The sequence below is a fragment of the Notolepis coatsorum genome (genome assembly GCF_963971535.1).
Source record: "Notolepis coatsorum genome assembly, chromosome: 4".
Classification (NCBI taxonomy): Eukaryota; Metazoa; Chordata; class Actinopteri; order Aulopiformes; family Paralepididae; genus Notolepis; species Notolepis coatsorum.
The window spans coordinates 143,557,173-143,629,261 of record NC_140168.1 but is presented as its reverse complement, the minus strand read 5'-3'; positions in this window follow the sequence as shown (position 1 = coordinate 143,629,261).

The following is a 72,089-nucleotide window of genomic DNA, read 5'->3' as shown; positions in this document are numbered from 1 at the left end:
GGGTTCAACACTTACTATCACCTATTTCCTGGCTTTTGGAAAGATGCCTTACATGCACATAAGGAACTGTTTCACCTGTATGGAAACTGAAATTACATCATGTTTCTCAAAACATGCATGCAGTTTCTTTTCTAACTTTCAAACTATTGGAGGCTGAGATTGGGCTCTTTGGTGTATGAGTCAATGACAGACAGAAACTTTGGGACTTGACCAAGAATCAGCCAAATTGAACATCAACCACGAAGGGACTCGAACCCTCAATCTTCTGATTCGAAGTCAGACGCCTTATCCATTAGGCCACGTGGTCCTGTGAGTAGCAAATGCTGTTTGTTTTTTGCCAGAGTCTATCCTTTTTCAATATTACTGGATTTATATGAATTCAGACCGGTGGGCACATGTTTTGGGGGGGGGGGGGGTTCAACACTTACTATCAACTATTACCCCGGCTTTTGGAAAGATGCCTTTCATGCACATTTCTGTGGAAGAGGAACTGTTGCTCCTGTATGGAAACTGAAATTACATCATGGTTCTCAAAACATGCATGCAGTTTCTTTTCTAACTTTCAAACTATTGGAAGCTGAGATTGGGCTCTTTGGTGTATGAGTCAATGACAGACAGAAACTTTGAGACTTGACCAAGAATGAGCCAAATCGAACATCAACCATGAAGGGACTCGAACCCTCAATCTTCTGATTCAAAGTCAGACGCCTTATCCATTAGGCCACGTGGTCCTGTGAGTAGCAAATGCTGTTTGTTTTTTTGCCAGAGTCTATCCTTTTTCAATATTACCGGATTTATATGAATTCGGACCGATGGGCACATGTTTGGGGGGGGGGGGGGTTCAACACTTACTATCACCTATTTCCTGGCTTTTGGAAAGATGCCTTTCATGCACATAAGGAACTGTTTCACCTGTATGGAAACTGAAATTACATCATGGTTCTCAAAACATGCATGCAGTTTCTTTTCTAACTTTCAAACTAATGGAAGCTGAGATTGGGCTCTTCGGTGTATGAGTCAATGACAGACAGAAACTTTGGGACTTGACCAAAAATCTGCCAAATCAAACATCAACCACAAAGGGACTCAAACCCTCAATCTTCTGATTCGAAGTCAGACGCCTTATCCATTAGGCCACGTGGTCCTGTGAGTAGCAAATCCTGTTTGTTTTTTGCCAGAGTCTATCCTTTTTCAATATTACCGGATTTATATGAATTCGGACCGATGGGCACATGTTTGGGGGGGGGGGGGGTTCAACACTTACTATCACCTATTTCCTGGCTTTTGGAAAGATGCCTTTCATGCACATAAGGAACTGTTTCATCTGTATGGAAACTGAAATTACATCATGGTTCTCAAAACATGCATGCAGTTTCTTTTCTAACTTTCAAACTATTGGAGGCTGAGATTGGGCTCTTTGGTGTATGAGTCAATGACAGACAGAAACTTTGGGACTTGACCAAAAATCTGCAAAATCAAACATCAACCACGAAGGGACTCGAACCCTCAATCTTCTGATTCGAAGTCAGACACCTTATCCATTAGGCCACGTGGTCCTGTGAGTAGCAAATCCTGTTTGTTTTTTGCCAGAGTCTATCCTTTTTCAATATTACCGGATTTATATGAATTCGGACCGATGGGCACATGTTTGGGGGGGGGGGGGGGGTTCAACACTTACTATCACCTATTTCCTGGCTTTTGGAAAGATGCCTTACATGCACATAAGGAACTGTTTCACCTGTATGGAAACTGAAATTACATCATGGTTCTCAAAACATGCATGCAGTTTCTTTTCTAACTTTCAAACTATTGGAGGCTGAGATTGGGCTCTTTGGTGTATGAGTCAATGACAGACAGAAACTTTGGGACTTGACCAAGAATCAGCCAAATTGAACATCAACCACGAAGGGACTCGAACCCTCAATCTTCTGATTCGAAGTCAGACGCCTTATCCATTAGGCCACGTGGTCCTGTGAGTAGCAAATGCTGTTTGTTTTTTGCCAGAGTCTATCCTTTTTCAATATTACTGGATTTATATGAATTCAGACCGGTGGGCACATGTTTTGGGGGGGGGGGGGGGTTCAACACTTACTATCAACTATTACCCCGGCTTTTGGAAAGATGCCTTTCATGCACATTTCTGTGGAAGAGGAACTGTTGCTCCTGTATGGAAACTGAAATTACATCATGGTTCTCAAAACATGCATGCAGTTTCTTTTCTAACTTTCAAACTATTGGAAGCTGAGATTGGGCTCTTTGGTGTATGAGTCAATGACAGACAGAAACTTTGAGACTTGACCAAGAATGAGCCAAATCGAACATCAACCATGAAGGGACTCGAACCCTCAATCTTCTGATTCGAAGTCAGACGCCTTATCCATTAGGCCACGTGTTCCTGTGAGTAGCAAATGCTGTTTGTTTTTTGCCAGAGTCTATCCTTTTTCAATATTACTGGATTTATATGAATTCAGACCGGTGGGCACATGTTTTGGGGGGGGGGGGTTCAACACTTACTATCAACTATTACCCCGGCTTTTGGAAAGATGCCTTTCATGCACATTTCTGTGGAAGAGGAACTGTTGCTCATGTATGGAAACTGAAATTACATCATGGTTCTCAAAACATGCATGCAGTTTCTTTTCTAACTTTCAAACTATTGGAAGCTGAGATTGGGCTCTTTGGTGTATGAGTCAATGACAGACAGAAACTTTGAGACTTGACCAAGAATGAGCCAAATCGAACATCAACCATGAAGGGACTCGAACCCTCAATCTTCTGATTCGAAGTCAGACACCTTATCCATTAGGCCACGTGGTCCTGTGAGTAGCAAATCCTGTTTGTTTTTTGCCAGAGTCTATCCTTTTTCAATATTACCGGATTTATATGAATTCGGACCGATGGGCACATGTTTGGGGGGGGGGGGGGGGTTCAACACTTACTATCACCTATTTCCTGGCTTTTGGAAAGATGCCTTACATGCACATAAGGAACTGTTTCACCTGTATGGAAACTGAAATTACATCATGGTTCTCAAAACATGCATGCAGTTTCTTTTCTAACTTTCAAACTATTGGAGGCTGAGATTGGGCTCTTTGGTGTATGAGTCAATGACAGACAGAAACTTTGGGACTTGACCAAGAATCAGCCAAATTGAACATCAACCACGAAGGGACTCAAACCCTCAATCTTCTGATTCGAAGTCAGACGCCTTATCCATTAGGCCACGTGGTCCTGTGAGTAGCAAATGCTGTTTGTTTTTTGCCAGAGTCTATCCTTTTTCAATATTACTGGATTTATATGAATTCAGACCGGTGGGCACATGTTTTGGGGGGGGGGGGGGGTTCAACACTTACTATCAACTATTACCCCGGCTTTTGGAAAGATGCCTTTCATGCACATTTCTGTGGAAGAGGAACTGTTGCTCCTGTATGGAAACTGAAATTACATCATGGTTCTCAAAACATGCATGCAGTTTCTTTTCTAACTTTCAAACTATTGGAAGCTGAGATTGGGCTCTTTGGTGTATGAGTCAATGACAGACAGAAACTTTGAGACTTGACCAAGAATGAGCCAAATCGAACATCAACCATGAAGGGACTCGAACCCTCAATCTTCTGATTCAAAGTCAGACGCCTTATCCATTAGGCCACGTGGTCCTGTGAGTAGCAAATGCTGTTTGTTTTTTTGCCAGAGTCTATCCTTTTTCAATATTACCGGATTTATATGAATTCGGACCGATGGGCACATGTTTGGGGGGGGGGGGGGTTCAACACTTACTATCACCTATTTCCTGGCTTTTGGAAAGATGCCTTTCATGCACATAAGGAACTGTTTCACCTGTATGGAAACTGAAATTACATCATGGTTCTCAAAACATGCATGCAGTTTCTTTTCTAACTTTCAAACTAATGGAAGCTGAGATTGGGCTCTTCGGTGTATGAGTCAATGACAGACAGAAACTTTGGGACTTGACCAAAAATCTGCCAAATCAAACATCAACCACAAAGGGACTCAAACCCTCAATCTTCTGATTCGAAGTCAGACGCCTTATCCATTAGGCCACGTGGTCCTGTGAGTAGCAAATCCTGTTTGTTTTTTGCCAGAGTCTATCCTTTTTCAATATTACCGGATTTATATGAATTCGGACCGATGGGCACATGTTTGGGGGGGGGGGGGGTTCAACACTTACTATCACCTATTTCCTGGCTTTTGGAAAGATGCCTTTCATGCACATAAGGAACTGTTTCATCTGTATGGAAACTGAAATTACATCATGGTTCTCAAAACATGCATGCAGTTTCTTTTCTAACTTTCAAACTATTGGAGGCTGAGATTGGGCTCTTTGGTGTATGAGTCAATGACAGACAGAAACTTTGGGACTTGACCAAAAATCTGCAAAATCAAACATCAACCACGAAGGGACTCGAACCCTCAATCTTCTGATTCGAAGTCAGACACCTTATCCATTAGGCCACGTGGTCCTGTGAGTAGCAAATCCTGTTTGTTTTTTGCCAGAGTCTATCCTTTTTCAATATTACCGGATTTATATGAATTCGGACCGATGGGCACATGTTTGGGGGGGGGGGGGGGGGTTCAACACTTACTATCACCTATTTCCTGGCTTTTGGAAAGATGCCTTACATGCACATAAGGAACTGTTTCACCTGTATGGAAACTGAAATTACATCATGGTTCTCAAAACATGCATGCAGTTTCTTTTCTAACTTTCAAACTATTGGAGGCTGAGATTGGGCTCTTTGGTGTATGAGTCAATGACAGACAGAAACTTTGGGACTTGACCAAGAATCAGCCAAATTGAACATCAACCACGAAGGGACTCGAACCCTCAATCTTCTGATTCGAAGTCAGACGCCTTATCCATTAGGCCACGTGGTCCTGTGAGTAGCAAATGCTGTTTGTTTTTTGCCAGAGTCTATCCTTTTTCAATATTACTGGATTTATATGAATTCAGACCGGTGGGCACATGTTTTGGGGGGGGGGGGGGGTTCAACACTTACTATCAACTATTACCCCGGCTTTTGGAAAGATGCCTTTCATGCACATTTCTGTGGAAGAGGAACTGTTGCTCCTGTATGGAAACTGAAATTACATCATGGTTCTCAAAACATGCATGCAGTTTCTTTTCTAACTTTCAAACTATTGGAAGCTGAGATTGGGCTCTTTGGTGTATGAGTCAATGACAGACAGAAACTTTGAGACTTGACCAAGAATGAGCCAAATCGAACATCAACCATGAAGGGACTCGAACCCTCAATCTTCTGATTCAAAGTCAGACGCCTTATCCATTAGGCCACGTGTTCCTGTGAGTAGCAAATGCTGTTTGTTTTTTGCCAGAGTCTATCCTTTTTCAATATTACTGGATTTATATGAATTCAGACCGGTGGGCACATGTTTTGGGGGGGGGGGGGGTTCAACACTTACTATCAACTATTACCCCGGCTTTTGGAAAGATGCCTTTCATGCACATTTCTGTGGAAGAGGAACTGTTGCTCATGTATGGAAACTGAAATTACATCATGGTTCTCAAAACATGCATGCAGTTTCTTTTCTAACTTTCAAACTATTGGAAGCTGAGATTGGGCTCTTTGGTGTATGAGTCAATGACAGACAGAAACTTTGAGACTTGACCAAGAATGAGCCAAATCGAACATCAACCATGAAGGGACTCGAACCCTCAATCTTCTGATTCGAAGTCAGACACCTTATCCATTAGGCCACGTGGTCCTGTGAGTAGCAAATCCTGTTTGTTTTTTGCCAGAGTCTATCCTTTTTCAATATTACCGGATTTATATGAATTCGGACCGATGGGCACATGTTTGGGGGGGGGGGGGGGTTCAACACTTACTATCACCTATTTCCTGGCTTTTGGAAAGATGCCTTACATGCACATAAGGAACTGTTTCACCTGTATGGAAACTGAAATTACATCATGGTTCTCAAAACATGCATGCAGTTTCTTTTCTAACTTTCAAACTATTGGAGGCTGAGATTGGGCTCTTTGGTGTATGAGTCAATGACAGACAGAAACTTTGGGACTTGACCAAGAATCAGCCAAATTGAACATCAACCACGAAGGGACTCAAACCCTCAATCTTCTGATTCGAAGTCAGACGCCTTATCCATTAGGCCACGTGGTCCTGTGAGTAGCAAATGCTGTTTGTTTTTTGCCAGAGTCTATCCTTTTTCAATATTACTGGATTTATATGAATTCAGACCGGTGGGCACATGTTTTGGGGGGGGGGGGGGGGTTCAACACTTACTATCAACTATTACCCCGGCTTTTGGAAAGATGCCTTTCATGCACATTTCTGTGGAAGAGGAACTGTTGCTCCTGTATGGAAACTGAAATTACATCATGGTTCTCAAAACATGCATGCAGTTTCTTTTCTAACTTTCAAACTATTGGAAGCTGAGATTGGGCTCTTTGGTGTATGAGTCAATGACAGACAGAAACTTTGAGACTTGACCAAGAATGAGCCAAATCGAACATCAACCATGAAGGGACTCGAACCCTCAATCTTCTGATTCAAAGTCAGACGCCTTATCCATTAGGCCACGTGGTCCTGTGAGTAGCAAATGCTGTTTGTTTTTTTGCCAGAGTCTATCCTTTTTCAATATTACCGGATTTATATGAATTCGGACCGATGGGCACATGTTTGGGGGGGGGGGGGGTTCAACACTTACTATCACCTATTTCCTGGCTTTTGGAAAGATGCCTTTCATGCACATAAGGAACTGTTTCACCTGTATGGAAACTGAAATTACATCATGGTTCTCAAAACATGCATGCAGTTTCTTTTCTAACTTTCAAACTAATGGAAGCTGAGATTGGGCTCTTCGGTGTATGAGTCAATGACAGACAGAAACTTTGGGACTTGACCAAAAATCTGCCAAATCAAACATCAACCACAACCACAAAGGGACTCAAACCCTCAATCTTCTGATTCGAAGTCAGACGCCTTATCCATTAGGCCACGTGGTCCTGTGAGTAGCAAATCCTGTTTGTTTTTTGCCAGAGTCTATCCTTTTTCAATATTACCGGATTTATATGAATTCGGACCGATGGGCACATGTTTGGGGGGGGGGGGGGTTCAACACTTACTATCACCTATTTCCTGGCTTTTGGAAAGATGCCTTTCATGCACATAAGGAACTGTTTCATCTGTATGGAAACTGAAATTACATCATGGTTCTCAAAACATGCATGCAGTTTCTTTTCTAACTTTCAAACTATTGGAGGCTGAGATTGGGCTCTTTGGTGTATGAGTCAATGACAGACAGAAACTTTGGGACTTGACCAAAAATCTGCAAAATCAAACATCAACCACGAAGGGACTCGAACCCTCAATCTTCTGATTCGAAGTCAGACACCTTATCCATTAGGCCACGTGGTCCTGTGAGTAGCAAATCCTGTTTGTTTTTTGCCAGAGTCTATCCTTTTTCAATATTACCGGATTTATATGAATTCGGACCGATGGGCACATGTTTGGGGGGGGGGGGGGGGTTCAACACTTACTATCACCTATTTCCTGGCTTTTGGAAAGATGCCTTACATGCACATAAGGAACTGTTTCACCTGTATGGAAACTGAAATTACATCATGGTTCTCAAAACATGCATGCAGTTTCTTTTCTAACTTTCAAACTATTGGAGGCTGAGATTGGGCTCTTTGGTGTATGAGTCAATGACAGACAGAAACTTTGGGACTTGACCAAGAATCAGCCAAATTGAACATCAACCACGAAGGGACTCGAACCCTCAATCTTCTGATTCGAAGTCAGACGCCTTATCCATTAGGCCACGTGGTCCTGTGAGTAGCAAATGCTGTTTGTTTTTTGCCAGAGTCTATCCTTTTTCAATATTACTGGATTTATATGAATTCAGACCGGTGGGCACATGTTTTGGGGGGGGGGGGGGGGTTCAACACTTACTATCAACTATTACCCCGGCTTTTGGAAAGATGCCTTTCATGCACATTTCTGTGGAAGAGGAACTGTTGCTCCTGTATGGAAACTGAAATTACATCATGGTTCTCAAAACATGCATGCAGTTTCTTTTCTAACTTTCAAACTATTGGAAGCTGAGATTGGGCTCTTTGGTGTATGAGTCAATGACAGACAGAAACTTTGAGACTTGACCAAGAATGAGCCAAATCGAACATCAACCATGAAGGGACTCGAACCCTCAATCTTCTGATTCAAAGTCAGACGCCTTATCCATTAGGCCACGTGGTCCTGTGAGTAGCAAATGCTGTTTGTTTTTTTGCCAGAGTCTATCCTTTTTCAATATTACCGGATTTATATGAATTCGGACCGATGGGCACATGTTTGGGGGGGGGGGGGTTCAACACTTACTATCACCTATTTCCTGGCTTTTGGAAAGATGCCTTTCATGCACATAAGGAACTGTTTCACCTGTATGGAAACTGAAATTACATCATGGTTCTCAAAACATGCATGCAGTTTCTTTTCTAACTTTCAAACTATTGGAAGCTGAGATTGGGCTCTTTGGTGTATGAGTCAATGACAGACAGAAACTTTGGGACTTGACCAAAAATCTGCCAAATCAAACATCAACCACAAAGGGACTCAAACCCTCAATCTTCTGATTCGAAGTCAGACGCCTTATCCATTAGGCCACGTGGTCCTGTGAGTAGCAAATCCTGTTTGTTTTTTGCCAGAGTCTATCCTTTTTCAATATTACCGGATTTATATGAATTCGGACCGATGGGCACATGTTTGGGGGGGGGGGGGGTTCAACACTTACTATCACCTATTTCCTGGCTTTTGGAAAGATGCCTTTCATGCACATAAGGAACTGTTTCATCTGTATGGAAACTGAAATTACATCATGGTTCTCAAAACATGCATGCAGTTTCTTTTCTAACTTTCAAACTATTGGAGGCTGAGATTGGGCTCTTTGGTGTATGAGTCAATGACAGACAGAAACTTTGAGACTTGACCAAGAATGAGCCAAATCGAACATCAACCATGAAGGGACTCGAACCCTCAATCTTCTGATTCAAAGTCAGACGCCTTATCCATTAGGCCACGTGGTCCTGTGAGTAGCAAATGCTGTTTGTTTTTTTGCCAGAGTCTATCCTTTTTCAATATTACCGGATTTATATGAATTCGGACCGATGGGCACATGTTTGGGGGGGGGGGGTTCAACACTTACTATCACCTATTTCCTGGCTTTTGGAAAGATGCCTTTCATGCACATAAGGAACTGTTTCACCTGTATGGAAACTGAAATTACATCATGGTTCTCAAAACATGCATGCAGTTTCTTTTCTAACTTTCAAACTATTGGAAGCTGAGATTGGGCTCTTTGGTGTATGAGTCAATGACAGACAGAAACTTTGGGACTTGACCAAAAATCTGCCAAATCAAACATCAACCACAAAGGGACTCAAACCCTCAATCTTCTGATTCGAAGTCAGACGCCTTATCCATTAGGCCACGTGGTCCTTTGAGTAGCATATCCTGTTTGTTTTTTGCCAGAGTCTATCCTTTTTCAATATTACCGGATTTATATGAATTCGGACCGATGGGCACATGTTTGGGGGGGGGGGGGGGTTCAACACTTACTATCACCTATTTCCTGGCTTTTGGAAAGATGCCTTTCATGCACATAAGGAACTGTTTCATCTGTATGGAAACTGAAATTACATCATGGTTCTCAAAACATGCATGCAGTTTCTTTTCTAACTTTCAAACTATTGGAGGCTGAGATTGGGCTCTTTGGTGTATGAGTCAATGACAGACAGAAACTTTGGGACTTGACCAAAAATCTGCAAAATCAAACATCAACCACAAAGGGACTCGAACCCTCAATCTTCTGATTCGAAGTCAGACACCTTATCCATTAGGCCACGTGGTCCTGTGAGTAGCAAATCCTGTTTGTTTTTTGCCAGAGTCTATCCTTTTTCAATATTACCGGATTTATATGAATTCGGACCGATGGGCACATGTTTGGGGGGGGGGGGGGGGGTTCAACACTTACTATCACCTATTTCCTGGCTTTTGGAAAGATGCCTTACATGCACATAAGGAACTGTTTCACCTGTATGGAAACTGAAATTACATCATGGTTCTCAAAACATGCATGCAGTTTCTTTTCTAACTTTCAAACTATTGGAGGCTGAGATTGGGCTCTTTGGTGTATGAGTCAATGACAGACAGAAACTTTGGGACTTGACCAAGAATCAGCCAAATTGAACATCAACCACGAAGGGACTCGAACCCTCAATCTTCTGATTCAAAGTCAGACGCCTTATCCATTAGGCCACGTGGTCCTGTGAGTAGCAAATGCTGTTTGTTTTTTGCCAGAGTATCCTTTTTCAATATTACTGGATTTATATGAATTCAGACCGGTGGGCACATGTTTTGGGGGGGGGGGGGGGGGTTCAACACTTACTATCAACTATTACCCCGGCTTTTGGAAAGATGCCTTTCATGCACATTTCTGTGGAAGAGGAACTGTTGCTCCTGTATGGAAACTGAAATTACATCATGGTTCTCAAAACATGCATGCAGTTTCTTTTCTAACTTTCAAACTATTGGAAGCTGAGATTGGGCTCTTTGGTGTATGAGTCAATGACAGACAGAAACTTTGAGACTTGACCAAGAATGAGCCAAATCGAACATCAACCATGAAGGGACTCGAACCCTCAATCTTCTGATTCAAAGTCAGACGCCTTATCCATTAGGCCACGTGGTCCTGTGAGTAGCAAATGCTGTTTGTTTTTTTGCCAGAGTCTATCCTTTTTCAATATTACCGGATTTATATGAATTCGGACCGATGGGCACATGTTTGGGGGGGGGGGGGTTCAACACTTACTATCACCTATTTCCTGGCTTTTGGAAAGATGCCTTTCATGCACATAAGGAACTGTTTCACCTGTATGGAAACTGAAATTACATCATGGTTCTCAAAACATGCATGCAGTTTCTTTTCTAACTTTCAAACTATTGGAAGCTGAGATTGGGCTCTTCGGTGTATGAGTCAATGACAGACAGAAACTTTGGGACTTGACCAAAAATCTGCCAAATCAAACATCAACCACAAAGGGACTCAAACCCTCAATCTTCTGATTCGAAGTCAGACGCCTTATCCATTAGGCCACGTGGTCCTGTGAGTAGCAAATGCTGTTTGTTTTTTTGCCAGAGTCTATCCTTTTTCAATATTACCGGATTTATATGAATTCGGACCGATGGGCACATGTTTGGGGGGGGGGGGGGTTCAACACTTACTATCACCTATTTCCTGGCTTTTGGAAAGATGCCTTTCATGCACATAAGGAACTGTTTCACCTGTATGGAAACTGAAATTACATCATGGTTCTCAAAACATGCATGCAGTTTCTTTTCTTACTTTCAAACTATTGGAGCTGAGATTGGGCTCTTCGGTGTATGAGTCAATGACAGACAGAAACTTTGGGACTTGACCAAAAATCTGCCAAATCAAACATCAACCACAAAGGGACTCGAACCCTCAATCTTCTGATTCGAAGTCAGACGCCTTATCCATTAGGCCACGTGGTCCTGTGAGAAGCAAATCCTGTTTGTTTTTTGCCAGAGTCTATCCTTTTTCAATATTACCGGATTTATATGAATTCGGACCGATGGGCACATGTTTGGGGGGGGGGGGTTCAACACTTACTATCAACTATTACCCCGGCTTTTGGAAAGATGCCTTTCATGCACATTTCTGTGGAAGAGGAACTGTTGCTCATGTATGGAAACTGAAATTACATCATGGTTCTCAAAACATGCATGCAGTTTCTTTTCTAACTTTCAAACTATTGGAAGCTGAGATTGGGCTCTTTGGTGTATGAGTCAATGACAGACAGAAACTTTGAGACTTGACCAAGAATGAGCCAAATCGAACATCAACCATGAAGGGACTCGAACCCTCAATCTTCTGATTCAAAGTCAGACGCCTTATCCATTAGGCCACGTGGTCCTGTGAGTAGCAAATGCTGTTTGTTTTTTTGCCAGAGTCTATCCTTTTTCAATATTACCGGATTTATATGAATTCGGACCGATGGGCACATGTTTGGGGGGGGGGGGGTTCAACACTTACTATCACCTATTTCCTGGCTTTTGGAAAGATGCCTTTCATGCACATAAGGAACTGTTTCACCTGTATGGAAACTGAAATTACATCATGGTTCTCAAAACATGCATGCAGTTTCTTTTCTAACTTTCAAACTATTGGAAGCTGAGATTGGGCTCTTCGGTGTATGAGTCAATGACAGACAGAAACTTTGGGACTTGACCAAAAATCTGCCAAATCAAACATCAACCACAAAGGGACTCAAACCCTCAATCTTCTGATTCGAAGTCAGACGCCTTATCCATTAGGCCACGTGGTCCTGTGAGTAGCAAATGCTGTTTGTTTTTTTGCCAGAGTCTATCCTTTTTCAATATTACCGGATTTATATGAATTCGGACCGATGGGCACATGTTTGGGGGGGGGGGGGTTCAACACTTACTATCACCTATTTCCTGGCTTTTGGAAAGATGCCTTTCATGCACATAAGGAACTGTTTCACCTGTATGGAAACTGAAATTACATCATGGTTCTCAAAACATGCATGCAGTTTCTTTTCTTACTTTCAAACTATTGGAGCTGAGATTGGGCTCTTCGGTGTATGAGTCAATGACAGACAGAAACTTTGGGACTTGACCAAAAATCTGCCAAATCAAACATCAACCACAAAGGGACTCGAACCCTCAATCTTCTGATTCGAAGTCAGACGCCTTATCCATTAGGCCACGTGGTCCTGTGAGAAGCAAATCCTGTTTGTTTTTTGCCAGAGTCTATCCTTTTTCAATATTACCGGATTTATATGAATTCGGACCGATGGGCACATGTTTGGGGGGGGGGGGTTCAACACTTACTATCAACTATTACCCCGGCTTTTGGAAAGATGCCTTTCATGCACATTTCTGTGGAAGAGGAACTGTTGCTCATGTATGGAAACTGAAATTACATCATGGTTCTCAAAACATGCATGCAGTTTCTTTTCTAACTTTCAAACTATTGGAAGCTGAGATTGGGCTCTTTGGTGTATGAGTCAATGACAGACAGAAACTTTGAGACTTGACCAAGAATGAGCCAAATCGAACATCAACCATGAAGGGACTCGAACCCTCAATCTTCTGATTCAAAGTCAGACGCCTTATCCATTAGGCCACGTGGTCCTGTGAGTAGCAAATGCTGTTTGTTTTTTTGCCAGAGTCTATCCTTTTTCAATATTACCGGATTTATATGAATTCGGACCGATGGGCACATGTTTGGGGGGGGGGGGGTTCAACACTTACTATCACCTATTTCCTGGCTTTTGGAAAGATGCCTTTCATGCACATAAGGAACTGTTTCACCTGTATGGAAACTGAAATTACATCATGGTTCTCAAAACATGCATGCAGTTTCTTTTCTAACTTTCAAACTATTGGAAGCTGAGATTGGGCTCTTTGGTGTATGAGTCAATGACAGACAGAAACTTTGGGACTTGACCAAAAATCTGCCAAATCAAACATCAACCACAAAGGGACTCAAACCCTCAATCTTCTGATTCGAAGTCAGACGCCTTATCCATTAGGCCACGTGGTCCTGTGAGTAGCAAATCCTGTTTGTTTTTTGCCAGAGTCTATCCTTTTTCAATATTACCGGATTTATATGAATTCGGACCGATGGGCACATGTTTGGGGGGGGGGGGGGTTCAACACTTACTATCACCTATTTCCTGGCTTTTGGAAAGATGCCTTTCATGCACATAAGGAACTGTTTCACCTGTATGGAAACTGAAATTACATCATGGTTCTCAAAACATGCATGCAGTTTCTTTTCTAACTTTCAAACTATTGGAGGCTGAGATTGGGCTCTTTGGTGTATGAGTCAATGACAGACAGAAACTTTGGGACTTGACCAAAAATCTGCAAAATCAAACATCAACCACGAAGGGACTCGAACCCTCAATCTTCTGATTCGAAGTCAGACACCTTAACCATTAGGCCACGTGGTCCTGTGAGTAGCAAATCCTGTTTGTTTTTTGCCAGAGTCTATCCTTTTTCAATATTACCGGATTTATATGAATTCGGACCGATGGGCACATGTTTGGGGGGGGGGGGGTTCAACACTTACTATCACCTATTTCCTGGCTTTTGGAAAGATGCCTTACATGCACATAAGGAACTGTTTCACCTGTATGGAAACTGAAATTACATCATGGTTCTCAAAACATGCATGCAGTTTCTTTTCTAACTTTCAAACTATTGGAGGCTGAGATTGGGCTCTTTGGTGTATGAGTCAATGACAGACAGAAACTTTGGGACTTGACCAAGAATCAGCCAAATTGAACATCAACCACGAAGGGACTCGAACCCTCAATCTTCTGATTCGAAGTCAGACGCCTTATCCATTAGGCCACGTGGTCCTGTGAGTAGCAAATGCTGTTTGTTTTTTGCCAGAGTCTATCCTTTTTCAATATTACTGGATTTATATGAATTCAGACCGGTGGGCACATGTTTTGGGGGGGGGGGGGGGGGGTTCAACACTTACTATCAACTATTACCCCGGCTTTTGGAAAGATGCCTTTCATGCACATTTCTGTGGAAGAGGAACTGTTGCTCCTGTATGGAAACTGAAATTACATCATGGTTCTCAAAACATGCATGCAGTTTCTTTTCTAACTTTCAAACTATTGGAAGCTGAGATTGGGCTCTTTGGTGTATGAGTCAATGACAGACAGAAACTTTGAGACTTGACCAAGAATGAGCCAAATCGAACATCAACCATGAAGGGACTCCAACCCTCAATCTTCTGATTCAAAGTCAGACGCCTTATCCATTAGGCCATGTGGTCCTGTGAGTAGCAAATGCTGTTTGTTTTTTTGCCAGAGTCTATCCTTTTTCAATATTACCGGATTTATATGAATTCGGACCGATGGGCACATGTTTGGGGGGGGGGGGGGTTCAACACTTACTATCACCTATTTCCTGGCTTTTGGAAAGATGCCTTTCATGCACATAAGGAACTGTTTCACCTGTATGGAAACTGAAATTACATCATGGTTCTCAAAACATGCATGCAGTTTATTTTCTAACTTTCAAACTATTGGAAGCTGAGATTGGGCTCTTCGGTGTATGAGTCAATGACAGACAGAAACTTTGGGACTTGACCAAAAATCTGCCAAATCAAACATCAACCACAAAGGGACTCAAACCCTCAATCTTCTGATTCAAAGTCAGACGCCTTATCCATTAGGCCACGTGGTCCTGTGAATAGCAAATCCTGTTTGTTTTTTGCCAGAGTCTATCCTTTTTCAATATTACCGGATTTATATGAATTCGGACCGATGGGCACATGTTTGGGGGGGGGGGGGGGTTCAACACTTACTATCACCTATTTCCTGGCTTTTGGAAAGATGCCTTTCATGCACATAAGGAACTGTTTCACCTGTATGGAAACTGAAATTACATCATGGTTCTCAAAACATGCATGCAGTTTTTTTTCTAACTTTCAAACTATTGGAGGCTGAGATTGGGCTCTTTGGTGTATGAGTCAATGACAGACAGAAACTTTGGGACTTGACCAAGAATCAGCCAAATCGAACATCAACCACGAAGGGACTCGAACCCTCAATCTTCTGATTCGAAGTCAGACGCCTTATCCATTAGGCCACGTGTTCCTGTGAGTAGCAAATGCTGTTTGTTTTTTGCCAGAGTCTATCCTTTTTCAATATTACTGGATTTATATGAATTCAGACCGGTGGGCACATGTTTTGGGGGGGGGGGGGGGTTCAACACTTACTATCAACTATTACCCCGGCTTTTGGAAAGATGCCTTTCATGCACATTTCTGTGGAAGAGGAACTGTTGCTCCTGTATGGAAACTGAAATTACATCATGGTTCTCAAAACATGCATGCAGTTTCTTTTCTAACTTTCAAACTATTGGAAGCTGAGATTGGGCTCTTTGGTGTATGAGTCAATGACAGACAGAAACTTTGAGACTTGACCAAGAATGAGCCAAATCGAACATCAACCATGAAGGGACTCGAACCCTCAATCTTCTGATTCAAAGTCAGACGCCTTATCCATTAGGCCACGTGGTCCTGTGAGTAGCAAATGCTGTTTGTTTTTTTGCCAGAGTCTATCCTTTTTCAATATTACCGGATTTATATGAATTCGGACCGATGGGCACATGTTTGGGGGGGGGGGGTTCAACACTTACTATCACCTATTTCCTGGCTTTTGGAAAGATGCCTTTCATGCACATAAGGAACTGTTTCACCTGTATGGAAACTGAAATTACATCATGGTTCTCAAAACATGCATGCAGTTTCTTTTCTTACTTTCAAACTATTGGAGCTGAGATTGGGCTCTTCGGTGTATGAGTCAATGACAGACAGAAACTTTGGGACTTGACCAAAAATCTGCCAAATCAAACATCAACCACAAAGGGACTCGAACCCTCAATCTTCTGATTCGAAGTCAGACGCCTTATCCATTAGGCCACGTGGTCCTGTGAGAAGCAAATCCTGTTTGTTTTTTGCCAGAGTCTATCCTTTTTCAATATTACCGGATTTATATGAATTCGGACCGATGGGCACATGTTTGGGGGGGGGGTTCAACACTTACTATCAACTATTACCCCGGCTTTTGGAAAGATGCCTTTCATGCACATTTCTGTGGAAGAGGAACTGTTGCTCATGTATGGAAACTGAAATTACATCATGGTTCTCAAAACATGCATGCAGTTTCTTTTCTAACTTTCAAACTATTGGAAGCTGAGATTGGGCTCTTTGGTGTATGAGTCAATGACAGACAGAAACTTTGAGACTTGACCAAGAATGAGCCAAATCAAACATCAACCATGAAGGGACTCAAACCCTCAATCTTCTGATTCAAAGTCAGACGCCTTATCCATTAGGCCACGTGGTCCTGTGAGTAGCAAATGCTGTTTGTTTTTTTGCCAGAGTCTATCCTTTTTCAATATTACCGGATTTATATGAATTCGGACCGATGGGCACATGTTTGGGGGGGGGGGGGTTCAACACTTACTATCACCTATTTCCTGGCTTTTGGAAAGATGCCTTTCATGCACATAAGGAACTGTTTCACCTGTATGGAAACTGAAATTACATCATGGTTCTCAAAACATGCATGCAGTTTCTTTTCTAACTTTCAAACTATTGGAAGCTGAGATTGGGCTCTTTGGTGTATGAGTCAATGACAGACAGAAACTTTGGGACTTGACCAAAAATCTGCCAAATCAAACATCAACCACAAAGGGACTCAAACCCTCAATCTTCTGATTCGAAGTCAGACGCCTTATCCATTAGGCCACGTGGTCCTGTGAGTAGCAAATCCTGTTTGTTTTTTGCCAGAGTCTATCCTTTTTCAATATTACCGGATTTATATGAATTCGGACCGATGGGCACATGTTTGGGGGGGGGGGGGGTTCAACACTTACTATCACCTATTTCCTGGCTTTTGGAAAGATGCCTTTCATGCACATAAGGAACTGTTTCACCTGTATGGAAACTGAAATTACATCATGGTTCTCAAAACATGCATGCAGTTTCTTTTCTAACTTTCAAACTATTGGAGGCTGAGATTTGGCTCTTTGGTGTATGAGTCAATGACAGACAGAAACTTTGGGACTTGACCAAAAATCTGCAAAATCAAACATCAACCACGAAGGGACTCGAACCCTCAATCTTCTGATTCGAAGTCAGACACCTTATCCATTAGGCCACGTGGTCCTGTGAGTAGCAAATCCTGTTTGTTTTTTGCCAGAGTCTATCCTTTTTCAATATTACCGGATTTATATGAATTCGGACCGATGGGCACATGTTTGGGGGGGGGGGGGGTTCAACACTTACTATCACCTATTTCCTGGCTTTTGGAAAGATGCCTTACATGCACATAAGGAACTGTTTCACCTGTATGGAAACTGAAATTACATCATGGTTCTCAAAACATGCATGCAGTTTCTTTTCTAACTTTCAAACTATTGGAGGCTGAGATTGGGCTCTTTGGTGTATGAGTCAATGACAGACAGAAACTTTGGGACTTGACCAAGAATCAGCCAAATTGAACATCAACCACGAAGGGACTCGAACCCTCAATCTTCTGATTCGAAGTCAGACGCCTTATCCATTAGGCCACGTGGTCCTGTGAGTAGCAAATGCTGTTTGTTTTTTGCCAGAGTCTATCCTTTTTCAATATTACTGGATTTATATGAATTCAGACCGGTGGGCACATGTTTTGGGGGGGGGGGGGGGTTCAACACTTACTATCAACTATTACCCCGGCTTTTGGAAAGATGCCTTTCATGCACATTTCTGTGGAAGAGGAACTGTTGCTCCTGTATGGAAACTGAAATTACATCATGGTTCTCAAAACATGCATGCAGTTTCTTTTCTAACTTTCAAACTATTGGAAGCTGAGATTGGGCTCTTTGGTGTATGAGTCAATGACAGACAGAAACTTTGAGACTTGACCAAGAATGAGCCAAATCGAACATCAACCATGAAGGGACTCGAACCCTCAATCTTCTGATTCAAAGTCAGACGCCTTATCCATTAGGCCATGTGGTCCTGTGAGTAGCAAATGCTGTTTGTTTTTTTGCCAGAGTCTATCCTTTTTCAATATTACCGGATTTATATGAATTCGGACCGATGGGCACATGTTTGGGGGGGGGGGGGTTCAACACTTACTATCACCTATTTCCTGGCTTTTGGAAAGATGCCTTTCATGCACATAAGGAACTGTTTCACCTGTATGGAAACTGAAATTACATCATGGTTCTCAAAACATGCATGCAGTTTATTTTCTAACTTTCAAACTATTGGAAGCTGAGATTGGGCTCTTCGGTGTATGAGTCAATGACAGACAGAAACTTTGGGACTTGACCAAAAATCTGCCAAATCAAACATCAACCACAAAGGGACTCAAACCCTCAATCTTCTGATTCGAAGTCAGACGCCTTATCCATTAGGCCACGTGGTCCTGTGAATAGCAAATCCTGTTTGTTTTTTGCCAGAGTCTATCCTTTTTCAATATTACCGGATTTATATGAATTCGGACCGATGGGCACATGTTTGGGGGGGGGGGGGGTTCAACACTTACTATCACCTATTTCCTGGCTTTTGGAAAGATGCCTTTCATGCACATAAGGAACTGTTTCACCTGTATGGAAACTGAAATTACATCATGGTTCTCAATACATGCATGCAGTTTTTTTTCTAACTTTCAAACTATTGGAGGCTGAGATTGGGCTCTTTGGTGTATGAGTCAATGACAGACAGAAACTTTGGGACTTGACCAAGAATCAGCCAAATCGAACATCAACCACAAAGGGACTCGAACCCTCAATCTTCTGATTCGAAGTCAGACGCCTTATCCATTAGGCCACGTGTTCCTGTGAGTAGCAAATGCTGTTTGTTTTTTGCCAGAGTCTATCCTTTTTCAATATTACTGGATTTATATGAATTCAGACCGGTGGGCACATGTTTTGGGGGGGGGGGGGGGGGGTTCAACACTTACTATCAACTATTACCCCGGCTTTTGGAAAGATGCCTTTCATGCACATTTCTGTGGAAGAGGAACTGTTGCTCCTGTATGGAAACTGAAATTACATCATGGTTCTCAAAACATGCATGCAGTTTCTTTTCTAACTTTCAAACTATTGGAAGCTGAGATTGGGCTCTTTGGTGTATGAGTCAATGACAGACAGAAACTTTGAGACTTGACCAAGAATGAGCCAAATCGAACATCAACCATGAAGGGACTCGAACTCTCAATCTTCTGATTCAAAGTCAGACGCCTTATCCATTAGGCCACGTGGTCCTGTGAGTAGCAAATGCTGTTTGTTTTTTTGCCAGAGTCTATCCTTTTTCAATATTACCGGATTTATATGAATTCGGACCGATGGGCACATGTTTGGGGGGGGGGGGTTCAACACTTACTATCACCTATTTCCTGGCTTTTGGAAAGATGCCTTTCATGCACATAAGGAACTGTTTCACCTGTATGGAAACTGAAATTACATCATGGTTCTCAAAACATGCATGCAGTTTCTTTTCTTACTTTCAAACTATTGGAGCTGAGATTGGGCTCTTCGGTGTATGAGTCAATGACAGACAGAAACTTTGGGACTTGACCAAAAATCTGCCAAATGAAACATCAACCACAAAGGGACTCGAACCCTCAATCTTCTGATTCGAAGTCAGACGCCTTATCCATTAGGCCACGTGGTCCTGTGAGAAGCAAATCCTGTTTGTTTTTTGCCAGAGTCTATCCTTTTTCAATATTACCGGATTTATATGAATTCGGACCGATGGGCACATGTTTGGGGGGGGGGGTTCAACACTTACTATCAACTATTACCCCGGCTTTTGGAAAGATGCCTTTCATGCACATTTCTGTGGAAGAGGAACTGTTGCTCATGTATGGAAACTGAAATTACATCATGGTTCTCAAAACATGCATGCAGTTTCTTTTCTAACTTTCAAACTATTGGAAGCTGAGATTGGGCTCTTTGGTGTATGAGTCAATGACAGACAGAAACTTTGAGACTTGACCAAGAATGAGCCAAATCAAACATCAACCATGAAGGGACTCAAACCCTCAATCTTCTGATTCAAAGTCAGACGCCTTATCCATTAGGCCACGTGGTCCTGTGAGTAGCAAATGCTGTTTGTTTTTTTGCCAGAGTCTATCCTTTTTCAATATTACCGGATTTATATGAATTCGGACCGATGGGCACATGTTTGGGGGGGGGGGGGGTTCAACACTTACTATCACCTATTTCCTGGCTTTTGGAAAGATGCCTTTCATGCACATAAGGAACTGTTTCACCTGTATGGAAACTGAAATTACATCATGGTTCTCAAAACATGCATGCAGTTTCTTTTCTAACTTTCAAACTATTGGAAGCTGAGATTGGGCTCTTTGGTGTATGAGTCAATGACAGACAGAAACTTTGGGACTTGACCAAAAATCTGCCAAATCAAACATCAACCACAAAGGGACTCAAACCCTCAATCTTCTGATTCGAAGTCAGACGCCTTATCCATTAGGCCACATGGTCCTGTGAGTAGCAAATCCTGTTTGTTTTTTGCCAGAGTCTATCCTTTTTCAATATTACCGGATTTATATGAATTCGGACCGATGGGCACATGTTTGGGGGGGGGGGGGGTTCAACACTTACTATCACCTATTTCCTGGCTTTTGGAAAGATGCCTTTCATGCACATAAGGAACTGTTTCACCTGTATGGAAACTGAAATTACATCATGGTTCTCAAAACATGCATGCAGTTTATTTTCTAACTTTCAAACTATTGGAAGCTGAGATTGGGCTCTTCGGTGTATGAGTCAATGACAGACAGAAACTTTGGGACTTGACCAAAAATCTGCCAAATCAAACATCAACCACAAAGGGACTCAAACCCTCAATCTTCTGATTCGAAGTCAGACGCCTTATCCATTAGGCCACGTGGTCCTGTGAATAGCAAATCCTGTTTGTTTTTTGCCAGAGTCTATCCTTTTTCAATATTACCGGATTTATATGAATTCGGACCGATGGGCACATGTTTGGGGGGGGGGGGGGTTCAACACTTACTATCACCTATTTCCTGGCTTTTGGAAAGATGCCTTTCATGCACATAAGGAACTGTTTCACCTGTATGGAAACTGAAATTACATCATGGTTCTCAATACATGCATGCAGTTTTTTTTCTAACTTTCAAACTATTGGAGGCTGAGATTGGGCTCTTTGGTGTATGAGTCAATGACAGACAGAAACTTTGGGACTTGACCAAGAATCAGCCAAATCGAACATCAACCACAAAGGGACTCGAACCCTCAATCTTCTGATTCGAAGTCAGACGCCTTATCCATTAGGCCACGTGTTCCTGTGAGTAGCAAATGCTGTTTGTTTTTTGCCAGAGTCTATCCTTTTTCAATATTACTGGATTTATATGAATTCAGACCGGTGGGCACATGTTTTGGGGGGGGGGGGGGGGGGGTTCAACACTTACTATCAACTATTACCCCGGCTTTTGGAAAGATGCCTTTCATGCACATTTCTGTGGAAGAGGAACTGTTGCTCCTGTATGGAAACTGAAATTACATCATGGTTCTCAAAACATGCATGCAGTTTCTTTTCTAACTTTCAAACTATTGGAAGCTGAGATTGGGCTCTTTGGTGTATGAGTCAATGACAGACAGAAACTTTGAGACTTGACCAAGAATGAGCCAAATCGAACATCAACCATGAAGGGACTCGAACCCTCAATCTTCTGATTCAAAGTCAGACGCCTTATCCATTAGGCCACGTGGTCCTGTGAGTAGCAAATGCTGTTTGTTTTTTTGCCAGAGTCTATCCTTTTTCAATATTACCGGATTTATATGAATTCGGACCGATGGGCACATGTTTGGGGGGGGGGGGTTCAACACTTACTATCACCTATTTCCTGGCTTTTGGAAAGATGCCTTTCATGCACATAAGGAACTGTTTCACCTGTATGGAAACTGAAATTACATCATGGTTCTCAAAACATGCATGCAGTTTCTTTTCTTACTTTCAAACTATTGGAGCTGAGATTGGGCTCTTCGGTGTATGAGTCAATGACAGACAGAAACTTTGGGACTTGACCAAAAATCTGCCAAATGAAACATCAACCACAAAGGGACTCGAACCCTCAATCTTCTGATTCGAAGTCAGACGCCTTATCCATTAGGCCACGTGGTCCTGTGAGAAGCAAATCCTGTTTGTTTTTTGCCAGAGTCTATCCTTTTTCAATATTACCGGATTTATATGAATTCGGACCGATGGGCACATGTTTGGGGGGGGGGGTTCAACACTTACTATCAACTATTACCCCGGCTTTTGGAAAGATGCCTTTCATGCACATTTCTGTGGAAGAGGAACTGTTGCTCATGTATGGAAACTGAAATTACATCATGGTTCTCAAAACATGCATGCAGTTTCTTTTCTAACTTTCAAACTATTGGAAGCTGAGATTGGGCTCTTTGGTGTATGAGTCAATGACAGACAGAAACTTTGAGACTTGACCAAGAATGAGCCAAATCAAACATCAACCATGAAGGGACTCAAACCCTCAATCTTCTGATTCAAAGTCAGACGCCTTATCCATTAGGCCACGTGGTCCTGTGAGTAGCAAATGCTGTTTGTTTTTTTGCCAGAGTCTATCCTTTTTCAATATTACCGGATTTATATGAATTCGGACCGATGGGCACATGTTTGGGGGGGGGGGGGGTTCAACACTTACTATCACCTATTTCCTGGCTTTTGGAAAGATGCCTTTCATGCACATAAGGAACTGTTTCACCTGTATGGAAACTGAAATTACATCATGGTTCTCAAAACATGCATGCAGTTTCTTTTCTAACTTTCAAACTATTGGAAGCTGAGATTGGGCTCTTTGGTGTATGAGTCAATGACAGACAGAAACTTTGGGACTTGACCAAAAATCTGCCAAATCAAACATCAACCACAAAGGGACTCAAACCCTCAATCTTCTGATTCGAAGTCAGACGCCTTATCCATTAGGCCACATGGTCCTGTGAGTAGCAAATCCTGTTTGTTTTTTGCCAGAGTCTATCCTTTTTCAATATTACCGGATTTATATGAATTCGGACCGATGGGCACATGTTTGGGGGGGGGGGGGGTTCAACACTTACTATCACCTATTTCCTGGCTTTTGGAAAGATGCCTTTCATGCACATAAGGAACTGTTTCACCTGTATGGAAACTGAAATTACATCATGGTTCTCAAAACATGCATGCAGTTTCTTTTCTAACTTTCAAACTATTGGAGGCTGAGATTGGGCTCTTTGGTGTATGAGTCAATGACAGACAGAAACTTTGGGACTTGACCAAAAATCTGCAAAATCAAACATCAACCACGAAGGGACTCGAACCCTCAATCTTCTGATTCGAAGTCAGACACCTTATCCATTAGGCCACGTGGTCCTGTGAGTAGCAAATCCTGTTTGTTTTTTGCCAGAGTCTATCCTTTTTCAATATTACCGGATTTATATGAATTCGGACCGATGGGCACATGTTTGGGGGGGGGGGGGGTTCAACACTTACTATCACCTATTTCCTGGCTTTTGGAAAGATGCCTTACATGCACATAAGGAACTGTTTCACCTGTATGGAAACTGAAATTACATCATGGTTCTCAAAACATGCATGCAGTTTCTTTTCTAACTTTCAAACTATTGGAGGCTGAGATTGGGCTCTTTGGTGTATGAGTCAATGACAGACAGAAACTTTGGGACTTGACCAAGAATCAGCCAAATTGAACATCAACCACGAAGGGACTCGAACCCTCAATCTTCTGATTCGAAGTCAGACGCCTTATCCATTAGGCCACGTGGTCCTGTGAGTAGCAAATGCTGTTTGTTTTTTGCCAGAGTCTATCCTTTTTCAATATTACTGGATTTATATGAATTCAGACCGGTGGGCACATGTTTTGGGGGGGGGGGGGGGGTTCAACACTTACTATCAACTATTACCCCGGCTTTTGGAAAGATGCCTTTCATGCACATTTCTGTGGAAGAGGAACTGTTGCTCCTGTATGGAAACTGAAATTACATCATGGTTCTCAAAACATGCATGCAGTTTCTTTTCTAACTTTCAAACTATTGGAAGCTGAGATTGGGCTCTTTGGTGTATGAGTCAATGACAGACAGAAACTTTGAGACTTGACCAAGAATGAGCCAAATCGAACATCAACCATGAAGGGACTCGAACCCTCAATCTTCTGATTCAAAGTCAGACGCCTTATCCATTAGGCCACGTGGTCCTGTGAGTAGCAAATGCTGTTTGTTTTTTTGCCAGAGTCTATCCTTTTTCAATATTACCGGATTTATATGAATTCGGACCGATGGGCACATGTTTGAGGGGGGGGGGGTTCAACACTTACTATCACCTATTTCCTGGCTTTTGGAAAGATGCCTTTCATGCACATAAGGAACTGTTTCACCTGTATGGAAACTGAAATTACATCATGGTTCTCAAAACATGCATGCAGTTTCTTTTCTAACTTTCAAACTATTGGAAGCTGAGATTGGGCTCTTCGGTGTATGAGTCAATGACAGACAGAAACTTTGGGACTTGACCAAAAATCTGCCAAATCAAACATCAACCACAAAGGGACTCAAACCCTCAATCTTCTGATTCAAAGTCAGACACCTTATCCATTAGGCCACGTGTTCCTGTGAGTAGCAAATGCTGTTTGTTTTTTGCCAGAGTCTATCCTTTTTCAATATTACTGGATTTATATGAATTCAGACCGGTGGGCACATGTTTTGGGGGGGGGGGGGTTCAACACTTACTATCAACTATTACCCCGGCTTTTGGAAAGATGCCTTTCATGCACATTTCTGTGGAAGAGGAACTGTTGCTCATGTATGGAAACTGAAATTACATCATGGTTCTCAAAACATGCATGCAGTTTCTTTTCTAACTTTCAAACTATTGGAAGCTGAGATTGGGCTCTTTGGTGTATGAGTCAATGACAGACAGAAACTTTGAGACTTGACCAAGAATGAGCCAAATCGAACATCAACCATGAAGGGACTCGAACCCTCAATCTTCTGATTCAAAGTCAGACGCCTTATCCATTAGGCCAGGTGGTCCTGTGAGTAGCAAATGCTGTTTGTTTTTTTGCCAGAGTCTATCCTTTTTCAATATTACCGGATTTATATGAATTCGGACCGATGGGCACATGTTTGGGGGGGGGGGGGGGGGTTCAACACTTACTATCACCTATTTCCTGGCTTTTGGAAAGATGCCTTTCATGCACATAAGGAACTGTTTCACCTGTATGGAAACTGAAATTACATCATGGTTCTCAAAACATGCATGCAGTTTCTTTTCTAACTTTCAAACTATTGGAAGCTGAGATTGGGCTCTTCGGTGTATGAGTCAATGACAGACAGAAACTTTGGGACTTGACCAAAAATCTGCCAAATCAAACATCAACCACAACCACAAAGGGACTCAAACCCTCAATCTTCTGATTCGAAGTCAGACGCCTTATCCATTAGGCCACGTGGTCCTGTGAGTAGCAAATCCTGTTTGTTTTTTGCCAGAGTCTATCCTTTTTCAATATTACCGGATTTATATGAATTCGGACCGATGGGCACATGTTTGGGGGGGGGGGGGGTTCAACACTTACTATCACCTATTTCCTGGCTTTTGGAAAGATGCCTTTCATGCACATAAGGAACTGTTTCACCTGTATGGAAACTGAAATTACATCATGGTTCTCAAAACATGCATGCAGTTTCTTTTCTAACTTTCAAACTATTGGAGGCTGAGATTGGGCTCTTTGGTGTATGAGTCAATGACAGACAGAAACTTTGGGACTTGACCAAGAATCAGCCAAATTGAACATCAACCACGAAGGGACTCGAACCCTCAATCTTCTGATTCGAAGTCAGACGCCTTATCCATTAGGCCACGTGGTCCTGTGAGTAGCAAATGCTGTTTGTTTTTTGCCAGAGTCTATCCTTTTTCAATATTACTGGATTTATATGAATTCAGACCGGTGGGCACATGTTTTTGGGGGGGGGGGGTTCAACACTTACTATCAACTATTACCCCGGCTTTTGGAAAGATGCCTTTCATGCACATTTCTGTGGAAGAGGAACTGTTGCTCCTGTATGGAAACTGAAATTACATCATGGTTCTCAAAACATGCATGCAGTTTCTTTTCTAACTTTCAAACTATTGGAAGCTGAGATTGGGCTCTTTGGTGTATGAGTCAATGACAGACAGAAACTTTGAGACTTGACCAAGAATGAGCCAAATCGAACATCAACCATGAAGGGACTCGAACCCTCAATCTTCTGATTCAAAGTCAGACGCCTTATCCATTAGGCCATGTGGTCCTGTGAGTAGCAAATGCTGTTTGTTTTTTTGCCAGAGTCTATCCTTTTTCAATATTACCGGATTTATATGAATTCGGACCGATGGGCACATGTTTGGGGGGGGGGGGGGTTCAACACTTACTATCACCTATTTCCTGGCTTTTGGAAAGATGCCTTTCATGCACATAAGGAACTGTTTCACCTGTATGGAAACTGAAATTACATCATGGTTCTCAAAACATGCATGCAGTTTATTTTCTAACTTTCAAACTATTGGAAGCTGAGATTGGGCTCTTCGGTGTATGAGTCAATGACAGACAGAAACTTTGGGACTTGACCAAAAATCTGCCAAATCAAACATCAACCACAAAGGGACTCAAACCCTCAATCTTCTGATTCGAAGTCAGACGCCTTATCCATTAGGCCACGTGGTCCTGTGAATAGCAAATCCTGTTTGTTTTTTGCCAGAGTCTATCCTTTTTCAATATTACCGGATTTATATGAATTCGGACCGATGGGCACATGTTTGGGGGGGGGGGGGGGGTTCAACACTTACTATCACCTATTTCCTGGCTTTTGGAAAGATGCCTTTCATGCACATAAGGAACTGTTTCACCTGTATGGAAACTGAAATTACATCATGGTTCTCAAAACATGCATGCAGTTTTTTTTCTAACTTTCAAACTATTGGAGGCTGAGATTGGGCTCTTTGGTGTATGAGTCAATGACAGACAGAAACTTTGGGACTTGACCAAGAATCAGCCAAATCGAACATCAACCACGAAGGGACTCGAACCCTCAATCTTCTGATTCGAAGTCAGACGCCTTATCCATTAGGCCACGTGTTCCTGTGAGTAGCAAATGCTGTTTGTTTTTTGCCAGAGTCTATCCTTTTTCAATATTACTGGATTTATATGAATTCAGACCGGTGGGCACATGTTTTGGGGGGGGGGGGGGTTCAACACTTACTATCAACTATTACCCCGGCTTTTGGAAAGATGCCTTTCATGCACATTTCTGTGGAAGAGGAACTGTTGCTCATGTATGGAAACTGAAATTACATCATGGTTCTCAAAACATGCATGCAGTTTCTTTTCTAACTTTCAAACTATTGGAAGCTGAGATTGGGCTCTTTGGTGTATGAGTCAATGACAGACAGAAACTTTGAGACTTGACCAAGAATGAGCCAAATCGAACATCAACCATGAAGGGACTCGAACCCTCAATCTTCTGATTCAAAGTCAGACGCCTTATCCATTAGGCCACGTGGTCCTGTGAGTAGCAAATGCTGTTTGTTTTTTTGCCAGAGTCTATCCTTTTTCAATATTACCGGATTTATATGAATTCGGACCGATGGGCACATGTTTGGGGGGGGGGGGGGGTTCAACACTTACTATCACCTATTTCCTGGCTTTTGGAAAGATGCCTTTCATGCACATAAGGAACTGTTTCACCTGTATGGAAACTGAAATTACATCATGGTTCTCAAAACATGCATGCAGTTTCTTTTCTAACTTTCAAACTATTGGAAGCTGAGATTGGGCTCTTCGGTGTATGAGTCAATGACAGACAGAAACTTTGGGACTTGACCAAAAATCTGCCAAATCAAACATCAACCACAAAGGGACTCAAACCCTCAATCTTCTGATTCGAAGTCAGACGCCTTATCCATTAGGCCACGTGGTCCTGTGAGTAGCAAATGCTGTTTGTTTTTTGCCAGAGTCTATCCTTTTTCAATATTACTGGATTTATATGAATTCAGACCGGTGGGCACATGTTTTGGGGGGGGGGGGGGGGTTCAACACTTACTATCAACTATTACCCCGGCTTTTGGAAAGATGCCTTTCATGCACATTTCTGTGGAAGAGGAACTGTTGCTCCTGTATGGAAACTGAAATTACATCATGGTTCTCAAAACATGCATGCAGTTTCTTTTCTAACTTTCAAACTATTGGAAGCTGAGATTGGGCTCTTTGGTGTATGAGTCAATGACAGACAGAAACTTTGAGACTTGACCAAGAATGAGCCAAATCGAACATCAACCATGAAGGGACTCGAACCCTCAATCTTCTGATTCAAAGTCAGACGCCTTATCCATTAGGCCACGTGGTCCTGTGAGTAGCAAATGCTGTTTGTTTTTTTGCCAGAGTCTATCCTTTTTCAATATTACCGGATTTATATGAATTCGGACCGATGGGCACATGTTTGGGGGGGGGGGGGTTCAACACTTACTATCACCTATTTCCTGGCTTTTGGAAAGATGCCTTTCATGCACATAAGGAACTGTTTCACCTGTATGGAAACTGAAATTACATCATGGTTCTCAAAACATGCATGCAGTTTCTTTTCTAACTTTCAAACTATTGGAAGCTGAGATTGGGCTCTTCGGTGTATGAGTCAATGACAGACAGAAACTTTGGGACTTGACCAAAAATCTGCCAAATCAAACATCAACCACAAAGGGACTCAAACCCTCAATCTTCTGATTCGAAGTCAGACGCCTTATCCATTAGGCCACGTGGTCCTGTGAATAGCAAATCCTGTTTGTTTTTTGCCAGAGTCTATCCTTTTTCAATATTACCGGATTTATATGAATTCGGACCGATGGGCACATGTTTGGGGGGGGGGGGGTTCAACACTTACTATCACCTATTTCCTGGCTTTTGGAAAGATGCCTTTCATGCACATTTCTGTGGAAGAGGAACGATAGGTTATGTAGATAACCTAGTTATATTAGTATTGGCTGAGCTCCCGCTCTGAGCCTTACGAGATACTCTATATCGCCTGTGATACCTAATGTATCTCCCACGAACAAAAACACATGCACCCCACCTGTATGGGGCCCCGCCCCTTATGGTGGCACCACCCATATAATCATGACTCTGGTCATGACACACCCTTCCTCGCCAAAAACCCGTCCCAGGAAAAGATCCCTCAAGAGGGAACTCAGGGCGCGCAGAGCGGGAGCTCAGCCAATACTAATATAACTAGGTTATCTACATAACCTATCGTTATATTTCGTATGGCATCGCTCCCGCTCTGAGCCTTACGAGATAATGGGGAAGAGCGGGTGCGAGACCCGACAGATGTACCCCCTGAGGACCCGTAAGCCCACATCAAGGGGTGCGGGGAGCCCTGTCACCCCATCCTTCCTAACGAAGGGGGGGCGCAGTCAACTCCACCTGAATGCGAACAAGAGGGAGCCAGAACCCCTTGAACACACCGTACAGGCGGAACCACGTGTGACTCAACACACTGCGGCCCATACCCATACACTCCTGCTACCCGACCAAAGGACGGGAAGCAGGAAAGGCCACAGACCCCAGAACCGCCTGGGAGACAGAACCCCCGGTCATGTCCATGAGGAAAAACCTTACAAAGGAGCCCGGGGAGGACCATGAAGCTGCAGCACAGATGGCCTCCACCGAGGCCCCACCCAGGAGAGCGGCAGAGGCAGCCACCCCACGAGTGGAGTGCGCCCTGACGCCCCCAGGGGGATCCTGCCCAGCCAGCGTGTAGCAGAGGGTAACACCCTCGCACAACCAATGGGACAGGCGCTGCTCCGACAGTGCCTTACCAGCACGAGCCCCACCGTAACAGACAAAAAGCTGGTCGGTAACCCTGAAATCCTGAGTCCGGCTGAGGTAAATCCCCAAGCACGGACTGGACATGACAGGTGAAGGCCCGCATCTAACTCACCAGTGTGAGGAGGAGGACGAAACGCCTGAACCACAATATCCCGGGAGCGGAAGGAACTCCGGATATTCTCAGGCACGAAAGCAGGATTAGGTCGCAGAGTGACATCGCAATCGGTCCGAAAAGACAGGCACTCTGGATGTACCGAGAGAGCACAGAGCTCACCTACGCGTTTAGCGGAAGTGACAGCCAGAAGGAACGCGGTCCTGAAGGACAGCTGTCCCAACGGCGCCCGCTCGAGCGGCTCAAACGGGGCCAAGGACAACCGACCGAGGACCAATTGAAGATCCCAAGTCGGAGCCAAGGAGCGTTGCACCGGCTTAACGCGTCGAGCGCCAAGCAGGAAACGCTTCACAAGAGGGTGGCTGAACAAGACATCCCCTCAAACCCCTCATGATAGGAGGATATAGCTGCTGCATATACCCTCACCGTCGAAGCCGACAGTCTATCAAGGAGAGACTGGAGGTAACTAAGGACAGCAACCAGGGGGCAGGAGACTGAGTCCAGGCCCCCCGCCTTACACCACACTTGAAACATACGTCATCTGCCCGCGTAAGCGCGACAGTGGAGGGAGCATGTGCAGTCCAGATGGTAACACCATCAGGATCAAGAACCTGCGCCCCTCAACGTACCCGTCCCAACAACTGACCTAACAGATGTATGGGGAAGAATCCCTGGCGGCACGGCATCGGTCCCAGACCTGCCTGGCCATGTCCAGACGCAATCCTCACCCGTCAGGATGAGGGCCGCCCCGCGACAGTACACCTGCACCCACATTCTCCCTGCCGGGGATGTGGGGAGCCCTTAGGCCGCGCAGATGGAGGACGCCCATAGCCAGCCGCCCGCCGCCTGGTGCAGACAGGGGGAGCGTACTCCTCCCTGTCTGTCGATACACGACACTGACGTCGTATCGTCCGTCCTGATCAACACCATTTGTGGACCAGAAGGACCGCTTTCAACACCAACACATTGAACGTAGCGCAGACCGGGCAGCATGGTTTGCCAGCTGCCCCCTACTGCGTTGGCCCGACGCATCACCAGCGAGGGAGGCGTCGGTGAAAACGCGACGTGAGACAGCGCCGTAACCGTCCTAGGACGGAACCTCCCGAGCGTGTTGACAACACGCTCCGAGATGGATGCCCATAGCCCTCCAACCGTTGACTGGGAAGAGGAATACTCTACATCCAGTGTACAGCAACCCCAGGCTGGTAGAGACCTGCCTGGTACGAGACCTGACGATCCACCTTGACCGCGAAGGACCAGAACGTCATCAGGGCAGAACACTCCGTAACCCCGGATGACGCAGAGGCCCCAGTGCGGCCTCCACGCACTTGGTGAAGATGCGGGGAGCCAGAGAAAACCGAACGGCAGCCTCTGGTACTCATACGCTAACCCTGCAAAGGAAGCGTAGGTAAGCCCTAGGATGGAAGATCGGGGATGCGCATACGCATCCTACAGGTCTATGGAGGAGAACCAGACCCCCACCTGACAGTGTTCAACAGGTAGGAGACGATCCAAAAAATGCTGAACCTTCCCATGGGACAGGTCCAGCCTGGGTCTTACACCCCTCCCTCCCGACTTCTCGGGCAGAGAACACCGGGAGGAGAACGCCACGACGATGGCTTGCTTCGTCCACAGAGATTGGATCTCGTCGACCAGAGCTGTCCCTGCTGGAGACCCCGACAACAGGGTCTGTACCAAACCTGAAAACGGGTGGGGTTGTGTAAACACAAGTCCCCGCCTCACCATTCTCTCCATCTACCTCGACATATGGTACTGCCGTAGTCATATGTGACGACACTCCCAACGCACCCGCCGTCACGTGGCGCAGGTCCGCCAGGAACTGTAGATAGTTGGCCCGGTCCCCCCCGCTGTGCGAAGACAACCCTGGAATCGTGCGAGGAGCGCGTTCCGTGTCGGAACACCTGACCCTGACACCACCCACGAGGCAATCGCACCCAAGGGGGAACCCCGACAGAAAAAGGGCCTGTCTGATACGGGGGGCTTCCGATCAAAAAAGCCCCCCCACTGAACACCCCTCCAGAACATGCTGAAGGAGTCGTTCTGCAGCCGGACATGCAAGGTGTAAGGCCCCCATGGGTTCCTACACACCGTAGCCCTGCAGTGATATCACTACCACCCCAAACCATGTGAGCTGCGACCACTTGCCAATATTCCAGGAGTGGGAGCACCAACATGATACCTGGCCTGGCGAAGGCGAGGCCGGGGAAGCCCGCACTGTGTGCCTCAAAAGGTTTCGAGCCCCCCTGCTGACAACACTTAAGTTGACAGACGTAACACCAGGCTCAACCAACACAGTTCAAGGTGTGGGAGCCGCTTGACAGCACAACATTCTCACGGACAGACCCAGGCTCAGCCATCAACTGGGTGTCAGCCCCTGTCTCCATGAGAAGCGAAGAATGGGGCCGCATACGCTTCAATGAAGGTTCGCGGCCCGCAGCCAAAAAAGAACGCTCAGAGCCCCGCTTCTGGGGATACCAGAGAGAGGATTGAACGGGGAGCGGGCTGCTCGCGGCAAAATGACGACGGAGTGGTTTACCAACACCGAAATCACCCAAAATGGCCGATCCCTCGGCCGCCAAGACTGTCGGCCTCGCGATACCCTGTCGATTCTCCAACCAGGGCACCACTGGCGGGGGAAACATGGCCGCCTGTCGAGGGCCCCGTCATCGCCGCTGACGAGGCCGTGCTCTCTCTTCTTCTGGCTGCGCGGTGTGAGGCGGTGTAGGGCCTAGGACAATACCGCCCGCGCTCCAGCAGAAGACCAAAATCCCCTGCGGAGAGGGGAACCCTGAGCGGTTATAGCTTGCGGCTGGGTCAAAGCTAATAACGTCAACATCCTCGACGGAGTGGTTTACCAACACCGTGCGCGATGTGTCGACGTCGGCCGGCCCTCAAGGCCCCTCCACCAGACACCATTTCTGTAATAGAAAAAACACCAATTCGAACACAGTTCTAATCGTTGCCAATTCCATACCGTGGCGGTACAAGCCTTAACAGCCCACCAGCCACTCGCCAGGCCGACCCATGGTGTCGGCCGGGCGGGGCATTGTTTCAATATATCAAAAACAAAGGACTGACGTTAACATGGAGCACCAGTGGTGATTGCAAACAGCACCCTCCACTGTGGTGTGGACCATGAAAAGGTTAAATGAATAAAAGAGCTAAACCACAAAAACTGTAGAATGAGCAAACCCATACACACAAAGTTTAAGGGGAGACGGACCAGACCCGTCTTCATTCAAAATATTCACAACAGAACACCAGCCCTAGTTTAGCCCATTTACCAAAAAAGGTAAACAAAGCCCCCCCCCCGCACTACTCCCCCAGTATACCGATTGACCGTCAGTATGAATGGTTTGAGAGGAGAGAAAGCTGTAGCAAGACAGACCTTCTCATAGCAGAGTGACAAAATGAAACAATAGCCCCCTACACAGGGCCGCCCCAGGAGATGGGGGGCCTCGCGTCTAAAAACGCACAGGGCCTCACATTTCTCCCAAGCGGCCCTGCCCTTATACTACTGCAGCCTAACGCCAGGCAATGTGGAACCCAAGACAACAATTGCCTGTGCACAGACACGCAACATGTTTACCATGTCGGCTGGACCCATAGCCCCACTACCCGACGCCAACCCAGATGGGAACACCGTTCAACAAACCCCGCCGGAACACAAGGTAATACCTGGCTAGAACCTAGCCACGACCTACCCCGTTGTCAACCCATTTACCCGAAAAAGGTAAATAGAACTCAAAACCCCACAACAGCTACCGACTGACCTTCATTGATGAACCGGGCAAGAGGCGGGAGAGTGACAACATCTCACGGCGGAGACATTAAAACAGCATAGCAATTAGCAGTAGTGATAGCATGCGGCAGTAGCGATAGCATGTTAGCATAGCTTTAGATGTTTTAGCAGCACGCCCAAGACAGCTTGGAAACCGTTCCCTGCAGAGAACGTTCACCAAACCATCTTGCCCCTGGCGCCAACACACAACAAGGTTGTGTTAACAACACAAACCAGCATTACTAACACTAATACCCATGCCTGAAGACACAGGGCCTACCTGAGTACAAGCTGGCCCGACAGCCAGCCTTGTACAGCTGAACCTCGATGTGCAGTCATCAAACGAGGAACATCACAGGCCCGTCGTGTCGCCGAAAACATGCGTCGAAGATGCCAGGGGCCAGCAACCTTCGGTAAGCTTCCAACATTATTAATCTTCCTTAATCTTTTCATTCCGCTAGCTCGCATGGTGCATAGCATCCAGTACGCTGGGACGAAAATAGAGGAAGGGTGTGTCATGACCAGAGTCATGATTATATGGGTGGTGCCACCATAAGGGGCGGGGCCCCATACAGGTGGGGTGCATGTGTTTTTGTTCGTGGGAGATACATTAGGTATCACAGGCGATATAGAGTATCTCGTAAGGCTCAGAGCGGGAGCGATGCCATACGAAATATAACTGTTGCCCCTATATGGAAACTGAAATTACATCATGGTTCTCAAAACATGCATGCAGTTTCTTTTCTAACTTTCAAACTATTGGAGGCTGAGATTGGGCTCTTTGGTGTATGAGTCAATGACAGACAGAAACTTTGGGACTTGACGAAGAATCAGCCAAATCAAACATCAACCACGAAGGGACTCGAACCCTCAATCTTCTGATTCGAAGTCAGACGCCTTATCCATTAGGCCACATGGTCCTGTGAGTAGCAAATGCTGTTTGTTTTTTTGCCAGAGTCTATCCTTTTTCAATATTACCGGATTTATATGAATTCGGACCGATGGGCACATGTTTGGGGGGGGGGGGGTTCAACACTTACTATCACCTATTTCCTGGCTTTTGGAAAGATGCCTTTCATGCACATTTCTGTGGAAGAGGAACTGTTGCTCCTGTATGGAAACTGAAATTACATCATGGTTCTCAAAACATGCATGCAGTTTCTTTTCTAACTTTCAAACTATTGGAAGCTGAGATTGGGCTCTTTGGTGTATGAGTCAATGACAGACAGAAACTTTGAGACTTGACCAAGAATGAGCCAAATCGAACATCAACCATGAAGGGACTCGAACCCTCAATCTTCTGATTCAAAGTCAGACGCCTTATCCATTAGGCCACGTGGTCCTGTGAGTAGCAAATGCTGTTTGTTTTTTTGCCAGAGTCTATCCTTTTTCAATATTACCGGATTTATATGAATTCGGACCGATGGGCACATGTTTGGGGGGGGGGGGGGGTTCAACACTTACTATCACCTATTTCCTAGCTTTTGGAAAGATGCCTTTCATGCACATAAGGAACTGTTTCACCTGTATGGAAACTGAAATTACATCATGGTTCTCAAAACATGCATGCAGTTTCTTTTCTAACTTTCAAACTATTGGAAGCTGAGATTGGGCTCTTCGGTGTATGAGTCAATGACAGACAGAAACTTTGGGACTTGACCAAAAATCTGCCAAATCAAACATCAACCACAAAGGGACTCGAACCCTCAATCTTCTGATTCAAAGTCAGACGCCTTATCCATTAGGCCACTTGGTCCTGTGAGTAGCAAATCCTGTTTGTTTTTTGCCAGAGTCTATCCTTTTTCAATATTACCGGATTTATATGAATTCGGACCGATGGGCACATGTTTGGGGGTGGGGGGTTCAACACTTACTATCACCTATTTCCTGGCTTTTGGAAAGATGCCTTTCATGCACATAAGGAACTGTTTCACCTGTATGGAAACTGAAATTACATCATGGTTCTCAAAACATGGATGCAGTTTCTTTTCTAACTTTCAAACTATTGGAGGCTGAGATTGGGCTCTTTGGTGTATGAGTCAATGACAGACAGAAACTTTGGGACTTGACCAAGAATCAGCCAAATCAAACATCAACCACGAAGGGACTCGAACCCTCAATCTTCTGATTCGAAGTCAGACGCCTTATCCATTAGGCCATGTGGTCCTGTGACTAGAAAATGCTGTTTGTTTTTTTGCCAGAGTCTATCCTTTTTCAATATTACCGGATTTATATGAATTCAGACCGGTGGGCACATGTTTTGGGGGGGGGGGGGGGGGTTCAACACTTACTATCAACTATTACCCCGGCTTTTGGAAAGATGCCTTTCATGCACATTTCTGTGGAAGAGGAACTGTTGCTCCTGTATGGAAACTGAAATTACATCATGGTTCTCAAAACATGCATGCAGTTTCTTTTCTAACTTTCAAACTATTGGAAGCTGAGATTGGGCTCTTTGGTGTATGAGTCAATGACAGACAGAAACTTTGAGACTTGACCAAGAATGAGCCAAATCGAACATCAACCATGAAGGGACTTGAACCCTCAATCTTCTGATTCAAAGTCAGACGCCTTATCCATTAGGCCACGTGGTCCTGTGAGTAGCAAATGCTGTTTGTTTTTTTGCCAGAGTCTATCCTTTTTCAATATTACCGGATTTATATGAATTCGGACCGATGGGCACATGTTTGGGGGGGGGGGGGGTTCAACACTTACTATCACCTATTTCCTGGCTTTTGGAAAGATGCCTTTCATGCACATAAGGAACTGTTTCACCTGTATGGAAACTAAAATTACATCATGGTTCTCAAAACATGCATGCAGTTTCTTTTCTAACTTTCAAACTATTGGAAGCTGAGATTGGGCTCTTTGGTGTATGAGTCAATGACAGACAGAAACTTTGGGACTTGACCAAGAATCAGCCAAATCGAACATCAACCACGAAGGGACTCGAACCCTCAATCTTCTGATTCGAAGTCAGACGCCTTATCCATTAGGCCACGTGGTCCTGTGAGTAGCAAATCCTGTTTGTTTTTTGCCAGAGTCTATCCTTTTTCAATATTACCGGATTTATATGAATTCGGACCGATGGGCACATGTTTGGGGGGGGGGGGGGTTCAACACTTACTATCACCTATTTCCTGGCTTTTGGAAAGATGCCTTTCATGCACATTTCTGTGGAAGAGGAACTGTTGCTCCTGTATGGAAACTGAAATTACATCATGGTTCTCAAAACATGCATGCAGTTTCTTTTCTAACTTTCAAACTATTGGAAGCTGAGATTGGGCTCTTTGGTGTATGAGTCAATGACAGACAGAAACTTTGAGACTTGACCAAGAATGAGCCAAATCGAACATCAACCATGAAGGGACTCGAACCCTCAATCTTCTGATTCAAAGTCAGACGCCTTATCCATTAGGCCACGTGGTCCTGTGAGTAGCAAATGCTGTTTGTTTTTTTGCCAGAGTCTATCCTTTTTCAATATTACCGGATTTATATGAATTCGGACCGATGGGCACATGTTTGGGGGGGGGGGGGGGGTTCAACACTTACTATCACCTATTTCCTAGCTTTTGGAAAGATGCCTTTCATGCACATAAGGAACTGTTTCACCTGTATGGAAACTGAAATTACATCATGGTTCTCAAAACATGCATGCAGTTTCTTTTCTAACTTTCAAACTATTGGAAGCTGAGATTGGGCTCTTCGGTGTATGAGTCAATGACAGACAGAAACTTTGGGACTTGACCAAAAATCTGCCAAATCAAACATCAACCACAAAGGGACTCGAACCCTCAATCTTCTGATTCAAAGTCAGACGCCTTATCCATTAGGCCACTTGGTCCTGTGAGTAGCAAATCCTGTTTGTTTTTTGCCAGAGTCTATCCTTTTTCAATATTACCGGATTTATATGAATTCGGACCGATGGGCACATGTTTGGGGGTGGGGGGTTCAACACTTACTATCACCTATTTCCTGGCTTTTGGAAAGATGCCTTTCATGCACATAAGGAACTGTTTCACCTGTATGGAAACTGAAATTACATCATGGTTCTCAAAACATGGATGCAGTTTCTTTTCTAACTTTCAAACTATTGGAGGCTGAGATTGGGCTCTTTGGTGTATGAGTCAATGACAGACAGAAACTTTGGGACTTGACCAAGAATCAGCCAAATCAAACATCAACCACGAAGGGACTCGAACCCTCAATCTTCTGATTCGAAGTCAGACGCCTTATCCATTAGGCCATGTGGTCCTGTGACTAGAAAATGCTGTTTGTTTTTTTGCCAGAGTCTATCCTTTTTCAATATTACCGGATTTATATGAATTCAGACCGGTGGGCACATGTTTTGGGGGGGGGGGGGGGGGGGGTTCAACACTTACTATCAACTATTACCCCGGCTTTTGGAAAGATGACTTTCATGCACATTTCTGTGGAAGAGGAACTGTTGCTCCTGTATGGAAACTGAAATTACATCATGGTTCTCAAAACATGCATGCAGTTTCTTATCTAACTTTCAAACTATTGGAAGCTGAGATTGGGCTCTTTGGTGTATGAGTCAATGACAGACAGAAACTTTGAGACTTGACCAAGAATGAGCCAAATCGAACATCAACCATGAAGGGACTTGAACCCTCAATCTTCTGATTCAAAGTCAGACGCCTTATCCATTAGGCCACGTGGTCCTGTGAGTAGCAAATGCTGTTTGTTTTTTTGCCAGAGTCTATCCTTTTTCAATATTACCGGATTTATATGAATTCGGACCGATGGGCACATGTTTGGGGGGGGGGGGGGTTCAACACTTACTATCACCTATTTCCTGGCTTTTGGAAAGATGCCTTTCATGCACATAAGGAACTGTTTCACCTGTATGGAAACTAAAATTACATCATGGTTCTCAAAACATGCATGCAGTTTCTTTTCTAACTTTCAAACTATTGGAAGCTGAGATTGGGCTCTTTGGTGTATGAGTCAATGACAGACAGAAACTTTGGGACTTGACCAAGAATCAGCCAAATCGAACATCAACCACGAAGGGACTCGAACCCTCAATCTTCTGATTCGAAGTCAGACGCCTTATCCATTAGGCCACGTGGTCCTGTGAGTAGCAAATCCTGTTTGTTTTTTGCCAGAGTCTATCCTTTTTCAATATTACCGGATTTATATGAATTCGGACCGATGGGCACATGTTTGGGGGGGGGGGGTTCAACACTTACTATCACCTATTTCCTGGCTTTTGGATAGATGCCTTTCATGCACATTTCTGTGGAAGAGGAACTGTTGCTCCTGTATGGAAACTGAAATTACATCATGGTTCTCAAAACATGCATGCAGTTTCTTTTCTAACTTTCAAACTATTGGAGGCTGAGATTGGGCTCTTTGGTGTATGAGTCAATCACAGACGGAAACTTTGGGACTTGACGAAGAATCAGCCAAATCAAACATCATCCACGAAGGGACTCAAACCCTCAATCTTCTGATTCGAAGTCAGACGCCTTATCCATTAGGCCACGTGGTCCTGAGAGTAGCAAATGCTGTTTGTTTTTTTGCCAGAGTCTATCCTTTTTCAATATTACCGGATTTATATGAATTCGGACCGATGGGCACATGTTTGGGGGGGGGGGTTCAACACTTACTATCACCTATTTCCTGGCTTTTGGAAAGATGCCTTTCATGCACATTTCTGTGGAAGAGGAACTGTTGCTCCTGTATGGAAACTGAAATTACATCATGGTTCTCAAAACATGCATGCAGTTTCTTTTCTAACTTTCAAACTATTGGAAGCTGAGATTGGGCTCTTTGGTGTATGAGTCAATGACAGACAGAAACTTTGAGACTTGACCAAGAATGAGCCAAATCGAACATCAACCATGAAGGGACTCGAACCCTCAATCTTCTGATTCAAAGTCAGACGCCTTATCCATTAGGCCACGTGATCCTGTGAGTAGCAAATGCTGTTTGTTTTTTTGCCAGAGTCTATCCTTTTTCAATATTACCGGATTTATATGAATTCGGACCGATGGGCACATGTTTGGGGGGGGGGGGGGGGTTCAACACTTACTATCACCTATTTCCTGGCTTTTGGAAAGATGCCTTTCATGCACATAAGGAACTGTTTCACCTGTATGGAAACTGAAATTACATCATGGTTCTCAAAACATGCATGCAGTTTCTTTTCTAACTTTCAAACTATTGGAAGCTGAGATTGGGCTCTTCGGTGTATGAGTCAATGACAGACAGAAACTTTGGGACTTGACCAAAAATCTGCCAAATCAAACATCAACCACGAAGGGACTCGAACCCTCAATCTTCTGATTCGAAGTCAGACGCCTTATCCATTAGGCCACGTGGTCCTGTGAGTAGCAAATCCTGTTTGTTTTTTGCCAGAGTCTATCCTTTTTCAATATTACCGGATTTATATGAATTCGGACCGATGGGCACATGTTTGGGGGGGGGGGTTCAACACTTACTATCACCTATTTCCTGGCTTTTGGAAAGATGCCTTTCATGCACATAAGGAACTGTTTCACCTGTATGGAAACTGAAATTACATCATGGTTCTCAAAACATGCATGCAGTTTCTTTTCTAACTTTCAAACTATTGGAGGCTGAGATTGGGCTCTTTGGTGTATGAGTCAATGACAGACAGAAACTTTGGGACTTGACCAAGAATCAGCCAAATCGAACATCAACCACGAAGGGACTCGAACCCTCAATCTTCTGATTCAAAGTCAGACGCCTTATCCATTAGGCCACGTGGTCCTGTGAGTAGCAAATGCTGTTTGTTTTTTGCCAGAGTCTATCCTTTTTCAATATTACTGGATTTATATGAATTCAGACCGGTGAGCACATGTTTTGGGGGGGGGGGGGGTTCAACACTTACTATCAACTATTACCCCGGCTTTTGGAAAGATGCCTTTCATGCACATTTCTGTGGAAGAGGAACTGTTGCTCCTGTATGGAAACTGAAATTACATCATGGTTCTCAAAACATGCATGCAGTTTCTTTTCTAACTTTCAAACTATTGGAAGCTGAGATTGGGCTCTTTGGTGTATGAGTCAATGACAGACAGAAACTTTGAGACTTGACCAAGAATGAGCCAAATTGAACATCAACCATGAAGGGACTCGAACCCTCAATCTTCTGATTCAAAGTCAGACGCCTTATCCATTAGGCCACGTGGTCCTGTGAGTAGCAAATGCTGTTTGTTTTTTTGCCAGAGTCTATCCTTTTTCAATATTACCGGATTTATATGAATTCGGACCGATGGGCACATGTTTGGGGGGGGGGGGGGGTTCAACACTTACTATCACCTATTTCCTGGCTTTTGGAAAGATGCCTTTCATGCACATAAGGAACTGTTTCACCTGTATGGAAACTGAAATTACATCATGGTTCTCAAAACATGCATGCAGTTTCTTTTCTAACTTTCAAACTGTTGGAAGCTGAGATTGGGCTCTTCGGTGTATGAGTCAATGACAGACAGAAACTTTGGGGCTTGACCAAGAATCAGCCAAATCGAACATCAACCACGAAGGGACTCAAACCCTCAATCTTCTGATTCGAAGTCAGACGCCTTATCCATTAGGCCACTTGGTCCTGTGAGTAGCAAATGCTGTTTGTTTTTTTGCCAGAGTCTATCCTTTTTCAATATTACCGGATTTATATGAATTCGGACCGATGGGCACATGTTTGGGGGGGGGGGGTTCAACACTTACTATCACCTATTTCCTGGCTTTTGGAAAGATGCCTTTCATGCACATAAGGAACTGTTTCACCTGTATGGAAACTGAAATTACATCATGGTTCTCAAAACATGCATGCAGTTTCTTTTCTAACTTTCAAACTATTGGAAGCTGAGATTGGGCTCTTCGGTGTATGAGTCAATGACAGACAGAAACTTTGGGACTTGACCAAAAATCTGCCAAATCAAACATCAACCACAAAGTGACTCAAACCCTCAATCTTCTGATTCGAAGTCAGACGCCTTATCCATTAGGCCACGTGGTCCTGTGAGTAGTAAATCCTGTTTGTTTTTTGCCAGAGTCTATCCTTTTTCAATATTACCGGATTTATATGAATTCGGACCGATGGGCACATGTTTGGGGGGGGGGGGTTCAACACTTACTATCACCTATTTCCTGGCTTTTGGAAAGATGCCTTTCATGCACATAAGGAACTGTTTCACCTGTATGGAAACTGAAATTACATCATGGTTCTCAAAACATGCATGCAGTTTCTTTTCTAACTTTCAAACTATTGGAGGCTGAGATTGGGCTCTTTGGTGTATGAGTCAATGACAGACAGAAACTTTGGGACTTGACCAAAAATCTGCCAAATCAAACATCAACCACGAAGGGACTCGAACCCTCAATCTTCTGATTCGAAGTCAGACGCCTTATCCATTAGGCCACGTGGTCCTGTGAGTAGCAAATCCTGTTTGTTTTTTGCCAGAGTCTATCCTTTTTCAATATTACCGGATTTATATGAATTCGGACCGATGGGCACATGTTTGGGGGGGGGGGGGGGTTCAACACTTACTATCACCTATTTCCTGGCTTTTGGAAAGATGCCTTTCATGCACATAAGGAACTGTTTCACCTGTATGGAAACTGAAATTACATCATGGTTCTCAAAACATGCATGCAGTTTCTTTTCTAACTTTCAAACTATTGGAGGCTGAGATTGGGCTCTTTGGTGTATGAGTCAATGACAGACAGAAACTTTGGGACTTGACCAAGAATCAGCCAAATCAAACATCAACCACAAAGGGACTCAAACCCTCAATCTTCTGATTCGAAGTCAGACGCCTCATCCATTAGGCCACGTGGTCCTGTGAGTAGCAAATGCTGTTTGTTTTTTTGCCAGAGTCTATCCTTTTTCAATATTACCGGATTTATATGAATTCGGACCGATGGGCACATGTTTGGGGGGGGGGGGGGTTCAACACTTACTATCACCTATTTCCTGGCTTTTGGAAAGATGCCTTTCATGCACATTTCTGTGGAAGAGGAACTGTTGCTCCTGTATGGAAACTGAAATTACATCATGGTTCTCAAAACATGCATGCAGTTTCTTTTCTAACTTTCAAACTATTGGAAGCTGAGATTGGGCTCTTTGGTGTATGAGTCAATGACAGACAGAAACTTTGAGACTTGACCAAGAATGAGCCAAATCGAACATCAACCATGAAGGGACTCGAACCCTCAATCTTCTGATTCAAAGTCAGACACCTTATCCATTAGGCCACGTGATCCTGTGAGTAGCAAATGCTGTTTGTTTTTTTGCCAGAGTCTATCCTTTTTCAATATTACCGGATTTATATGAATTCGGACCGATGGGCACATGTTTGGGGGGGGGGGGGGTTCAACACTTACTATCACCTATTTCCTGGCTTTTGGAAAGATGCCTTTCATGCACATAAGGAACTGTTTCACCTGTATGGAAACTGAAATTACATCATGGTTCTCAAAACATGCATGCAGTTTCTTTTCTAACTTTCAAACTATTGGAAGCTGAGATTGGGCTCTTCGGTGTATGAGTCAATGACAGACAGAAACTTTGGGACTTGACCAAAAATCTGCCAAATCAAACATCAACCACGAAGGGACTCGAACCCTCAATCTTCTGATTCAAAGTCAGACGCCTTATCCATTAGGCCACGTGGTCCTGTGAGTAGCAAATCGTGTTTGTTTTTTGCCAGAGTCTATCCTTTTTCAATATTACCGGATTTATATGAATTCGGACCGATGGGCACATGTTTGGGGGGGGGGGGGGTTCAACACTTACTATCACCTATTTCCTGGCTTTTGGAAAGATGCCTTTCATGCACATAAGGAACTGTTTCACCTGTATGGAAACTGAAATTACATCATGGTTCTCAAAACATGCATGCAGTTTCTTTTCTAACTTTCAAACTGTTGGAAGCTGAGATTGGGCTCTTCGGTGTATGAGTCAATGACAGACAGAAACTTTGGGGCTTGACCAAGAATCAGCCAAATCGAACATCAACCACGAAGGGACTCAAACCCTCAATCTTCTGATTCAAAGTCAGACGCCTTATCCATTAGGCCACATGGTCCTGTGACTAGAAAATGCTGTTTGTTTTTTTGCCAGAGTATCCTTTTTCAATATTACCGGATTTATATGAATTCAGACCGGTGGGCACATGTTTTGGGGGGGGGTTCAACACTTACTATCAACTATTACCCCGGCTTTTGGAAAGATGCCTTTCATGCACATTTCTGTGGAAGAGGAACTGTTGCCCCTATATGGAAACTGAAATTACATCATGGTTCTCAAAACATGCATGCAGTTTCTTTTCTAACTTTCAAACTATTGGAGGCTGAGATTGGGCTCTTTGGTGTATGAGTCAATGACAGACAGAAACTTTGGGACTTGACGAAGAATCAGCCAAATCAAACATCAACCACAAAGGGACTCGAACCCTCAATCTTCTGATTCGAAGTCAGACGCCTTATCCATTAGGCCACGTGGTCCTGTGAGTAGCAAATGCTGTTTGTTTTTTTGCCAGAGTCTATCCTTTTTCAATATTACCGGATTTATATGAATTCGGACCGATGGGCACATGTTTGGGGGGGGGGGGGTTCAACACTTACTATCACCTATTTCCTGGCTTTTGGAAAGATGCCTTTCATGCACATTTCTGTGGAAGAGGAACTGTTGCTCCTGTATGGAAACTGAAATTACATCATGGTTCTCAAAACATGCATGCAGTTTCTTTTCTAACTTTCAAACTATTGGAAGCTGAGATTGGGCTCTTTGGTGTATGAGTCAATGACAGACAGAAACTTTGAGACTTGACCAAGAATGAGCCAAATCAAACATCAACCATGAAGGGACTCGAACCCTCAATCTTCTGATTCAAAGTCAGACGCCTTATCCATTAGGCCACGTGATCCTGTGAGTAGCAAATGCTGTTTGTTTTTTTGCCAGAGTCTATCCTTTTTCAATATTACCGGATTTATATGAATTCGGACCGATGGGCACATGTTTGGGGGGGGGGGGGGGGGGGGGGTTCAACACTTACTATCACCTATTTCCTGGCTTTTGGAAAGATGCCTTTCATGCACATAAGGAACTGTTTCACCTGTATGGAAACTGAAATTACATCATGGTTCTCAAAACATGCATGCAGTTTCTTTTCTAACTTTCAAACTATTGGAAGCTGAGATTGGGCTCTTCTGTGTATGAGTCAATGACAGACAGAAACTTTGGGACTTGACCAAAAATCTGCCAAATCAAACATCAACCACGAAGGGACTCGAACCCTCAATCTTCTGATTCAAAGTCAGACGCCTTATCCATTAGGCCACGTGGTCCTGTGAGTAGCAAATCCTGTTTGTTTTTTGCCAGAGTCTATCCTTTTTCAATATTACCGGATTTATATGAATTCGGACCGATGGGCACATGTTTGGGGGGGGGGGGGGGTTCAACACTTACTATCACCTATTTCCTGGCTTTTGGAAAGATGCCTTTCATGCACATAAGGAACTGTTTCACCTGTATGGAAACTGAAATTACATCATGGTTCTCAAAACATGCATGCAGTTTCTTTTCTAACTTTCAAACTATTGGAGGCTGAGATTGGGCTCTTTGGTGTATGAGTCAATGACAGACAGAAACTTTGGGACCTGACCAAGAATCAGCCAAATCGAACATCAACCACGAAGGGACTCGAACCCTCAATCTTCTGATTCAAAGTCAGACGCCTTATCCATTAGGCCACGTGGTCCTGTGACTAGAAAATGCTGTTTGTTTTTTTGCCAGAGTATCCTTTTTCAATATTACCGGATTTATATGAATTCAGACCGGTGGGCACATGTTTTGGGGGGGGGTTCAACACTTACTATCAACTATTACCCCGGCTTTTGGAAAGATGCCTTTCATGCACATTTCTGTGGAAGAGGAACTGTTGCCCCTATATGGAAACTGAAATTACATCATGGTTCTCAAAACATGCATGCAGTTTCTTTTCTAACTTTCAAACTATTGGAGGCTGAGATTGGGCTCTTTGGTGTATGAGTCAATGACAGACAGAAACTTTGGGACTTGACGAAGAATCAGCCAAATCAAACATCATCCACGAAGGGACTCGAACCCTCAATCTTCTGATTCGAAGTCAGACGCCTTATCCATTAGGCCACATGGTCCTGTGAGTAGCAAATGCTGTTTGTTATTTTGCCAGAGTCTATCCTTTTTCAATATTACCGGATTTATATGAATTCGGACCGATGGGCACATGTTTGGGGGGGGGGGGGTTCAACACTTACTATCACCTATTTCCTGGCTTTTGGAAAGATGCCTTTCATGCACATTTCTGTGGAAGAGGAACTGTTGCTCCTGTATGGAAACTGAAATTACATCATGGTTCTCAAAACATGCATGCAGTTTCTTTTCTAACTTTCAAACTATTGGAAGCTGAGATTGGGCTCTTTGGTGTATGAGTCAATGACAGACAGAAACTTTGAGACTTGACCAAGAATGAGCCAAATCGAACATCAACCATGAAGGGACTCGAACCCTCAATCTTCTGATTCAAAGTCAGACGCCTTATCCATTAGGCCACGTGATCCTGTGAGTAGCAAATGCTGTTTGTTTTTTTGCCAGAGTCTATCCTTTTTCAATATTACCGGATTTATATGAATTCGGACCGATGGGCACATGTTTGGGGGGGGGGGGGGGTTCAACACTTACTATCACCTATTTCCTGGCTTTTGGAAAGATGCCTTTCATGCACATAAGGAACTGTTTCACCTGTATGGAAACTGAAATTACATCATGGTTCTCAAAACATGCATGCAGTTTCTTTTCTAACTTTCAAACTATTGGAAGCTGAGATTGGGCTCTTCTGTGTATGAGTCAATGACAGACAGAAACTTTGGGACTTGACCAAAAATCTGCCAAATCAAACATCAACCACGAAGGGACTCGAACCCTCAATCTTCTGATTCAAAGTCAGACGCCTTATCCATTAGGCCACGTGGTCCTGTGAGTAGCAAATCCTGTTTGTTTTTTGCCAGAGTCTATCCTTTTTCAATATTACCGGATTTATATGAATTCGGACCGATGGGCACATGTTTGGGGGGGGGGGGGGGGTTCAACACTTACTATCACCTATTTCCTGGCTTTTGGAAAGATGCCTTTCATGCACATAAGGAACTGTTTCACCTGTATGGAAACTGAAATTACATCATGGTTCTCAAAACATGCATGCAGTTTCTTTTCTAACTTTCAAACTATTGGAGGCTGAGATTGGGCTCTTTGGTGTATGAGTCAATGACAGACAGAAACTTTGGGACCTGACCAAGAATCAGCCAAATCGAACATCAACCACGAAGGGACTCGAACCCTCAATCTTCTGATTCAAAGTCAGACGCCTTATCCATTAGGCCACGTGGTCCTGTGACTAGAAAATGCTGTTTGTTTTTTTGCCAGAGTATCCTTTTTCAATATTACCGGATTTATATGAATTCAGACCGGTGGGCACATGTTTTGGGGGGGGGTTCAACACTTACTATCAACTATTACCCCGGCTTTTGGAAAGATGCCTTTCATGCACATTTCTGTGGAAGAGGAACTGTTGCCCCTATATGGAAACTGAAATTACATCATGGTTCTCAAAACATGCATGCAGTTTCTTTTCTAACTTTCAAACTATTGGAGGCTGAGATTGGGCTCTTTGGTGTATGAGTCAATGACAGACAGAAACTTTGGGACTTGACGAAGAATCAGCCAAATCAAACATCATCCACGAAGGGACTCGAACCCTCAATCTTCTGATTCGAAGTCAGACGCCTTATCCATTAGGCCACATGGTCCTGTGAGTAGCAAATGCTGTTTGTTATTTTGCCAGAGTCTATCCTTTTTCAATATTACCGGATTTATATGAATTCGGACCGATGGGCACATGTTTGGGGGGGGGGGGTTCAACACTTACTATCACCTATTTCCTGGCTTTTGGAAAGATGCCTTTCATGCACATTTCTGTGGAAGAGGAACTGTTGCTCCTGTATGGAAACTGAAATTACATCATGGTTCTCAAAACATGCATGCAGTTTCTTTTCTAACTTTCAAACTATTGGAAGCTGAGATTGGGCTCTTTGGTGTATGAGTCAATGACAGACAGAAACTTTGAGACTTGACCAAGAATGAGCCAAATCGAACATCAACCATGAAGGGACTCGAACCCTCAATCTTCTGATTCAAAGTCAGACGCCTTATCCATTAGGCCACGTGATCCTGTGAGTAGCAAATGCTGTTTGTTTTTTTGCCAGAGTCTATCCTTTTTCAATATTACCGGATTTATATGAATTCGGACCGATGGGCACATGTTTGGGGGGGGGGGGGGGGGTTCAACACTTACTATCACCTATTTCCTGGCTTTTGGAAAGATGCCTTTCATGCACATAAGGAACTGTTTCACCTGTATGGAAACTGAAATTACATCATGGTTCTCAAAACATGCATGCAGTTTCTTTTCTAACTTTCAAACTATTGGAAGCTGAGATTGGGCTCTTCGGTGTATGAGTCAATGACAGACAGAAACTTTGGGACTTGACCAAAAATATGCCAAATCAAACATCAACCACGAAGGGACTCGAACCCTCAATCTTCTGATTCGAAGTCAGACGCCTTATCCATTAGGCCACGTGGTCCTGTGAGTAGCAAATCCTGTTTGTTTTTTGCCAGAGTCTATCCTTTTTCAATATTACCAGATTTATATGAATTCGGACCGATGGGCACATGTTTGGGGGGGGGGGGGTTCAACACTTACTATCACCTATTTCCTGGCTTTTGGAAAGATGCCTTTCATGCACATAAGGAACTGTTTCACCTGTATGGAAACTGAAATTACATCATGGTTCTCAAAACATGCATGCAGTTTCTTTTCTAACTTTCAAACTATTGGAGGCTGAGATTGGGCTCTTTGGTGTATGAGTCAATGACAGACAGAAACTTTGGGACTTGACCAAGAATCAGCCAAATCGAACATCAACCACGAAGGGACTCGAACCCTCAATCTTCTGATTCGAAGTCAGACGCCTTATCCATTAGGCCACGTGGTCCTGTGAGTAGCAAATGCTGTTTGTTTTTTGCCAGAGTCTATCCTTTTTCAATATTACTGGATTTATATGAATTCAGACCGGTGGGCACATGTTTTTGGGGGGGGGGGGGGTTCAACACTTACTATCAACTATTACCTCGGCTTTTGGAAAGATGCCTTTCATGCACATTTCTGTGGAAGAGGAACTGTTGTTCCTGTATGGAAACTGAAATTACATCATGGTTCTCAAAACATGCATGCAGTTTCTTTTCTAACTTTCAAACTATTGGAAGCTGAGATTGGGCTCTTTGGTGTATGAGTCAATGACAGACAGAAACTTTGAGACTTGACCAAGAATGAGCCAAATCGAACATCAACCATGAAGGGACTCGAACCCTCAATCTTCTGATTCAAAGTCAGACGCCTTATCCATTAGGCCACGTGGTCCTGTGAGTAGCAAATGCTGTTTGTTTTTTGCCAGAGTCTATCCTTTTTCAATATTACCGGATTTATATGAATTCGGACCGATGGGCACATGTTTGGGGGGGGGGGGGGTTCAACACTTACTATCACTTATTTCCTGGCTTTTGGAAAGATGCCTTTCATGCACATAAGGAACTGTTTCACCTGTATGGAAACTGAAATTACATCATGGTTCTCAAAACATGCATGCAGTTTCTTTTCTAACTTTCAAACTATTGGAAGCTGAGATTGGGCTCTTTGGTGTATGAGTCAATGACAGACAGAAACTTTGAGACTTGACCAAGAATGAGCCAAATCAAACATCAACCATGAAGGGACTCGAACCCTCAATCTTCTGATTCAAAGTCAGACGCCTTATCATTTAGGCCAGGTGGTCCTGTGAGTAGCAAATGCTGTTAGTTTTTTTGCCAGAGTCTATCCTTTTTCAATATTACCGGATTTATATGAATTCGGACCGATGGGCACATGTTTGGGGGGGGGGGGGGTTCAACACTTACTATCACCTATTTCCTGGCTTTTGGAAAGATGCCTTTCATGCACATAAGGAACTGTTTCACCTGTATGGAAACTGAAATTACATCATGGTTCTCAAAACATGCATGCAGTTTCTTTTCTAACTTTCAAACTATTGGAAGCTGAGATTGGGCTCTTCGGTGTATGAGTCAATGACAGACAGAAACTTTGGGACTTGACCAAAAATCTGCCAAATCGAACATCAACCACAAAGGGACTCAAACCCTCAATCTTCTGATTCGAAGTCAGACGCCTTATCCATTAGGCGACGTGGTCCTGTGAGTAGCAAATCCTGTTTGTTTTTTGCCAGAGTCTATCCTTTTTCAATATTACCGGATTTATATGAATTCGGACCGATGGGCACATGTTTGGGGGGGGGGGGGGGGGTTCAACACTTACTATCACCTATTTCCTGGCTTTTGGAAAGATGCCTTTCATGCACATAAGGAACTGTTTCACCTGTATGGAAACTGAAATTACATCATGGTTCTCAAAACATGCATGCAGTTTCTTTTCTAACTTTCAAACTATTGGAGGCTGAGATTGGGCTCTTTGGTGTATGAGTCAATGACAGACAGAAACTTTGGGACTTGACCAAGAATCAGCCAAATCGAACATCAACCACGAAGGGACTCGAACCCTCAATCTTCTGATTCAAAGTCAGACGCCTTATCCATTAGGCCACGTGGTCCTGTGACTAGAAAATGCTGTTTGTTTTTTTGCCAGAGTCTATCCTTTTTCAATATTATCGGATTTATATGAATTCAGACCGGTGGGCACATGTTTTGGGGGGGGGTTCAACACTTACTATCAACTATTACCCCAGCTTTTGGAAAGATGCCTTTCATGCACATTTCTGTGGAAGAGGAACTGTTGCCCCTATATGGAAACTGAAATTACATCATGGTTCTCAAAACATGCATGCAGTTTCTTTTCTAACTTTCAAACTATTGGAGGCTGAGATTGGGCTCTTTGGTGTATGAGTCAATGACAGACAGAAACTTTGGGACTTGACGAAGAATCAGCCAAATCAAACATCAACCACGAAGGGACTCGAACCCTCAATCTTCTGATTCGAAGTCAGACGCCTTATACATTAGGCCACGTGGTCCTGTGAGTAGCAAATGCTGTTTGTTTTTTTGCCAGAGTCTATCCTTTTTCAATATTACCGGATTTATATGAATTCGGACCGATGGGCACATGTTTGGGGGGGGGGGGGGGGTTCAACACTTACTATCACCTATTTCCTGGCTTTTGGAAAGATGCCTTTCATGCACATTTCTGTGGAAGAGGAACTGTTGCTCCTGTATGGAAACTGAAATTACATCATGGTTCTCAAAACATGCATGCAGTTTCTTTTCTAACTTTCAAACTATTGGAAGCTGAGATTGGGCTCTTTGGTGTATGAGTCAATGACAGACAGAAACTTTGAGACTTGACCAAGAATGAGCCAAATCGAACATCAACCATGAAGGGACTCGAACCCTCAATCTTCTGATTCAAAGTCAGACGCCTTATCCATTAGGCCACGTGATCCTGTGAGTAGCAAATGCTGTTTGTTTTTTTGCCAGAGTCTATCCTTTTTCAATATTACCGGATTTATATGAATTCGGACCGATGGGCACATGTTTGGGGGGGGGGGGGGGTTCAACACTTACTATCACCTATTTCCTGGCTTTTGGAAAGATGCCTTTCATGCACATAAGGAACTGTTTCACCTGTATGGAAACTGAAATTACATCATGGTTCTCAAAACATGCATGCAGTTTCTTTTCTAACTTTCAAACTATTGGAAGCTGAGATTGGGCTCTTCGGTGTATGAGTCAATGACAGACAGAAACTTTGGGACTTGACCAAAAATCTGCCAAATCAAACATCAACCACAAAGGGACTCAAACCCTCAATCTTCTGATTCGAAGTCAGACGCCTTATCCATTAGGCCACGTGGTCCTGTGAGTAGCAAATCCTGTTTGTTTTTTGCCAGAGTCTATCCTTTTTCAATATTACCGGATTTATATGAATTCGGACCGATGGGCACATGTTTGGGGGGGGGGGGGGGGTTCAACACTTACTATCACCTATTTCCTGGCTTTTGGAAAGATGCCTTTCATGCACATAAGGAACTGTTTCACCTGTATGGAAACTGAAATTACATCATGGTTCTCAAAACATGCATGCAGTTTCTTTTCTAACTTTCAAACTATTGGAGGCTGAGATTGGGCTCTTTGGTGTATGAGTCAATGACAGACAGAAACTTTGGGACTTGACCAAGAATCAGCCAAATCGAACATCAACCACGAAGGGACTCGAACCCTCAATCTTCTGATTCGAAGTCAGACGCCTTATCCATTAGGCCACGTGGTCCTGTGACTAGAAAATGCTGTTTGTTTTTTTGCCAGAGTCTATCCTTTTTCAATATTACCGGATTTATATGAATTCAGACCGGTGGGCACATGTTTTGGGGGGGGGGTTCAACACTTACTATCAACTATTACCCCGGCTTTTGGAAAGATGCCTTTCATGCACATTTCTGTGGAAGAGGAACTGTTGCCCCTATATGGAAACTGAAATTACATCATGGTTCTCAAAACATGCATGCAGTTTCTTTTCTAACTTTCAAACTATTGGAGGCTGAGATTGGGCTCTTTGGTGTATGAGTCAATGACAGACAGAAACTTTGGGACTTGACGAAGAATCAGCCAAATCAAACATCAACCACGAAGGGACTCGAACCCTCAATCTTCTGATTCAAAGTCAGACGCCTTATCCATTAGGCCACGTGGTCCTGTGAGTAGCAAATGCTGTTTGTTTTTTTGCCAGAGTCTATCCTTTTTCAATATTACCGGATTTATATGAATTCGGACCGATGGGCACATGTTTGGGGGGGGGGGGGGTTCAACACTTACTATCACCTATTTCCTGGCTTTTGGAAAGATGCCTTTCATGCACATAAGGAACTGTTTCACCTGTATGGAAACTGAAATTACATCATGGTTCTCAAAACATGCATGCAGTTTCTTTTCTAACTTTCAAACTATTGGAAGCTGAGATTGGGCTCTTCGGTGTATGAGTCAATGACAGACAGAAACTTTGGGACTTGACCAAAAATCTGCCAAGTCAAACATCAACCACGAAGGGACTCGAACCCTCAATCTTCTGATTCAAAGTCAGACGCCTTATCCATTAGGCCACGTGGTCCTGTGAGTAGCAAATCCTGTTTGTTTTTTGCCAGAGTCTATCCTTTTTCAATATTACCGGATTTATATGAATTCGGACCGATGGGCACATGTTTGGGGGGGGGGGGGGTTCAACACTTACTATCACCTATTTCCTGGCTTTTGGAAAGATGCCTTTCATGCACATAAGGAACTGTTTCACCTGTATGGAAACTGAAATTACATCATGGTTCTCAAAACATGCATGCAGTTTCTTTTCTAACTTTCAAACTATTGGAGGCTGAGATTGGGCTCTTTGGTGTATGAGTCAATGACAGACAGAAACTTTGGGACTTGACCAAGAATCAGCCAAATCGAACATCAACCACGAAGGGACTCGAACCCTCAATCTTCTGATTCGAAGTCAGACGCCTTATCCATTAGGCCACGTGGTCCTGTGAGTAGCAAATGCTGTTTGTTTTTTGCCAGAGTCTATCCTTTTTCAATATTACTGGATTTATATGAATTCAGACCGGTGGGCACATGTTTTGGGGGGGGGGTTCAACACTTACTATCAACTATTACCCCGGCTTTTGGAAAGATGCCTTTCATGCACATTTCTGTGGAAGAGGAACTGTTGCTCCTGTATGGAAACTGAAATTACATCATGGTTCTCAAAACATGCATGCAGTTTCTTTTCTAACTTTCAAACTATTGGAAGCTGAGATTGGGCTCTTTGGTGTATGAGTCAATGACAGACAGAAACTTTGAGACTTGACCAAGAATGAGCCAAATCGAACATCAACCATGAAGGGACTCGAACCCTCAATCTTCTGATTCAAAGTCAGACGCCTTATCCATTAGGCCACGTGGTCCTGTGAGTAGCAAATGCTGTTTGTTTTTTTGCCAGAGTCTATCCTTTTTCAATATTACCGGATTTATATGAATTCGGACCGATGGGCACATGTTTGGGGGGGGGGGGGGTTCAACACTTACTATCACCTGGCTTTTGGAAAGATGCCTTTCATGCACATAAGGAACTGTTTCACCTGTATGGAAACTGAAATTACATCATGGTTCTCAAAACATGCATGCAGTTTCTTTTCTAACTTTCAAACTATTGGAAGCTGAGATTGGGCTCTTCGGTGTATGAGTCAATGACAGACAGAAACTTTGGGACTTGACCAAAAATCTGCCAAATCAAACATCAACAACAAAGGGACTCAAACCATCAATCTTCTGATTCGAAGTCAGACGCCTTATCCATTAGGCCACATGGTCCTGTGAGTAGCAAATGCTGTTTGTTTTTTGCCAGAGTCTATCCTTTTTCAATATTACTGGATTTATATGAATTCAGACCGGTGGGCACATGTTTTGGGGGGGGGGGGGGGGGTTCAACACTTACTATCAACTATTACCCCGGCTTTTGGAAAGATGCCTTTCATGCACATTTCTGTGAAAGAGGAACTGTTGCTCCTGTATGGAAACTGAAATTACATCATGGTTCTCAAAACATGCATGCAGTTTCTTTTCTAACTTTCAAACTATTGGAAGCTGAGATTGGGCTCTTTGGTGTATGAGTCAATGACAGACAGAAACTTTGAGACTTGACCAAGAATGAGCCAAATCGAACATCAACCATGAAGGGACTCAAACCCTCAATCTTCTGATTCAAAGTCAGACGCCTTATCCATTAGGCCACGTGGTCCTGTGAGTAGCAAATGCTGTTTGTTTTTTTGCCAGAGTCTATCCTTTTTCAATATTACCGGATTTATATGAATTCGGACCGATGGGCACATGTTTGGGGGGGGGGGGGGTTCAACACTTACTATCACCTATTTCCTGGCTTTTGGAAAGATGCCTTTCATGCACATAAGGAACTGTTTCACCTGTATGGAAACTGAAATTACATCATGGTTCTCAAAACATGCATGCAGTTTCTTTTCTAACTTTCAAACTATTGGAGGCTGAGATTGGGCTCTTTGGTGTATGAGTCAATGACAGACAGAAACTTTGGGACTTGACCAAGAATCAGCCAAATCGAACATCAACCACGAAGGGACTCGAACCCTCAATCTTCTGATTCAAAGTCAGACGCCTTATCCATTAGGCCACGTGGTCCTGTGACTAGAAAATGCTGTTTGTTTTTTTGCCAGAGTATCTTTTTTCAATATTACCGGATTTATATGAATTCAGACCGGTGGGCACATGTTTTGGGGGGGGGTTCAACACTTACTATCAACTATTACCCCGGCTTTTGGAAAGATGCCTTTCATGCACATTTCTGTGGAAGAGGAACTGTTGCCCCTATATGGAAACTGAAATTACATCATGGTTCTCAAAACATGCATGCAGTTTCTTTTCTAACTTTCAAACTATTGGAGGCTGAGATTGGGCTCTTTGGTGTATGAGTCAATGACAGACAGAAACTTTGGGACTTGACGAAGAATCAGCCAAATCAAACATCACCCACGAAGGGACTCAAACCCTCAATCTTCTGATTCGAAGTCAGACGCCTTATCCATTAGGCCACGTGGTCCTGTGAGTAGCAAATGCTGTTTGTTATTTTGCCAGAGTCTATCCTTTTTCAATATTACCGGATTTATATGAATTCGGACCGATGGGCACATGTTTGGGGGGGGGGGGGTTCAACACTTACTATCACCTATTTCCTGGCTTTTGGAAAGATGCCTTTCATGCACATTTCTGTGGAAGAGGAACTGTTGCTCCTGTATGGAAACTGAAATTACATCATGGTTCTCAAAACATGCATGCAGTTTCTTTTCTAACTTTCAAACTATTGGAAGCTGAGATTGGGCTCTTTGGTGTATGAGTCAATGACAGACAGAAACTTTGAGACTTGACCAAGAATGAGCCAAATCGAACATCAACCATGAAGGGACTCGAACCCTCAATCTTCTGATTCGAAGTCAGACGCCTTATCCATTAGGCCACGTGGTCCTGTGAGTAGCAAATCCTGTTTGTTTTTTGCCAGAGTCTATCCTTTTTCAATATTACCGGATTTATATGAATTCGGACCGATGGGCACATGTTTGGGGGGGGGGGGTTCAACACTTACTATCACCTATTTCCTGGCTTTTGGAAAGATGCCTTTCATGCACATAAGGAACTGTTTCACCTGTATGGAAACTGAAATTACATCATGGTTCTCAAAACATGCATGCAGTTTCTTTTCTAACTTTCAAACTATTGGAGGCTGAGATTGGGCTCTTTGGTGTATGAGTCAATGACAGACAGAAACTTTGGGACTTGACCAAGAATCAGCCAAATCGAACATCAACCACGAAGGGACTCGAACCCTCAATCTTCTGATTTGAAGTCAGACGCCTTATCCATTAGGCCACGTGGTCCTGTGAGTAGCAAATGCTGTTTGTTTTTTGCCAGAGTCTATCCTTTTTCAATATTACTGGATTTATATGAATTCAGACCGGTGGGCACATGTTTTGGGGGGGGGGGGGGGGTTCAACACTTACTATCAACTATTACCCCGGCTTTTGGAAAGATGCCTTTCATGCACATTTCTGTGGAAGAGGAACTGTTGCTCCTGTATGGAAACTGAAATTACATCATGGTTCTCAAAACATGCATGCAGTTTCTTTTCTAACTTTCAAACTATTGGAAGCTGAGATTGGGCTCTTCGGTGTATGAGTCAATGACAGACAGAAACTTTGGGACTTGACCAAAAATCTGCCAAATCAAACATCAACCACAAAGGGACTCAAACCCTCAATCTTCTGATTCGAAGTCAGACACCTTATCCATTAGGCCACGTGGTCCTGTGAGTAGCAAATCCTGTTTGTTTTTTGCCAGAGTCTATCCTTTTTCAATATTACCGGATTTATATGAATTCGGACCGATGGGCACATGTTTGGGGGGGGGGGGGGGGTTCAACACTTACTATCACCTATTTCCTGGCTTTTGGAAAGATGCCTTTCATGCACATAAGGAACTGTTTCACCTGTATGGAAACTGAAATTACATCATGGTTCTCAAAACATGCATGCAGTTTCTTTTCTAACTTTCAAACTATTGGAAGCTGAGATTGGGCTCTTTGGTGTATGAGTCAATGACAGACAGAAACTTTGAGACTTGACCAAGAATGAGCCAAATCAAACATCAACCACAAAGGGACTCAAACCCTCAATCTTCTGATTCGAAGTCAGACGCCTTATCCATTAGGCGACGTGGTCCTGTGAGTAGCAAATCCTGTTTGTTTTTTGCCAGAGTCTATCCTTTTTCAATATTACCGGATTTATATGAATTCGGACCGATGGGCACATGTTTGGGGGGGGGGGGGGGTTCAACACTTACTATCACCTATTTCCTGGCTTTTGGAAAGATGCCTTTCATGCACATAAGGAACTGTTTCACCTGTATGGAAACTGAAATTACATCATGGTTCTCAAAACATGCATGCAGTTTCTTTTCTAACTTTCAAACTATTGGAGGCTGAGATTGGGCTCTTTGGTGTATGAGTCAATGACAGACAGAAACGTTGGGACTTGACCAAGAATCAGCCAAATCGAACATCAACCACGAAGGGACTCGAACCCTCAATCTTCTGATTCGAAGTCAGACGCCTTATCCATTAGGCCACGTGGTCCTGTGACTAGAAAATGCTGTTTGTTTTTTTGCCAGAGTCTATCCTTTTTCAATATTACCGGATTTATATGAATTCAGACCGGTGGGCACATGTTTTGGGGGGGGGTTCAACACTTACTATCAACTATTACCCCAGCTTTTGGAAAGATGCCTTTCATGCACATTTCTGTGGAAGAGGAACTGTTGCCCCTATATGGAAACTGAAATTACATCATGGTTCTCAAAACATGCATGCAGTTTCTTTTCTAACTTTCAAACTATTGGAGGCTGAGATTGGGCTCTTTGGTGTATGAGTCAATGACAGACAGAAACTTTGGGACTTGACGAAGAATCAGCCAAATCAAACATCAACCACGAAGGGACTCGAACCCTCAATCTTCTGATTCGAAGTCAGACGCCTTATACATTAGGCCACGTGGTCCTGTGAGTAGCAAATGCTGTTTGTTTTTTTGCCAGAGTCTATCCTTTTTCAATATTACCGGATTTATATGAATTCAGACCGGTGGGCACATGTTTTGGGGGGGGGGGGGGGTTCAACACTTACTATCAACTATTACCCCGGCTTTTGGAAAGATGCCTTTCATGCACATTTCTGTGGAAGAGGAACTGTTGCTCCTGTATGGAAACTGAAATTACATCATGGTTCTCAAAACATGCATGCAGTTTCTTTTCTAACTTTCAAACTATTGGAAGCTGAGATTGGGCTCTTCGGTGTATGAGTCAATGACAGACAGAAACTTTGGGACTTGACCAAAAATCTGCCAAATCAAACATCAACCACAAAGGGACTCAAACCCTCAATCTTCTGATTCGAAGTCAGACACCTTATCCATTAGGCCACGTGGTCCTGTGAGTAGCAAATCCTGTTTGTTTTTTGCCAGAGTCTATCCTTTTTCAATATTACCGGATTTATATGAATTCGGACCGATGGGCACATGTTTGGGGGGGGGGGGGGGTTCAACACTTACTATCACCTATTTCCTGGCTTTTGGAAAGATGCCTTTCATGCACATAAGGAACTGTTTCACCTGTATGGAAACTGAAATTACATCATGGTTCTCAAAACATGCATGCAGTTTCTTTTCTAACTTTCAAACTATTGGAAGCTGAGATTGGGCTCTTTGGTGTATGAGTCAATGACAGACAGAAACTTTGAGACTTGACCAAGAATGAGCCAAATCAAACATCAACCACAAAGGGACTCAAACCCTCAATCTTCTGATTCGAAGTCAGACGCCTTATCCATTAGGCGACGTGGTCCTGTGAGTAGCAAATCCTGTTTGTTTTTTGCCAGAGTCTATCCTTTTTCAATATTACCGGATTTATATGAATTCGGACCGATGGGCACATGTTTGGGGGGGGGGGGGGGTTCAACACTTACTATCACCTATTTCCTGGCTTTTGGAAAGATGCCTTTCATGCACATAAGGAACTGTTTCACCTGTATGGAAACTGAAATTACATCATGGTTCTCAAAACATGCATGCAGTTTCTTTTCTAACTTTCAAACTATTGGAGGCTGAGATTGGGCTCTTTGGTGTATGAGTCAATGACAGACAGAAACGTTGGGACTTGACCAAGAATCAGCCAAATCGAACATCAACCACGAAGGGACTCGAACCCTCAATCTTCTGATTCGAAGTCAGACGCCTTATCCATTAGGCCACGTGGTCCTGTGACTAGAAAATGCTGTTTGTTTTTTTGCCAGAGTCTATCCTTTTTCAATATTACCGGATTTATATGAATTCAGACCGGTGGGCACATGTTTTGGGGGGGGGTTCAACACTTACTATCAACTATTACCCCAGCTTTTGGAAAGATGCCTTTCATGCACATTTCTGTGGAAGAGGAACTGTTGCCCCTATATGGAAACTGAAATTACATCATGGTTCTCAAAACATGCATGCAGTTTCTTTTCTAACTTTCAAACTATTGGAGGCTGAGATTGGGCTCTTTGGTGTATGAGTCAATGACAGACAGAAACTTTGGGACTTGACGAAGAATCAGCCAAATCAAACATCAACCACGAAGGGACTCGAACCCTCAATCTTCTGATTCGAAGTCAGACGCCTTATACATTAGGCCACGTGGTCCTGTGAGTAGCAAATGCTGTTTGTTTTTTTGCCAGAGTCTATCCTTTTTCAATATTACCGGATTTATATGAATTCAGACCGGTGGGCACATGTTTTGGGGGGGGGGTTCAACACTTACTATCAACTATTACCCCGGCTTTTGGAAAGATGCCTTTCATGCACATTTCTGTGGAAGAGGAACTGTTGCCCCTATATGGAAACTGAAATTACATCATGGTTCTCAAAACATGCATGCAGTTTCTTTTCTAACTTTCAAACTATTGGAGGCTGAGATTGGGCTCTTTGGTGTATGAGTCAATGACAGACAGAAACTTTGGGACTTGACGAAGAATCAGCCAAATCAAACATCAACCACGAAGGGACTCGAACCCTCAATCTTCTGATTCGAAGTCAGACGCCTTATCCATTAGGCCACGTGGTCCTGTGAGTAGCAAATGCTGTTTGTTTTTTTGCCAGAGTCTATCCTTTTTCAATATTACCGGATTTATATGAATTCGGACCGATGGGCACATGTTTGGGGGGGGGGGGGGTTCAACACTTACTATCACCTATTTCCTGGCTTTTGGAAAGATGCCTTTCATGCACATTTCTGTGGAAGAGGAACTGTTGCTCCTGTATGGAAACTGAAATTACATCATGGTTCTCAAAACATGCATGCAGTTTCTTTTCTAACTTTCAAACTATTGGAAGCTGAGATTGGGCTCTTTGGTGTATGAGTCAATGACAGACAGAAACTTTGAGACTTGACCAAGAATGAGCCAAAACGAACATCAACCATGAAGGGACTCGAACCCTCAATCTTCTGATTCAAAGTCAGATGCCTTATCCATTAGGCCACGTGGGCCTGTGAGTAGCAAATGCTGTTTGTTTTTTTGCCAGAGTCTATCCTTTTTCAATATTACCGGATTTATATGAATTCGGACCGATGGGCACATGTTTGGGGGGGGGGGGGGTTCAACACTTACTATCACCTATTTCCTGGCTTTTGGAAAGATGCCTTTCATGCACATAAGGAACTGTTTCACCTGTATGGAAACTGAAATTACATCATGGTTCTCAAAACATGCATGCAGTTTCTTTTCTAACTTTCAAACTATTGGAAGCTGAGATTGGGCTCTTCGGTGTATGAGTCAATGACAGACAGAAACTTTGGGACTTGACCAAAAATCTGCCAAGTCAAACATCAACCACGAAGGGACTCGAACCCTCAATCTTCTGATTCAAAGTCAGACGCCTTATCCATTAGGCCACGTGGTCCTGTGAGTAGCAAATCCTGTTTGTTTTTTGCCAGAGTCTATCCTTTTTCAATATTACCGGATTTATATGAATTCGGACCGATGGGCACATGTTTGGGGGGGGGGGGGGTTCAACACTTACTATCACCTATTTCCTGGCTTTTGGAAAGATGCCTTTCATGCACATAAGGAACTGTTTCACCTGTATGGAAACTGAAATTACATCATGGTTCTCAAAACATGCATGCAGTTTCTTTTCTAACTTTCAAACTATTGGAGGCTGAGATTGGGCTCTTTGGTGTATGAGTCAATGACAGACAGAAACTTTGGGACTTGACCAAGAATCAGCCAAATCGAACATCAACCACGAAGGGACTCGAACCCTCAATCTTCTGATTCGAAGTCAGACGCCTTATCCATTAGGCCACGTGGTCCTGTGAGTAGCAAATGCTGTTTGTTTTTTGCCAGAGTCTATCCTTTTTCAATATTACTGGATTTATATGAATTCAGACCGGTGGGCACATGTTTTGGGGGGGGGGTTCAACACTTACTATCAACTATTACCCCGGCTTTTGGAAAGATGCCTTTCATGCACATTTCTGTGGAAGAGGAACTGTTGCTCCTGTATGGAAACTGAAATTACATCATGGTTCTCAAAACATGCATGCAGTTTCTTTTCTAACTTTCAAACTATTGGAAGCTGAGATTGGGCTCTTTGGTGTATGAGTCAATGACAGACAGAAACTTTGAGACTTGACCAAGAATGAGCCAAATCGAACATCAACCATGAAGGGACTCGAACCCTCAATCTTCTGATTCAAAGTCAGACGCCTTATCCATTAGGCCACGTGGTCCTGTGAGTAGCAAATGCTGTTTGTTTTTTTGCCAGAGTCTATCCTTTTTCAATATTACCGGATTTATATGAATTCGGACCGATGGGCACATGTTTGGGGGGGGGGGGGGTTCAACACTTACTATCACCTGGCTTTTGGAAAGATGCCTTTCATGCACATAAGGAACTGTTTCACCTGTATGGAAACTGAAATTACATCATGGTTCTCAAAACATGCATGCAGTTTCTTTTCTAACTTTCAAACTATTGGAAGCTGAGATTGGGCTCTTCGGTGTATGAGTCAATGACAGACAGAAACTTTGGGACTTGACCAAAAATCTGCCAAATCAAACATCAACAACAAAGGGACTCAAACCATCAATCTTCTGATTCGAAGTCAGACGCCTTATCCATTAGGCCACATGGTCCTGTGAGTAGCAAATGCTGTTTGTTTTTTGCCAGAGTCTATCCTTTTTCAATATTACTGGATTTATATGAATTCAGACCGGTGGGCACATGTTTTGGGGGGGGGGGGGGGGGTTCAACACTTACTATCAACTATTACCCCGGCTTTTGGAAAGATGCCTTTCATGCACATTTCTGTGAAAGAGGAACTGTTGCTCCTGTATGGAAACTGAAATTACATCATGGTTCTCAAAACATGCATGCAGTTTCTTTTCTAACTTTCAAACTATTGGAAGCTGAGATTGGGCTCTTTGGTGTATGAGTCAATGACAGACAGAAACTTTGAGACTTGACCAAGAATGAGCCAAATCGAACATCAACCATGAAGGGACTCAAACCCTCAATCTTCTGATTCAAAGTCAGACGCCTTATCCATTAGGCCACGTGGTCCTGTGAGTAGCAAATGCTGTTTGTTTTTTTGCCAGAGTCTATCCTTTTTCAATATTACCGGATTTATATGAATTCGGACCGATGGGCACATGTTTGGGGGGGGGGGGGGTTCAACACTTACTATCACCTATTTCCTGGCTTTTGGAAAGATGCCTTTCATGCACATAAGGAACTGTTTCACCTGTATGGAAACTGAAATTACATCATGGTTCTCAAAACATGCATGCAGTTTCTTTTCTAACTTTCAAACTATTGGAGGCTGAGATTGGGCTCTTTGGTGTATGAGTCAATGACAGACAGAAACTTTGGGACTTGACCAAGAATCAGCCAAATCGAACATCAACCACGAAGGGACTCGAACCCTCAATCTTCTGATTCAAAGTCAGACGCCTTATCCATTAGGCCACGTGGTCCTGTGACTAGAAAATGCTGTTTGTTTTTTTGCCAGAGTATCTTTTTTCAATATTACCGGATTTATATGAATTCAGACCGGTGGGCACATGTTTTGGGGGGGGGTTCAACACTTACTATCAACTATTACCCCGGCTTTTGGAAAGATGCCTTTCATGCACATTTCTGTGGAAGAGGAACTGTTGCCCCTATATGGAAACTGAAATTACATCATGGTTCTCAAAACATGCATGCAGTTTCTTTTCTAACTTTCAAACTATTGGAGGCTGAGATTGGGCTCTTTGGTGTATGAGTCAATGACAGACAGAAACTTTGGGACTTGACGAAGAATCAGCCAAATCAAACATCACCCACGAAGGGACTCAAACCCTCAATCTTCTGATTCGAAGTCAGACGCCTTATCCATTAGGCCACGTGGTCCTGTGAGTAGCAAATGCTGTTTGTTATTTTGCCAGAGTCTATCCTTTTTCAATATTACCGGATTTATATGAATTCGGACCGATGGGCACATGTTTGGGGGGGGGGGGGTTCAACACTTACTATCACCTATTTCCTGGCTTTTGGAAAGATGCCTTTCATGCACATTTCTGTGGAAGAGGAACTGTTGCTCCTGTATGGAAACTGAAATTACATCATGGTTCTCAAAACATGCATGCAGTTTCTTTTCTAACTTTCAAACTATTGGAAGCTGAGATTGGGCTCTTTGGTGTATGAGTCAATGACAGACAGAAACTTTGAGACTTGACCAAGAATGAGCCAAATCGAACATCAACCATGAAGGGACTCGAACCCTCAATCTTCTGATTCGAAGTCAGACGCCTTATCCATTAGGCCACGTGGTCCTGTGAGTAGCAAATCCTGTTTGTTTTTTGCCAGAGTCTATCCTTTTTCAATATTACCGGATTTATATGAATTCGGACCGATGGGCACATGTTTGGGGGGGGGGGGTTCAACACTTACTATCACCTATTTCCTGGCTTTTGGAAAGATGCCTTTCATGCACATAAGGAACTGTTTCACCTGTATGGAAACTGAAATTACATCATGGTTCTCAAAACATGCATGCAGTTTCTTTTCTAACTTTCAAACTATTGGAGGCTGAGATTGGGCTCTTTGGTGTATGAGTCAATGACAGACAGAAACTTTGGGACTTGACCAAGAATCAGCCAAATCGAACATCAACCACGAAGGGACTCGAACCCTCAATCTTCTGATTTGAAGTCAGACGCCTTATCCATTAGGCCACGTGGTCCTGTGAGTAGCAAATGCTGTTTGTTTTTTGCCAGAGTCTATCCTTTTTCAATATTACTGGATTTATATGAATTCAGACCGGTGGGCACATGTTTTGGGGGGGGGGGGGGGGGTTCAACACTTACTATCAACTATTACCCCGGCTTTTGGAAAGATGCCTTTCATGCACATTTCTGTGGAAGAGGAACTGTTGCTCCTGTATGGAAACTGAAATTACATCATGGTTCTCAAAACATGCATGCAGTTTCTTTTCTAACTTTCAAACTATTGGAAGCTGAGATTGGGCTCTTCGGTGTATGAGTCAATGACAGACAGAAACTTTGGGACTTGACCAAAAATCTGCCAAATCAAACATCAACCACAAAGGGACTCAAACCCTCAATCTTCTGATTCGAAGTCAGACACCTTATCCATTAGGCCACGTGGTCCTGTGAGTAGCAAATCCTGTTTGTTTTTTGCCAGAGTCTATCCTTTTTCAATATTACCGGATTTATATGAATTCGGACCGATGGGCACATGTTTGGGGGGGGGGGGGGGGTTCAACACTTACTATCACCTATTTCCTGGCTTTTGGAAAGATGCCTTTCATGCACATAAGGAACTGTTTCACCTGTATGGAAACTGAAATTACATCATGGTTCTCAAAACATGCATGCAGTTTCTTTTCTAACTTTCAAACTATTGGAAGCTGAGATTGGGCTCTTTGGTGTATGAGTCAATGACAGACAGAAACTTTGAGACTTGACCAAGAATGAGCCAAATCAAACATCAACCACAAAGGGACTCAAACCCTCAATCTTCTGATTCGAAGTCAGACGCCTTATCCATTAGGCGACGTGGTCCTGTGAGTAGCAAATCCTGTTTGTTTTTTGCCAGAGTCTATCCTTTTTCAATATTACCGGATTTATATGAATTCGGACCGATGGGCACATGTTTGGGGGGGGGGGGGGGGTTCAACACTTACTATCACCTATTTCCTGGCTTTTGGAAAGATGCCTTTCATGCACATAAGGAACTGTTTCACCTGTATGGAAACTGAAATTACATCATGGTTCTCAAAACATGCATGCAGTTTCTTTTCTAACTTTCAAACTATTGGAGGCTGAGATTGGGCTCTTTGGTGTATGAGTCAATGACAGACAGAAACGTTGGGACTTGACCAAGAATCAGCCAAATCGAACATCAACCACGAAGGGACTCGAACCCTCAATCTTCTGATTCGAAGTCAGACGCCTTATCCATTAGGCCACGTGGTCCTGTGACTAGAAAATGCTGTTTGTTTTTTTGCCAGAGTCTATCCTTTTTCAATATTACCGGATTTATATGAATTCAGACCGGTGGGCACATGTTTTGGGGGGGGGTTCAACACTTACTATCAACTATTACCCCAGCTTTTGGAAAGATGCCTTTCATGCACATTTCTGTGGAAGAGGAACTGTTGCCCCTATATGGAAACTGAAATTACATCATGGTTCTCAAAACATGCATGCAGTTTCTTTTCTAACTTTCAAACTATTGGAGGCTGAGATTGGGCTCTTTGGTGTATGAGTCAATGACAGACAGAAACTTTGGGACTTGACGAAGAATCAGCCAAATCAAACATCAACCACGAAGGGACTCGAACCCTCAATCTTCTGATTCGAAGTCAGACGCCTTATACATTAGGCCACGTGGTCCTGTGAGTAGCAAATGCTGTTTGTTTTTTTGCCAGAGTCTATCCTTTTTCAATATTACCGGATTTATATGAATTCAGACCGGTGGGCACATGTTTTGGGGGGGGGGTTCAACACTTACTATCAACTATTACCCCGGCTTTTGGAAAGATGCCTTTCATGCACATTTCTGTGGAAGAGGAACTGTTGCCCCTATATGGAAACTGAAATTACATCATGGTTCTCAAAACATGCATGCAGTTTCTTTTCTAACTTTCAAACTATTGGAGGCTGAGATTGGGCTCTTTGGTGTATGAGTCAATGACAGACAGAAACTTTGGGACTTGACGAAGAATCAGCCAAATCAAACATCAACCACGAAGGGACTCGAACCCTCAATCTTCTGATTCGAAGTCAGACGCCTTATCCATTAGGCCACGTGGTCCTGTGAGTAGCAAATGCTGTTTGTTTTTTTGCCAGAGTCTATCCTTTTTCAATATTACCGGATTTATATGAATTCGGACCGATGGGCACATGTTTGGGGGGGGGGGGGGTTCAACACTTACTATCACCTATTTCCTGGCTTTTGGAAAGATGCCTTTCATGCACATTTCTGTGGAAGAGGAACTGTTGCTCCTGTATGGAAACTGAAATTACATCATGGTTCTCAAAACATGCATGCAGTTTCTTTTCTAACTTTCAAACTATTGGAAGCTGAGATTGGGCTCTTTGGTGTATGAGTCAATGACAGACAGAAACTTTGAGACTTGACCAAGAATGAGCCAAAACGAACATCAACCATGAAGGGACTCGAACCCTCAATCTTCTGATTCAAAGTCAGATGCCTTATCCATTAGGCCACGTGGGCCTGTGAGTAGCAAATGCTGTTTGTTTTTTTGCCAGAGTCTATCCTTTTTCAATATTACCGGATTTATATGAATTCGGACCGATGGGCACATGTTTGGGGGGGGGGGGGGTTCAACACTTACTATCACCTATTTCCTGGCTTTTGGAAAGATGCCTTTCATGCACATAAGGAACTGTTTCACCTGTATGGAAACTGAAATTACATCATGGTTCTCAAAACATGCATGCAGTTTCTTTTCTAACTTTCAAACTATTGGAAGCTGAGATTGGGCTCTTCGGTGTATGAGTCAATGACAGACAGAAACTTTGGGACTTGACCAAAAATCTGCCAAGTCAAACATCAACCACGAAGGGACTCGAACCCTCAATCTTCTGATTCAAAGTCAGACGCCTTATCCATTAGGCCACGTGGTCCTGTGAGTAGCAAATCCTGTTTGTTTTTTGCCAGAGTCTATCCTTTTTCAATATTACCGGATTTATATGAATTCGGACCGATGGGCACATGTTTGGGGGGGGGGGGGGTTCAACACTTACTATCACCTATTTCCTGGCTTTTGGAAAGATGCCTTTCATGCACATAAGGAACTGTTTCACCTGTATGGAAACTGAAATTACATCATGGTTCTCAAAACATGCATGCAGTTTCTTTTCTAACTTTCAAACTATTGGAGGCTGAGATTGGGCTCTTTGGTGTATGAGTCAATGACAGACAGAAACTTTGGGACTTGACCAAGAATCAGCCAAATCGAACATCAACCACGAAGGGACTCGAACCCTCAATCTTCTGATTCGAAGTCAGACGCCTTATCCATTAGGCCACGTGGTCCTGTGAGTAGCAAATGCTGTTTGTTTTTTGCCAGAGTCTATCCTTTTTCAATATTACTGGATTTATATGAATTCAGACCGGTGGGCACATGTTTTGGGGGGGGGGTTCAACACTTACTATCAACTATTACCCCGGCTTTTGGAAAGATGCCTTTCATGCACATTTCTGTGGAAGAGGAACTGTTGCTCCTGTATGGAAACTGAAATTACATCATGGTTCTCAAAACATGCATGCAGTTTCTTTTCTAACTTTCAAACTATTGGAAGCTGAGATTGGGCTCTTTGGTGTATGAGTCAATGACAGACAGAAACTTTGAGACTTGACCAAGAATGAGCCAAATCGAACATCAACCATGAAGGGACTCGAACCCTCAATCTTCTGATTCAAAGTCAGACGCCTTATCCATTAGGCCACGTGGTCCTGTGAGTAGCAAATGCTGTTTGTTTTTTTGCCAGAGTCTATCCTTTTTCAATATTACCGGATTTATATGAATTCGGACCGATGGGCACATGTTTGGGGGGGGGGGGGGTTCAACACTTACTATCACCTGGCTTTTGGAAAGATGCCTTTCATGCACATAAGGAACTGTTTCACCTGTATGGAAACTGAAATTACATCATGGTTCTCAAAACATGCATGCAGTTTCTTTTCTAACTTTCAAACTATTGGAAGCTGAGATTGGGCTCTTCGGTGTATGAGTCAATGACAGACAGAAACTTTGGGACTTGACCAAAAATCTGCCAAATCAAACATCAACAACAAAGGGACTCAAACCATCAATCTTCTGATTCGAAGTCAGACGCCTTATCCATTAGGCCACATGGTCCTGTGAGTAGCAAATGCTGTTTGTTTTTTGCCAGAGTCTATCCTTTTTCAATATTACTGGATTTATATGAATTCAGACCGGTGGGCACATGTTTTGGGGGGGGGGGGGGGTTCAACACTTACTATCAACTATTACCCCGGCTTTTGGAAAGATGCCTTTCATGCACATTTCTGTGAAAGAGGAACTGTTGCTCCTGTATGGAAACTGAAATTACATCATGGTTCTCAAAACATGCATGCAGTTTCTTTTCTAACTTTCAAACTATTGGAAGCTGAGATTGGGCTCTTTGGTGTATGAGTCAATGACAGACAGAAACTTTGAGACTTGACCAAGAATGAGCCAAATCGAACATCAACCATGAAGGGACTCAAACCCTCAATCTTCTGATTCAAAGTCAGACGCCTTATCCATTAGGCCACGTGGTCCTGTGAGTAGCAAATGCTGTTTGTTTTTTTGCCAGAGTCTATCCTTTTTCAATATTACCGGATTTATATGAATTCGGACCGATGGGCACATGTTTGGGGGGGGGGGGGGTTCAACACTTACTATCACCTATTTCCTGGCTTTTGGAAAGATGCCTTTCATGCACATAAGGAACTGTTTCACCTGTATGGAAACTGAAATTACATCATGGTTCTCAAAACATGCATGCAGTTTCTTTTCTAACTTTCAAACTATTGGAGGCTGAGATTGGGCTCTTTGGTGTATGAGTCAATGACAGACAGAAACTTTGGGACTTGACCAAGAATCAGCCAAATCGAACATCAACCACAAAGGGACTCGAACCCTCAATCTTCTGATTCAAAGTCAGACGCCTTATCCATTAGGCCACGTGGTCCTGTGACTAGAAAATGCTGTTTGTTTTTTTGCCAGAGTATCTTTTTTCAATATTACCGGATTTATATGAATTCAGACCGGTGGGCACATGTTTTGGGGGGGGGTTCAACACTTACTATCAACTATTACCCCGGCTTTTGGAAAGATGCCTTTCATGCACATTTCTGTGGAAGAGGAACTGTTGCCCCTATATGGAAACTGAAATTACATCATGGTTCTCAAAACATGCATGCAGTTTCTTTTCTAACTTTCAAACTATTGGAGGCTGAGATTGGGCTCTTTGGTGTATGAGTCAATGACAGACAGAAACTTTGGGACTTGACGAAGAATCAGCCAAATCAAACATCACCCACGAAGGGACTCAAACCCTCAATCTTCTGATTCGAAGTCAGACGCCTTATCCATTAGGCCACGTGGTCCTGTGAGTAGCAAATGCTGTTTGTTATTTTGCCAGAGTCTATCCTTTTTCAATATTACCGGATTTATATGAATTCGGACCGATGGGCACATGTTTGGGGGGGGGGGGGTTCAACACTTACTATCACCTATTTCCTGGCTTTTGGAAAGATGCCTTTCATGCACATTTCTGTGGAAGAGGAACTGTTGCTCCTGTATGGAAACTGAAATTACATCATGGTTCTCAAAACATGCATGCAGTTTCTTTTCTAACTTTCAAACTATTGGAAGCTGAGATTGGGCTCTTTGGTGTATGAGTCAATGACAGACAGAAACTTTGAGACTTGACCAAGAATGAGCCAAATCGAACATCAACCATGAAGGGACTCGAACCCTCAATCTTCTGATTCGAAGTCAGACGCCTTATCCATTAGGCCACGTGGTCCTGTGAGTAGCAAATCCTGTTTGTTTTTTGCCAGAGTCTATCCTTTTTCAATATTACCGGATTTATATGAATTCGGACCGATGGGCACATGTTTGGGGGGGGGGGGTTCAACACTTACTATCACCTATTTCCTGGCTTTTGGAAAGATGCCTTTCATGCACATAAGGAACTGTTTCACCTGTATGGAAACTGAAATTACATCATGGTTCTCAAAACATGCATGCAGTTTCTTTTCTAACTTTCAAACTATTGGAGGCTGAGATTGGGCTCTTTGGTGTATGAGTCAATGACAGACAGAAACTTTGGGACTTGACCAAGAATCAGCCAAATCGAACATCAACCACGAAGGGACTCGAACCCTCAATCTTCTGATTTGAAGTCAGACGCCTTATCCATTAGGCCACGTGGTCCTGTGAGTAGCAAATGCTGTTTGTTTTTTGCCAGAGTCTATCCTTTTTCAATATTACTGGATTTATATGAATTCAGACCGGTGGGCACATGTTTTGGGGGGGGGGGGGGGGTTCAACACTTACTATCAACTATTACCCCGGCTTTTGGAAAGATGCCTTTCATGCACATTTCTGTGGAAGAGGAACTGTTGCTCCTGTATGGAAACTGAAATTACATCATGGTTCTCAAAACATGCATGCAGTTTCTTTTCTAACTTTCAAACTATTGGAAGCTGAGATTGGGCTCTTCGGTGTATGAGTCAATGACAGACAGAAACTTTGGGACTTGACCAAAAATCTGCCAAATCAAACATCAACCACAAAGGGACTCAAACCCTCAATCTTCTGATTCGAAGTCAGACACCTTATCCATTAGGCCACGTGGTCCTGTGAGTAGCAAATCCTGTTTGTTTTTTGCCAGAGTCTATCCTTTTTCAATATTACCGGATTTATATGAATTCGGACCGATGGGCACATGTTTGGGGGGGGGGGGGGGGGTTCAACACTTACTATCACCTATTTCCTGGCTTTTGGAAAGATGCCTTTCATGCACATAAGGAACTGTTTCACCTGTATGGAAACTGAAATTACATCATGGTTCTCAAAACATGCATGCAGTTTCTTTTCTAACTTTCAAACTATTGGAAGCTGAGATTGGGCTCTTTGGTGTATGAGTCAATGACAGACAGAAACTTTGAGACTTGACCAAGAATGAGCCAAATCAAACATCAACCACAAAGGGACTCAAACCCTCAATCTTCTGATTCGAAGTCAGACGCCTTATCCATTAGGCGACGTGGTCCTGTGAGTAGCAAATCCTGTT